Here is a 72,089-nt window from a genome sequence, read left to right on the forward strand (position 1 = left end):
AATAATGTTTTATAATTTAAACCATCCTTGTCGCCCTCTCTTACTAAAGAAATACATTGATATATTTACTGGGCTGATTATTTAAAAAAAACCATAACTATCAATTAACTCACACTTCATCATTTTTCTTAATTCTTTGATTTGTTACACATTCGACAATTATTTTTAATATTTTAACCCACATTATCAACCACCAACTACAAACATAACTATGATATATTATCTGGGATGATTATTTCATTTCAAACACACCAATCAAGTAACTCACATTTCGTCATTTTTCATAATTCTTGGATATGTTACTTATGTCGACAATCAACTTTCATAAGTTGAACCCACATCATCGCCCCACTTACTAAAATAATAACTTTGATATATTGTCTGGTCTGATTATTTCATTGCAAACACACTAATGCATTAAATAACGTATCATTTTTCATAATTCTTGGATATGTTACTAATTTCGACAATTATTTTTCATAATTTAAACCATCCTTATCGCCTTCTCTTTCTTACATAATTACTTTGATATATTTCCTGGTCTGATTATTTTATTATAAACACACTCGATTAACTCACATTTAATCTTTGTTCATAATTCTGGATATGTTACTAGTTTCGACAATAATTTTTATAATTAAAAACCCACATTATGCCTCTCCCTCCTACTTATATAATATATTTGATATATTGTCTGGGCTTATTATATGATTACAAACACACCAATCAAGTAACTCACATTTCATCATTTTTCATAATTCTTGGATATGTTACTAATTTCGACAATAATTTTCATAACTTTAACCCACTATGTTGCTCCCCCTTACTTAAATAATAACTTCGATATATTGCATGGGCTGATTATTTCATTACAAACAAATCAATAAATTCTGGGTATGCTCATAGTATATATGTTTCACCTATGTTATCCAATCCCGGGTGACGCCGCATATTCTGCTAATATATATCGTTCACTTATCTCATTCGATCCTAGGCGACACTGGGTATTTTGCTACTATATGTTTTCCACCTATCTCATTCAATACTGGGCGATGCTTTCAGATAGTATATATTTTCACATCTCATTCAATCCCTGGACTGACTTCATGTCCGCCATCCCATTGTTGAAAATATACATTAAATACAGTAATCTTTTAATCGTAAACTGTTTCAGCCATTTCCGGGACCGACTTTATATCCCAAACCCATTGCTAAAAATATACATGAAGTAATGTAATGTCTAAATAGTAAACTGTTTCAGTCATTTCCGGGACCGACTTTATATCCCCAACCCACTGCTAAAAATATACATGAAATAATGTAATGTCTAAATAGTAAACTGTTTCAGCCATTTCCAGCACCGACTTAATATCCCAAACCCACTACTAAAAATATACATGAAATAATGTAATGTCCAAGACGTAAATGGTTGCCGCCATTTCCGGAACCGACTTCATATTTCCCACCCCAATGTTAAAAATATACATTAAATAAAGCAATGTTTAATGCGTAAAGGGGTTCACCCATTTTCGGGACTGATTTAATATCCCCCACCCCACTGTTAAAAATATACATGAAATAAAGTAATGTTTAAATCGTAAACGGTTTGAGTAATTTCTTGGACGGACTTCATATCCCGTAACACACTGCTTAAAATATACTTGAAATAAATTAATGTTTAAATAATAAACTGTTTCAGCAGCTTTTCGAAAGTAATACATAAAATCATTAACACGGTTAAGGATTAGGTAACTATTGCTTCAACATGAATGTCTGAGTGTACTATTAGTTTCAGCATTCCAGTGACTTAAAATCCCCCCATTTTTGGTCTTGGTTAATTGAGGGGAAATCCTTTATTACTGATACAATTCTTATTTTTGTAATTGACCAGAGAGCCCCTTTTGGGGAGCTGGTTTCCCCCTAAATTTTTAACCGACCTCATGTCCAATTCCGCCCTTGTGGGGAGGCAAGTAAACAAAGAAAAAATAATCAGAACGGACATTTTCCAGGGCATTTTATAATTAATCAGGAGTAACACTTCTAGGGCATTTTGTAATTAAATCAGAAATAACTTTTTCCAGTTACTTTTTTAATATTAAAACCTTGTTACATTAAACATAGTACCTATTCACAATGCCTCCCCACGGAACAGATGTAGACACCAGGGTCGTTTTTTTAACGTGGAGAAAAAATTGTCTTAGTCGTAAAGGATTTCTCTTCCGCTGAGAGAAGAAATTGAAATGTAGCACCTGAAGAACAGATACTACACTTTGATCTTAGCCAAAAGGCCAAATCATTTTTATTAGCTTTGCCTCAACAGCGACACCAATTTTTTTTTTTGTGGGGGGCAATTTTTATTTGGAATATTCCACTTTCCCTTTTAAGGGATGCACAGCATGATAACGGACGGAGCGATAAGCGTAATAAATAATATAAGGATAACAAAAACAACAACAACAATGGCGAATTTGTACTGATACTGCGTGATAAGCTTGAAAATTTGTGGAAAGAAAAAAAATTATTTTAGAATTTAAAGTGGGGAGTAAACTTCGTATATAAATTTTACGTAAAATAATTATCATTTGCGGTTATTCTTACTCTTAAAAATGTTCACGAAATTTTTGTACCTCTAAACCTCAGTCTAACTGGTAAGGTCGTCAAAAAGAATTAACGATTTTGTTGGCTTATTTGCTTGTTTCTTTTCTCTAGTTCACGAAATAAGGACGAAAAGAGGAGATGCCCAGAAAGGAAAAAATACAGAGAAAGAAAATTCAACACCCTGAAAATCGTGGGAAATCCGGCAGACAATACATTCTACCGAGTACGCGTAAGTAAATTTTGTGTTTTCCTCATTTTCTTCTGATTATCCGAGATGTGTTGAAAGTTTTTAAATGATAAATAATAATTATGATTATGATAAATTCATTATTCTTAATTATTTAAACTACTTTTCTAATGATGGATAGTAATTTCTCAACGTTTCGGCCGATGTAATCTTCGACTTTGAGTAATGCAACAAAAACAGCTCATTTCTGATTTAGTCTGAAATTCAGTATGGATTCCCGAGTTCAACATAAAAGTTCGATGGTTCCACAAGACGCACCTGACGATGGTCGAACTCTCGTTAGAAAACCACCAAATATAAGAATAGTAGTCTGAATAATTCAAATAGTCGAAGTAATTTTAAATTGTTAGTATTTTAAAGGTACATACTGCAGTGAGTGGTAGTCAATTATTTTTATTCAAAGGAAAAGAAAATTAGACACTTCAGATTTTCAAGATGAAAGATCATTTCTCTCCCAAAATATATTTGCATTAAAAATAAATTAACAAAAGGTAATTAGACTTATTGCTTTTCTAGTTCAAAATGTAAGCAAGGGTGGGATTCTAGAATAATGGAATCAGCCAACAGAAATGGGCGGACGATGTCTCGGGAGGCACACGTAATTATTTATACGGAGATGGAAAAGTTAGTAATTGTCTGTATTTTTGAGATGAGGAGTTTTCATGGATTGATGTACCGTCTCCCCAAGATACACAAAGACGGTATTCCACTCAGACCCATAGTGAGCTGCCGAGGCTCAGTATGCCACCCACTGAGCAGGTATCTTGTGGATATAATAAACCCATTAGCAGGCAAGTCAGCAACACATGTAAAGAATTCTGCCCAGTTCACGGAACTGATCAAGGGAGCACCCATCAGTACAAACCAAATGATAAGCCTAGATGTGGTTAGCCTGTTCAGTAAAGTCCCAACTAGTGAGGCACTAGCAGTAATTCAAGACAAACTAGCTGCAGACCTCTCCATAGATGAGCGCACAAGTATACCATTGCCAAACTTAATGTAAATGCTGACATTCTGCATAGAAACAACCTACTTCAGAATGGGTACTAACCTATATCGACAAGAGGACGGGCTAGCTATGGGCTCGCCATTATCACCAGTGATAGCGAACATATACATGGAATACTTTGAAGACATGGCCTTAGGTTCAGCTCCCTTAAAGCCAACCATGTGGCTAACATAGGTTGATGACACCTTCATACTCTGGCCCCATCAGGAAGACATCCAGGCTCTCCTAGACCATGTGAACTCAATAAGACCATCGATACAGTTCACAATGGAGAAAGAAAAAGATAACCAACTGGCCTTCCTTGATATACTCATATCACGCATAGAGCATGGGTTTAAGATATCCGTATATCGCAAGCCTACCTTCACCGGACAATACCTTAACTTCAATTCCCATCACCCATACAGTATCAAATATAGAATCGCACGCTGCTTACAACATCGAGCAGAGACAATAAGTAGCGATGCTATTACATACCACCAAGAAATGGTCAGGTTGAAGAATACCCTCCGTCGTAACAACTACCCCGATAACATACTATCCACCAGACGTGTTAATAGTATAAGAGAGGAGAATGAAACCCAAAAACCTCCAACGGTCTGCCTACCATACATACGAGGCATCTCCGAAAAGATTCAGAGAATATGTGTCCCCTACAACATCAGGACGGTATTCAAGAGCGAGTCAACACTCAGACGACACCTGGTACGAGTGAAGCCCCGCATGGAGGAGAACATGACCAAAAACTGCATATACTCCATCCCATGCAGTTGCAGAAAGGTTTACAAGGATGAAACATGCCGCCCCCTTAAAGTAAAGGTGGAAGAACACCGAAAAGCGATAACTAAAGGGGAGACGGAAAAATCGGGTATAGCCAACCATGTCTGGATGGAGAAGGGGGACCATCGCCCGCTATGGGATGAAGTAAAAATAATAAACAGAGAGACCCACTGGAAAGTGAGAAAACTTAAAGAAACAGCTCACATGCTCGGACATAACAAACTACTGAGCAAACCAAGCATAGAGCTGAATGCAATTTGAACACCTCTGATAGAAAGAGAAAACCTTGAATAACAACATAGGTTTAACATTAACAAAAACCAACTAAGAATATGCAAATTTTATGTTCTTTTGATTTCATGTGATTATGCGAAATATTCTCTAAATTCTAAGTTATAAGAAGAAATTATGTTTCGGATTCTTTTCAGATTAAGATTGCCAATTTGTATTATTTGGAATATTTCGACTACTATTCTTATCTTGGTTTGCACTCTCACAAAGTGTTGGTCGATATAACATTTGACATTGACTAACACAAAGAGTACAACCAACCTAACCTTCAGTAAAAACAAAAAATCCGTCTAGATTCCTGAGTGTAACAAAAGATACACAGTTTCGGCAGGATAAAGCTGAAGATGGTCTGAAGATATATCGGCCGAAACGTTGCGACAATATCATTCCGGATGAGAACAATGGTCCAATTATTCCAAATAGTTCAAGTATTTTTAAAAATATCTTCGTTTTTATAAGTGTACTGCAAAAATAGGGTTTTTATTGCATTTCTTACAAAAAAAAGTCCAAATGAAGCATTTCAGTTATTCAAATTGTAAGTTTGGTTCTTTCTTACAGTCATTATATTAGGTTGGTACAAAAATAATGTCATTTCTTTACGTAAACTACAACGGTTAAAACCGATATTATTTTTGCACCAACATAATAGATTAAGAATTCGAAAAAATAACTGAATCCTAAAAAAATTGGACTCATCACTTTTCTTTTGTGAAATTGATGTATATCTTAGATTTTCTCAACAACTATTAATTCTGTTTCAAGTAGCAAAATATAAAATCAAAATAACAATTTACCAGAATTTTTGTTTGCTTAGCAAAGAAAAAAAATAGGGATATGCCATATTTTTTTTAGATGTATCTTGTAAATAACGTTTGTGGGAAAATGAAGATTAGTACATTGTGTATAGTGGTAGTGATGGTAGGACTCAATAATCAGAGAGAAAAATAGGAACTTCCTCTTATATAGATGCGGCGATAGTGATGATGCTTCTACTAGGATAAAAAATAGGGTTGTTATAAAGAATGAATGTGTGTAAAGCAAGGTTGCAAAGTTACCTAAGACAGAGGTTTAAGGTTTACACATAATAAGTTTGTATGTGGCATTTGTTGAAAAATTTGGTGCAAAAGGGAATTTTTGCAATCAAAATATTAGATACAGGATTTGATATATGATGTCTTATATTCGTTTTAGTATCTATTAATGAACCTTTGAAATAGATGTTGTTTCTTTCTATTGAAGACTATGGAACATGAAAGTTCAGCAAAAATATGTAAAAGAAATGATAATACATCGGAAGTGGATCAAAAGCGTACATGTTCGCCAACGAAATTGGAGATAGATCAAAAGCGCAAAGGTCCAAAATTAATAACTTACATGAAAAAGCACAGCTATCCATTTAACGCGCCAAAGCAAGAAGACGAAAAGTTGCATAGAGCATATGTAAGTAAATTTTATGTTCTTTTGATTTCATGTGATTATGCGAAATGTTCTCCAAATTCTAAGTTATAAGTAAAAACAAAAAATTCGTCTAGATTCCTGAGTGTAACAAAAAATTCCCAGTTTCGGCAGGATAAAGCTGAAGATAGTCTGAAGATACATCGGCCGAAACGTTGCGACAATATCATCCCGGATGAGAACAATGGTCCAATTATTCCAAATAGTACAAGTATTTTAAAAAAATATCTTCGTTTTTATAAGTTTATACACGAAATCTAGACAAATTAAAATATAATATTTAAGCGTATTTTACGAGCGGATAAAGACGCGCGCCCATCCCCACTAAGTATTACATGTTTAATATAATAAATCTTTCGGTAAATTAGGCAAGAATGGGATTCTGGAATAATGGAAACTTCCGAGCTCAGGCAATAGCAATTGGCGGAAGATGTCTCGGGAGGCATTAGTAATTATTTCTATGGAGATGAGAAGATCATGTTTAGTCTATATATGTAATAAACAGTTAAGAGCGGTGCAATACAAAGATCGTAGGAAAATGAAAAATAGTAAACGGTGTATAGTGGTAGCGGTGCTAGGACTCGATAAATAGAGAGAAACATAGGAACTTCCTCCTCTTCCTCTGTATATGTGGGGATGATGCTTCTCCTAGGAGGAAATATAGGATTTAATTATAACGAATAAATGTGTATAAAACGACGGAGAGAAACATAGGTCTTATATTCTTAGTATATGTTAATGAACCTATAAATGTTGTTTTTTCTATTGCAGAAAATGAAACATAAGAGTTCAGAAAATATACAGTGATGATCATATTTATTGGCACGGTAAAATAAAAGTTAAATTTTGTCTAATAAATTCTAAAAAAGGGATTAAATTAAAGAAAATAACAAAGTATATTATGTATTTTTAACTGGCCTTTCCGATGCAGCAATCGGATTTTAGAAAAAATAAATAACAAAGGAACAACAAACATAATTGCAAAAAACCCTTGTTCAAAATTATTGGCACGATTTATTTAATAATCAATTGTATAGCCTTTGGCCTTGATTACCTTCCTCAGTCGCTTTTCATAGTTTACAACCAAGTTGTTGCACTCTTCAGTAGTAATTTTAGCCCACTCTTCCTGACAATAATCCTCCAATTGAATAAGATTCTTAGGCTTCCTTTGCATTACCCTCAATTTTAATGTTCTCCATAAATTTTCAATTGGATTAAGGTCTGGGCTTTGTGATGGCCACTCCAAAACATTAATATGATTGTCCTCAAGCCATTTCTTAGTCAGTTTAGCCGAATGCTTTGGGTCATTATCTTGCATGAACCACCAACGACGACCAAGTGAGAGCTCTTTAGCAGAGTCTTTCAGGTTTTCATCCAATATTTTAACATAATCTTCCTTTTTATGCTACCTGTGACCTTAACAAGTCGCCCTGGTCCAGAGGCAGCAAAGGATCCCCAAAACATCAAACTGCCTCCACCGTGCTTCACTGTGGGTATGGTGTTCTTAGGCAGGAAAGCTTCGCCAGATTTTCTGTAAATATAAGACACTTTATTATGGCCAAATAACTCTATTTTCGTTTCGTCAGTCCATAGAACACGTTTCCAGAATGCAACATCTTTATCAATATGACGTTTTGCAAAGGCTAGCCTTGCTTTCAGGTGCATAGGCTTCAATAAGGGAGTCTTTCTCGGACGACATGCTTTTAAACCAGCTCTCTTCAAAACTCTACCAACTGTATGTCGAGATACATTCACTCCAGAGGTGCTCTGTTCATCAACAATCTCCCCAACAGAGATCCTTGGGTTTTGTTTTACTTGTCGAACAATTTTCCGTTCATCTCTTGGGGAAAGAATCCTTTTTCTCCCTCTACCCTCTAAACTCATAACGTGGCCTTGCGATTTGAACTTGTTTATTATGGCTCTAACAGTGGATTTGGGAAGGTTTAGCTTCTTCGAAATCTTATCATAGCCCTCCCCATTGGTATGGCATGCTACAACAAGCTTCCTGACGTCTTCGCTGTGTTCCTTAGTTTTAACCATGGCGATTGAAAATTATAATTTAGTCACATAATAGTTTAAATAAATCGCTATCTAAAAATTATCTGAAAAAAATTATTCACTGAATTAGCGTTAAACAAGCATAATATGGCTATAAAAAACTTCAGAAAGCACGTAAACCGGAAATTGATTGATATTATACTGATACTAAAAGAAAAACAAAGCCGTGCCAATAATTTTGAACAAGGGTTTTTTGCAATTATGTTTGTTGTTCCTTTGTTATTTATTTTTTCTAAAATCCGATTGCTGCATCGGAAAGGCCAGTTAAAAATACATAATATACTTTGTTATTTTCTTTAATTTAATCCCTTTTTTAGAATTTATTGGACAAAATTTAACTTTTATTTTACCGTGCCAATAAATATGATCATCACTATATATAAAAAGAATTGGGCTGACAATACATCGGAAGTGGACCAAAACGGTACATGTCCGCAAACGAAATTGGAGGTGAATAACCAGAACAATGCATTAATTGCACCAAAGCAAGAGGACGAAAATTTGCATAGAACCGATGTAAGTAAATTTTATGTTCTTTTGATTTCATGTGATTATACGAAATGTTCTCCAAATTCTAACTCATGAGAAAAAATTATTGGGTCGCTTTCAGAGAGTAGCCATTATTTTTTGTTTCTTTTGAGACATAAGGGAATAATCATAAAGTCCCTTGTTAAATGTTGGTACATAGATTGGTGGATGCATTTTTCATCTTATAATTCTCATTTAATTAAAAAAACACACTGATCAGTGGTGTATTGTATTCAATTTATTTATTGGATCTGTCAAAACATTTATATAAGAGGCTCTGTCTGTTGGACTTGAACAATTCATGATTTTGTAATAAAAGAAATGGTATATTGGAATACGAATAGTAATAAAAAATAAACCCTACAAATATTTATTTACCGAAATCAGACTTTTTATTAGTTATGGAAGGCTCCTATTAATTTATAATGTTTTCACCACTGGAAATGCCGATGGGAATATACAGGCGTCTTTTGCAGAGTCAGAGAGCTCCTTCTCTTGAGCACTGACTTTTTCAATCCCACTTTTCGACCTCGGTGTCACAGTTCTTGCAGTGGGAGAGAATTATATACTCCCTTCTTTGCAGAGCTAATGTGAAAGAAGAGGTTACCTGATACTGTAATTACCACACATGATGTCAAATAGAGTATGAGGTTGCCACGCAACGTCTTATGATCTAAAGAGTACATGTTGAGTTTCTAGTCATTATTCGTAGGACTGTGTGGATTATATGCATATGTGTTTATGTATACATGTGATATATATATTTTGTTTGTTGAGTTTGTTTTTACACATAGATTAGTGGAAATTATATTTTTATGTATGTAGTGTGAAACAAACAATCAAAGTTATTTTTTATTTGACCTTTTTCTTCTATCTTCACTTTCAGGAACATAGTGGCACCATAGATTATAACTGGTTTCGAGTTAACCAGTTACATATTAATAAAACAGTGTTGGAAGAAGAACTCACACCAGGGAAAGAGAGCATATACAAAATAATTTACAACATGATGGAGAAAAGGTGCCCCAATATGGTAAGCAAATATTTAATTCTTGGAGAAAATTGCGAAATTCAAAATTATTTTCAGTCAACGAGCCAAATCTTAAAATAATGTCTTAATTATTGTTGATCATAAAGGTTTCTATTTTAACATAATTTTACTAATTTTAGCGACTAAGCAAAGTAGCAGTTAGTTCACTCTTCACTGCTCCATTTTGTCTTTTTATATGAAGAACATGTCCATTCTTCCGTCATATGGGAACAATGTATTCTGTATTTATAATCCTATATCTTACATTTTCGATTTGCCCTTTTTATAATTTGTCGTAGACAGACTATTAATAAATGAAATATCTTTCGAGTCACTCTTTAGAGAAAAGTAAAAAAAAAAACAAAAGTAGTTTTTGTTATCATTTAACGAATAAATTGTTGCACACAATAATCTATAAAGATTATAAATGCAACCCTTATTGCTATAATAGATTATAGGTAATACTTTGTAGTTTGCTCATATTTATTTTCCAATTAGCCATATATAATTTGCTGTTTTGTGTTTCTTTTATCTCTTGAAGGACGATGACAATAAAGTTGATTTAGTATGGTCTAAACTGCGTGAACTGAAGGAGTTTGTGGCGCAAAGGTAAGTTTCATTATTTTACATATTCATGACTTCAATATGCATATTTATATATACATTGTATGCATATATTCAACAAGGAGATATGATGTATCATGTATGAATTGTTAGTATTTACTTCAGCAGTGCTCAATATGGGAGTAAAGCAAGATAGTAAGGTATGAAAATATATATGTGGCCATCAAGCTACACAAATTCTATTGCGTTTGATCCCGATAAGGAATCGTAAGGCTAAGCGCATGAAATCTGTGTTGCTGATTGATTTATACATTAACTACGGTTTAGTATAGCGTGCTAAACAATCAGCGGTGTTGTTATTCACTCACACAGTTTAATATTTTCATTAAGGTGTTAATCTTGCAATTTGGAGACGGAAATGTTTTTGAGATAAGTGATTTCAATATTAATTCGCACTTTTTATTTTTAGATTCAAATATTAATAACTACATTTTATTTCAGTATTTAATTTATGTATTTCTGTTGTATTAAATGCTAGCTTTTTTTCTCGTCCAGAAATGTTTATTTATCTACCGAGTTGATTGCAAAAATAGATTACGTAATTGTACTCATTTTTAGTTCGTGAGAGGGGCATCTATCACCATACTTTCCCTTAAACACGCCTGTCGGACTTTTATTAAGTAAAATACTTAATAATTTTATTTTATTTATTTTTTTTTTAATGGAGAGTAGAAAACGCATTGTGGATGCGTTATCGGCAGCTCCTGTTACTCTCGCTTCTTCTTATTTGTCCCTCAGTCCTCATTTTTTAATGAGTGATTTTTCTGACAAAGGGAGAAGAAAAAGCTGTTTTCTAGTTTGGCAGTATTTTGCGCGAACAGTTGGCAGAGTTGGTCGAAATTTTCTGTTTCTATGTCTATCCTTCTAGCCATGTCACTAGTAAGGGTGCTGGAGGTAAACGTTTTGTCTGGGCTGACGTTATCCGCCTGATAGTCAGGGACCCGAACCTTGGATTAACCACTAAGGAGGCTGTCCTATCAGCAGGTGCAAAGTACTGGGGCTGCTGTATTGCCATTTGGTGAATGGATTCTGGACCATGCAGTAGCTTCTGGTGGGGCCTCTCGATGCCATACTAGTGGGTAATTGTTACGGCTTTACCTTATCATTAGCTACAAAAAAAAAAAAAAATTCTTCGTTTCTTTTTCTCTCTTAGTTTCCCCTCTCTGTCCTGCTCTAAGTAAATCTGACGACCTAGTCCACAAATTCCAAAATTTCATCATGACAAGTTTCAAGAAAAAATACACGATTAAACCCGGTTCTCCAACTTCCAATGTAGACCCCTACTACCATGTCTCTTTCTCCAACATCAGGGGTCTACGTTCTAACCTTCCAGAGGTTGAAACCCAATTACAGGAGACTAAACCAGACCTTTTATTTTTAAGTGAAACTGGCATTGGACAGGCTATTTCCCTAAAAGAGTTCGCAATTACAGGATACTCTTACTTAACTTCTAAATCTGACCCCAAGATCGCCATGGGCATGGAATATGTGCCTATATTAAAGATAGCTTTCCATGTGGTAGGGACATCTCCATGGAAGATCCTAACTTACCCTATATGTGCTTCTGGGTTGCTTTAGCTCACACTACTGCATTTATATTTACTCTCTATCGCCCCCACAACAGCGGAGTTACTATCTTTCAAAGCATATCTGAGAAAATTGACCAAGTCCTATCTGCTTATCCTTCAGCTAACATTCACGTATGTGGAGACTTCAATGTTCACAACGTCGAATGGTTGACCCACTCAAACAAGACCGATGATGAGGGGAGGTTCTGTCATGATTTCTCCATTGCCTATGACCTCACTCAGATTGTTCAGGAACCCACCCGTGTGCCCGACAATGACGGCCAGTATGCGAGCCTACTAGACCTTTTTCTCACAACTTGCCCTGAACTATGTTCAGTTTCTGTTCTGTCGCCTCTTGGATCTTCCGACCACTCTGTTGTATCAATTAAGATAAAAATGAAATGTAATAAGTCCCCAGACGTACCTCTCCATCGTACAGTATATCGATACACTAAGGCTGACTGAGATAGCTTCCGTACATTTATATCTGATCTACCTCTTCATTCCATCTTTAAAAAGGATGTGTCTTCTATAGTATTAGACCTGACAGAATGGTTAGTTGTAGGTATTGACCATTTGATACCCTCGAAAAAGTTTCAGCAAAAACCTAACAGCCAGCCATGGTTCTCTCCAGAATGTGCTGCTGCCATTGCGCACAGAAATCACTTTTTCCACTGCTTCAAACGTAATAGATGTATGGAAACTAAAGCCGTTTTCAGGTCTGCCAGCAACCATTGTAAGAAAGTAATAAGGAACGCAAGAGAGCTGTATGCTCAATCTGTTAAGTCCAAAGTAGCTGAGCAGCGGCTTGGTTCCCACCAGTTTTGGCAAATAGCAAACAGAATCTTGAACAGAAGCGTGTGCTCCATCCCAACTATTATCAATGGACCTGAGGTAATCTCGTCAGCATCAGACAAAGCCAAACTCTTTGTCAAGAACTTTGCAGCTAATTCTACCCTTTGCGACCAAGGCCGCCAACCCCCAATATTTCCTCCTGTATCAGAAAACACGCTATGTGATATACGTATATCTGTACGTGATGTTGCCAAGCTAATCAAAAACCTTGATTCCAGTAAAGCAACTGGCCCTGACGGTATTCCAATTATAGTACTTAAACTTCAACCTGAACTAGCGCCCATACTTACAAAACTGTTTAAACGTTGTCTTAAGGAGAATAGTTTCCCATCTCCCTGGAAAATTTCATCAGTATGGCCTGTATTTAAGAATTCAGGTGATCGCTCATCCCCCTCCCAGTACAGACCAATAAGTCTCCTGTGCGTCATGAGTAAGTTGCTAGAATCTGTGTTAAATACAGAAGTAATCAACCATCTCAACAAAAATAATAACCTTAGTGACACTCAATATGGTTTCCGTTCTGCTAGATCTACAGCAGATGTGCTTACAGTTATATCTCATAGGATTAGCAAATCTCTTGATGGTGGCAATCTTTCTAGGGCAATTGCTCTTGACATATCTAAAGCCTTTGATAGGGTATGGCATAAAGGTTTACTTCATAAGATCGCTAGCTATGGTATAGCTGGAAAAGTCTTCCCAATTATTAAATCATTTCTTTCTGATAGGTTCATAAGAGTAGTAGTTGAGGGGCAAAAATCAGAAGCTCACAGTATTAATGCTGGTGTCCCTCAGGGGTCCATCCTGGGCCCAACTCTATTCCTGATCTACATTAATGATCTTCCAAATCACATCCTTACATCATTTGTAGACATTTATGCTGACGACACTACCATTTATGGTAGCACATCTAAGACAGTAAACGACCAAGTTCTCTCCAATTCTCTCTCCTCTGATCTTGAGCATGTAGTACAATGGGGAAAGGAGTGGCTGGTTACTTTTAATGCATCTAAAACCAAGCTTCTCTCTTTACATCATCAACATTCTGATCCACATCTGGCATCAATTGAAATGAATGGCTCTCGTCTTCAGGAGGCCTCAAGTTTTGACAAGCTTCTGGGCTTGACCATTACTCCTGATCTTAAATGGAACACGTACATCAAATCTGTTGCCAAGGCTGCTGGAAAAATGGTGGGATCTTTCTATCGATCCGGTAAATATCTCACTGCTGATGCTATTCTCTATCTATATAAGAGCCAGGTACGTCCAAGGATGGAGTACTGTTGCCAGGAGCTGCTAGAAAGGACTTGGCCTGCCTTGATAGAGTTCAAAATAGACTTCGTAGCCTCGTAGGAGATGTCCTTTTCTCCTCCTTGCAACCTCTATCTCATAGAAGAGATGTTGCGAGTTTGTCTCTGATGTATCGTTATTTTCATGGAAAGTGTTCGACTGAGCTTCAATCTATGGTCTCCTCTCGCCAAACTTTCACAAGAAACACTCATCTAGCTGTAAACACTATCAATAATTCCCCCCACTCTTTATCTGTGCCTAAACCTAAACGTAGATTCCATGAACAAAACTTCTTTCTTAGAACTGCACGCCTGTGGAATTGTCTTCCGTTTTCCTGCTTTCCGGCTGACTACAATATGGTTTGTTCAAGTCTAACGTAAATAAGTTCTTGATGAGCCGTTCCATATAAGTTATCAAATTTACCAAATTTTCATTACTAATGATTACTATATTGTCCAATTTCTACTGTACACTCTTTACCCTTATCCTTCAGTGGCCTCTTGGCCTTGATAATGTGGTGATGCCTATGTAAAAAAAAAAAAAATCTGAATGTGTTATTCCTTCACACAGTTTAATATTTTCATTAAGGTGTTAATCTAAATGTGTTATTTCATTGATAATGTAAAATGTTTTTGTTTTCTAATGGGGGTATGAGACGAATGGATTCGCCAATCATTTTTATAACCAACGGCTCTGCTAAACAACCAATAAAAACGTTTCAAAATTATTATAAAAATTGTCGAATTTTGCATTCAATCAGTTCGCCATTAACTACACCACGGGCCGCCATCTTGGTTACTGATCTGAACTATGTCGCCATCTTTGTTCAACACACTATCTCAGAAATTAACAGGTTAACTATGCCACGGACCGCATTTGATTCTTGGCCGCCATCTTGGTTACTGATCTGGACTACGCCGCCATCTTTGTTCAACACAATGTCTCAAAACCTAACAGGTTATTTTCCCAGCCACCGTCTTTTCTTTGATGGATCGGAGTCTAAATTCGAATTGTGGCAGGTAAAATTTCTGGGATATCTAAGGATTCGAAAACTACACAAAGTCATACAATCTCCAACAGAGAATCCAAACGACCCCGAATTTCTCAAACTGATTCAATGTTTAGATGATAGAAGTCTGTCTCTGATTATAAGAGACGCATTGGATGATGGAAGGAAAGCATTGAACATATTAAGAGGACATTATTTATCAAAAGGGAAACCGAAAATAATATCACTATATACAGAACTAACGTCTCGGAAACGTAATGAGGATGAAACGATTACCGACTAACTTATAAGGGCAGAAACAACCGCCAATGCCTTAAAACTCTCAGGTGAAATAATAAACGATAGCTTGTTGATATCAATGACCCTCAAGGGACTTCCAGCCGATTTTAAACCATTTACAACTGTTGTAACTCAGAAAGACAAACCCTTAATTGATTGATTGGTTTTACGGCATATCAACCTATGTAGCCATTTAATGCCAGAGTCCTTTTTCTTTTAACTATTTTTTGTTGAGGGGGACTTTTTCAGCCTTTCCTCCCTTTTTTATAAAATCGAACTAAGAAATTGAATGTTGTATTTATACATGGATGTGTATATTTGGGTGACTTTAAATTTCCTTAAAGTTTCTTATATAAATTTACTTTTCTTAGGTATGCTAGAATATTTGTTGAGTTGACCTTTTCAAAAAGGTCCTCCATATTGCTTTCTGTATAGTATAGTTTTCTAGTTGGGGCGAGGTCATCACACCCAACTAGGATATGTTTTATTGTGAGTGTCTCCTGGCATGGGATGCACTCTGGCACCGATTCTCCATTTAGTATATAAGAATGAGTAAAGTTGATGTGTCCTATGCGCAGCCGAAGCAGTATCATCTTCTCGGCGTGATCTCTTGATGTCCGGACATCATTCCTTAAGTCTAGGTTTGATTGAGTATAATTTGCTGCCCTCTTGCTGACTCCACCGTAGTTGCCATTTTTCCTGTATGTATGCTTTTATCTGGGGTCTAAGATCAGTATGTGGAATCTTAAAATTGTCAGTTGGAAGGTAGAAGATTTTTTTGCAGCTGTATCTGCCCTGTCATTGCCTTTGATCCCCACATGGCTGGGGATCCAGACAAGAATAATGTTTTTATTGGTTGAAAGGATATTGATTTTTTCTATTAATTTTGTTGTTAGTGGATTATTTTCTTTTTGATTTTGTATAGATAATAGGACTGAAAGAGAATCTGTGAGAATGATGAAGTTTTTGGTGGTTTCCTCTGAAATTATGTTGAGTGCTAGATCGATAGCTATAGTCACTGCAGTGAATATAGATGCTTCATTTTGAAGATTTCTCTTCATTGTGGTTTTATGGTACGTTGCTGCACATCCAGTGTGATTGTTGCTTTTAGACTTGTCTGTGTAGATAAAGGTGTAGTCTGAATATCGTAATTTTAAATGTTGAAGTTCGTCGTGGTATTCAATAGGGTTTGTGGTAGATTTGGACTTTTTGTTTAGGTTCAGTTTTATTTCTACTTGTTTCATGGTCCATGTTAGGTGTTTTAGGTAATATGAAGTTGTGAATGCTGGAGATTGGAATTTTCGATTCTTCAATGCTTTCCTTCATTCGGAGCCCGAAAGTTTTGATAGTTTTTCCTCTCATGTTGAAGAGTTCTTCATATTTAGGATAGAAGGTACATTGGTATGCAGGGTTGTTTGGGCAAGACTTCAGTTTGAGTAAATATTGAAGGGCTAACTTTTCTTGCCTTAGATCTAGTGGGGGTTCATGTGCTTCCGTGTATAGACTGTTCACAGGGGAGGTTCTGTATGCTCCTAGGGCCAATCTTAGGCCAGTATGGTCAATAGGGTCTAGGCTTTTTATATATGATGTTCGGGTTGATCCATATATGAAACAACCGTAGTCTAGCTTTGAGCGGACTAGTGCTCTGTAAAGTTTAAGGAGTGTTTCCTTGTCTGCACCCCAATCGGTATATGCTACAACTCTCAAAAGATTTACCGCTTTGTTACATTTTTTTTCAGATAGTTTATGTGTGGGATGAATGTTAACTTTTTGTCAAATAAAACCCCTAAGAATTTGTACTGGTCAGTAACGGGTATGGGTGTTCCTTCCATGGTTAGGACAGGATCATTATGCATGTTCTTTAGTTTGCAGAAATGCATGCATTTCGTTTTTCTTTTGGAGAATCTAAATCCATTCTCTTCCGTCCATCTCATTACTTTGTTTAAGCACAAGTGAAGCTTCCTTTCTATTATAGATATCTAGATCTACAGCATATTAGGAAGTCATCCACATATAGGGAGCAATCTACCCCAGGGTTAATGTTTTTTTACAATGTTGTTAATTCGGATACTGAACAGGATCACTGACAGTATACTCCCTTGAGGTACTCCATTTTCTTGTTCCTTCAAGTCAGAGAGAGCTGTGCCAATCTTTATTCTGAACCGTCTATTTTTTTTTTAAATTTTCAATAAAAATTGGCATTCTACCTTTTAGTCCAAGCGCCTTCAGATCCCTTGTAACACCGTACTTCCACACAGTATCGTAGACTTTTTCCATGTCAAAAAACACTGCTGTTAAATGTTCCTTCCTTACAAAGGCTTCTCTGATGAATGTTTCAAGTCTGACTATGTGGTTTATTGAACTTCGGTTTTTCCTGAATCCTGTTTGAAATTCTGTAATAAGATTCTGTTTCCAGGAACCAGATTAGTCTTTTGTTTATAATCCTTTCCATGGTTTTACAAATGCAGCTTGTTAGAGCTATTAGCCTGAAATTCAATGGATCTGAGATGTTACTTGATTGGGATTGGATGTTTGAGTTTTCAGATTTGGGGATTGGTATTATTGTGGCCTCTTACCAGGTCTCGGGTACATTTCCACTGGACCATATAATATTGAAAATTTCAAGTAGGTACTTCATTGAGGTTTCTGGAAGTTTTTTTTTTAGGATTTCATATGGAATTTCATCAGGCCCTGTAGCTGTGTCATGGGATTTGGTTAGCGATTCTTTTAATTCAGGCAAGGTAAGACATTGGTTGTATTTTTCGGTATTTTGTGATTTAAATAGAATTTTCTTCTCTTTCTTTTCTCTAATCTTTTTTAATTTCTCTGTCTGTCACATGATGAAATTTTTGATAAATTATCTGCCAGGTTATTGGAAATGTCTTTTTGATCGGTGTATATTTTGTTGCCTTTAGAGATGTGGGATATTGGTGTACTACTACACTTTCCTTCTATTTTCCTCATGTTCCAAACTGTTTTCGCCTTGGTATTCACATTAATTTTGGATATATAATTTCTCCATGTTGTTCTTTTGGATTCCTTTATGATTCGTCTGGCTTTTGCTCTGTTTTTGAAGAAATCCAGATTTTCGCTTGTGGGTACTTTTCGAATTTTCTCAAGGCAGCTGGTCGAGCTCTGATGGCTTTTCTGCATTCTTTTGTGAACCAAGGTTTGTTGTGATTGTTGGTTTTGGTTGTTTTCGGTATGGTATTATTTGCTATGTTTGTGAGTGTTTTAATGAAGTAGTTCAAATGGTCATCATTTTTTTTTTCGATAATTAATTGATTTTTGCACTGTTCCTGGAAGTCTTCCCAATCCGCTTCATGTAGGTTCCATTTGGGCAGTGGCGGCTCGTGCCTGAGATTAGTGGGGGTGCTGCTTCAAAAATTTTACGTATTTTTTTAATATCGTGTAAAAGAAATTCGAATATATAAATAAATATTTAATCAAATAATAAACAAACATTCAAATAAATATTCAAATATATAACAAAGACAAATAATCAATCAGAATTGGATAATACGCAAAAACGTTTTTTATTAAAAATATTTTTTAAATTATGTACACTTTACAGAATAATAAAAAAATAATATATACATTTATTCCTTTTAAACTTTTCAGATTAAATAAAAGTTTGCAAAAAAACAAAAACAAAAAAAAACGCAAACAAACGAAAAACATTTTTAAAAATAAATTTTATTTACAATGTTTTAATAACTTATTTTTTTATAAAAACAGAACAACTTTGAAATTTACTTGCCTCCCTACGTGGGTTAATTTAGGAGTTTACTATTTGAAAATAGCGTTTTATTTAACAACAGGTTTATTTACAAAAATTATTTTTAAAAATGTATTTATGACAAAAAGTATTTGTAAATAAAATACAAAATAAAAAAGTTTACATTTTTATATAGTGAGCAAACAAGCAAAAATATTTAAAGATACAAAATTTTATTTACAAATCTTTTAACAGCTTGCATTTTATTATAAAAAGAGCAAATAAGCTTGGCTAATCCTATGCCGGTAAAGATCGACATAAAGTGGAGATTTATTATAAGAAAATAGGGTGGCATATATAAGCATTATAAAACATCGAATTTTAATGTAGCTTTCTACCCAAAGAAAACAAAAAATTAAAATTGTCTCAGTCCAGAAGGATTTATATTTACTTTTTTAATGCGTATTATCTGCCCCATCTACTAACAAATTCAATGTAAAGAATAAAAATGCATAATTATAAAAACTGTTGTTTTTTTTTACTTACAAACACATTTTAATTTAAAAACCTTGTGTAAAACCCCCATTTTTCAAAGTGTAAAACTTCTAACATTGTCCTCGTTGGAGGCAAATACATGCTAATTCTTTTATATATAAAACATACACGTTAAAAGATGTATTTTCAACAAACTGTTTCTTCGCTTGTTTGCTTCTAGGAAAAAATGTAAACAGCTTTTTTTTTAATTTTGTAAAGTTTAGTTGTTGCAAAATAAATAGCATTTAAAAGTACTTAAAACAAACAAACAAAAAGGCAGGTAGATGGAAAAGTAACTTTATTTTTATGGTAAGATTTATTTATTGTAAATTTGATTTTTACCGTTAGTCGTGTGTTAGCTTCACTGCTAAATCCCCGAATACTTTTAATAATAATAAAAAAAAACAGTTTCTGCATATTATATATTTTCGTCTGCTACCGAATTAAATCGCAACGCTAAAAGTGTGCGTATTTAAAAATAAAGAAAAGAAAAAGCACAATATTTTATGTACAAGAACACGTTATATGCAGATTTTAATAATAATTTTAAAAAAAAATTGTAAATAAACCTTTTTTTTTTTTTTTTTCAATAACAATGTTATCATATCTATACAGGCGCACACTCTAAGCAAACAATGAATTTCACGACGCGGAACTGCGACAAGCGACAGTTCTTCAAGCGGCTTTCATCGGCTGCCTAAAGCGTCTAAAGCGCACATGCGCACAAGAGAATTTCATTAAGTTTAACTGTGAATTTCACAGCTCCAAGCAAATTTTATTTTTGTTTTTATATGAATTTGGAGATACCGACATTAAACTTAATGATTTTATAATGTACACATAGAAAAAATAAAATAATAATAATAATAAAAAAACAAACATTTTTAATTTTGTCATTAACTAGCGGGGGTATCCGGCGTTGCCCGAGTGTTTGTTTCCGGGACGGGGGGGGGGTTAAAAAAATGTTATGGTAGGTAAGTAGGAAGGATCAAACCCGGAGTCATGAGTAAAAGTAGGAAAATAAAGTGTGAAAAAAAAACAAAAAAAAAACATCGGCAACGTTAACAGTTCGGACACAAAGAAAAGTCCATTCCAGTTGTTTAGGAAAAAAAAAAAAAAAAAAAAACGACTACGGTAGGTCGGCGCGAACGTGAAAATATGTGAATTGTCCAGCACGCTAACCACTACGCCACAGAGCACTGCAGCTTAGTTTAGTGATTTTAAATAACTTCACATGAAAGAACTACGAAGCCAAACCGGTGTCCTCTTCTCAACTGTTCCTTGTGAACGATCCCCAAACGGTGTTAAGTGGTGGCAGGGGGAGGAGGAATTTATTAGAGAGAAAATATTTTACCACTTCCCTTGATCTTAACCGATTTTGGCCGTGACTTCTCAGCAGAAAAAGTATAGAAATCTAAGATTATCGAGGAATTTGAAAAATAATAAGCCTATAACACACCTCAGATATTGTTCTGCCGTTTGTGCATATTATATTTGCATGAAATATCTTGATTTTTAATCCTATTAAGGTCAAAATCCGACGGGAAAAAATGAGTTCATTTTATTTATATAGAGAAGAGATATTGTGTAGAAATAACTTGGGGGTGCTGCAGTCCCACAGCTCCATGCACGAGCCGCCACTGCATTTTGGGTGTTTTTTGTTCAGTACTAGTACTTAGACTTTCCAGGATGATTGGGAAATGATCACTCCCACAGGTGTCATTGTGTACTTTCCAATCATAGTCCGTATATATATGGAAGGATCACATAAGGTAAGGTCAATGCCGGTGAAAGTACCTGTTGCTGGGTACATATAGGTGTAGTTTTGATTATTAAGGAGGCATAGATTATTTTTATTTATTATGTTTTCTATTTCTTTTCCTTTTTTATTTGTTTCTTTACTTCCCCATATTACATTGTTACTGTTGAGATCTCTTAGTAGAAAAAAGGGTTTAGGGAGTTGTTTTATTAATTGAGTTATCTCAGTTTCGTTGGTTGTATCTTTTGGAGGGATCTAGATTGAGCAAAGTGTTATAGTTCTATGTAGAGTCACTAGAACTGCAATTGCTTGCAAGTTTGTGTTTATATTTATTTGTCTTTGAGGGACTTCATTCTTCACGAGTATTGATGTGCCTCCAGAAGCTCTGTCCGTATCTTTATTTATGCAGTTGTAAGATGTGTAGTGTTTTATGTTGATGGTATTATTTTCTTTCAGAAAGGTCTCCTGTAGACATACAAGTGCTGGGCTCATATTTGTTAATAATGTGAGTTCATTTTGGTTTGCTTTTATCCCTCTGATATTCCATTGTAATATTTTGTTCATCATTTGGAATTGTGTTGAACTTCCATCGACTCCAATCCCTCAATTTTCTGTCGGAGTCCCTGTTCGGGATGTAGACTGGGATCTTTCTTTTCCTGTTTTTTTTTTTTTTTGTCTGGGGGGATTTTTTATTCTTTTCTGGCTTGTGATGTGTTTGATGGTTGTTCGGTTGTTTTTGTAGAAATGGTTTGTGCTTTTGTTTCTTTTTGTGGTTCAGTAGTGTCTTTACTCGATATTATCCTTGGATTGGTTGCAGACATTGTACTATTCATTTTCCTCATTTCTTCTAATAGTTCTTTCATTTCCTTTATTAGTTTGCTTAAGACATCAATTTTCTTGTCAGTTGTATCCGTTACATGTATATGACCATTTTGATTGTTGATTGGAGTAGTTTTTTTAGTTGCATCTGCATATGTTTTAGTTTCAATGATTTTCCTGGCCTCTGGGTAGGATATATTCTTTGTATGTTTTAGTTTGGTCACTTCTTTTTCTCTTTTCCATATTCACAGTATCTAGAGCCAGCGCCATGATTTCCAAGGCAGTTGGCACACTTGAAATCTTTTCTGCATTCAATGTGTGGGCCGCTTTCTCCACATCTTCCACACACTGGTAATCGTGTGCACCGATCTTGATGGTGTCCAAACTTCTGGCACTTGAAGCATTGGAGGGGATTTGGAATATAAGTTTCTACATTTATTTTCATATATCCAACTTTCACTTCTTTGGGTATGGTGAGAGAATCAAAAGTTAGTATATATGTGTTGGTATCGATTTTCTCACCGTTTTTTTTTTTTTTTTTTTTTTGATTAGGACTCTACGAACATCTAACACATTCTGTTTCTGTAAGTTTGTCTTGATTTCCTCCAAGGGACAAAGTGCAAGTTCGTGGTTTTTCACAACTCCTTTGCAGGTATTTAGGGTTGGATGTCTGTAGCATTTGAGTTTGATGTTTTCAAATAATTTTAGTTTCAATATTTCTTTAGTTTGTTCTTCGTTATGGGTTTCTATTAGTAGGCTGCCGTTAAATTGTTTTTTAATAGACTTTGGTTTTAAAGATTTTGAGATCTTTCAATTTTAAAAGGTGATAGTTTGCTCAAAGGAGTTTCCTCTATTGTTCCTATTACTACGAATGTTGAGTTCCTTGGTTTTATCGTCTCTTCCTCAGAGCTACTGATGTCAGAGAGACATTCGTAGTAATAGAATCAATAGAGACTTGGTTCTCTTTGGGTGGTTGGGTGGTTTTTGGGAGGAATAAGCCATATATTTTGTTTTCTTTTTTCGTCATCTTTGTTCCCCACCCACCTCGGAGTCCTATTTGGGAAGAGCCTGGGGGGAAACCCATTCGCCCATCCTCCACAGGGATAGAATGATGATATTGTTGAAAATGAGTGGAAGTCATTTAATAAAAATGTGTGGACACATACCTCATCACCGGAGCCTGCGACATCCAGAAAGGTTTTAAAAATTACTATGAACACATTTTGTTTGATGAAATGCTACAACATGGAGAACCGAAGACTTACAATAAAAGGGGAGAGAATCCCCACAGTAAAAGGGTTTTGGAAAGGGGCAGATAACCCTATAGCAATTGAATATATATCAACACTCCTCCTCAATTGCTGACAGTCTGCATTATAGTTTATGGAGTCCCAAAAGTTCCCTGAGCCTTACAAACTGTGTGCTTCCAAGTCCTTTAGTTAGCAGGTCGGCTACCATCTCTTTACTTGGACAGTATTCGAGCTTAACAGTTTCCCGCTCGACCAGTTCTCGAACATAGTGGAACTTTATGTCCACATGTTTGGCCCTTCCATGATAATGTGGACTCCTTGCCATACATATGGTTGACTGGTTGTCCTCATATATAAGGGTTGGTGTTACTGGAGATCCTAGCAAGGCACTAGAAGATTCTGCATCCAAACAGCCTCCTGTGCTGTACTTGCCAATGCCATGTACTCAGCTTCGGCTGTTGATAGAGCAACACAGGTTTGCCTTTTGCTTCTCCAGCTGACTGCCGCACCACTCAGCTTAAAAACATATCCAGATGTTGATCTGCGATCATCCAAATTACCAGCCCAGTCAGCATCGGAGTACCTCAGGAGGTTGGTGGCTTTCTTCTTGTCATAAAGTAAACCATATCCTTGTGTACCGTTTAAGTACCAAAGGCTATGTTTCACAGCCTTCCAGTGTTCCATTGTAGGTTGAGAGCAGAATCTCGAAACATTTCCAACGGCATGAGCAATATTCGGTCGTGTCCTTGTCGACAGGTACAATAGGCTCCCAACTGCAGACTGATACAACTCTTTGTTGACCAGTTTACTTGTTTCCGTTGCCTTCGTCAATTTTGTTCCGGGATCAATTGAAGTAGACACAGGTTTGGAATTCTCCATCTGGAACTTTCTCAAGACATCTGCTGTGTATGTAGGCTGTCCAATCCATATTTTTCCTGCTTCGGGATAAATAATCTTCACACCCAAAAAATGGTGTAGTTTTCCCAAATCTTTTATTTTGAAAATCTTTGATATCGCTTTCATGAAATCTTCAATAAGACTTGTGGATTTACATGCCACAATGATGTCATCAACATAAACAGCTGTTATGAAAATGTCTCCTCCTGAAAATTTTATGTAGATGCAAGGATCACTTTCCAACTGTTTGAAGTCCATCTTCTTCAGCTGACCATACAGTGCATCATTCCAACATCTTGGGGACTGCTTCAAGCCATAAATACTTCGCTTCAATTTACAGACAAGATGTTCCTTGCCTTTAACTTTGAAACCCTCTGGCTGCCTCATGTAGATTTCCTCCTTCAGCTATCCATTCAGGAAAGCAGTGGCTATGTCCAATTGATGCAGCTTCAGATCATGCTGTGCTGCTAGTGCAATAACTGTTCGCACCTATTCAAATCTCACAACTGGGCAGAAAGTCTCGTCATAATCGATTCCTTGCTTCTGAAGAAAACCTTGAGCTACAAGTCGAGCTTTATAGTGTTCCATATTACCATCAGCATCGTATTTTCGCTTGAACACCCACTTGCTACCAATAGTTTTTCGTCCACTGGGCAATTCCGTCAGGTCCCATACTGTATTAGAATGTAAGGAAGAAATTTCGTTATTCATTGCCTTCAACCATTCATTCTTTTCAGGACCAGAAAATGCTTCCTTTATGGTCAATGGGTCATTTAAGTTATGAGCCATGTAAACCCATTCGCCGTACGGATCTGGGGTTTTCTTTAGCCTTGATCTTCGGGGTCCTGTTAGCTCTTGTGGGTTGTCTTCATCATCGGAGCTATCTTGGTGTCCAATTTCTACCAGAGATGGATTTACAATTTCTTCTTTCTCCTGTTCAGCTATTGAACCTGATTCATTGAAGGTGACATCTCTGCTATGGAACACTCTAGATTTTCTGGTATGAAAGAGTCGATACCCTTTTATACCAATCCCGTAACTAAGGAATTTGCACTTCTTTGCTTTTGAGTCCATTTTGAATCTTTCATCCTTCGGTACATGGACAAAAGCATCACATCCAAAAATGCGTATGTGTTTCACATTAGGCTTACGTCCCTTCAGCACTTCATATGGTGTCATACCTTCTACTGCATTTGTTGGGCTCCGATTTCTAATATACAAAGCCGTTGATAATGCCTCAGCCCAAAATTTCTTAGCCAGCTTAGAATCCAATAGCATTGATCGAACCATCTCCACCAATGTTCGGTTCATCCTCTCTGCAACACCATTTTGTTCTGGCGTTTTTGGAACAGTATACTCGTGCTTAATCCCCTCCTTCTTCAGGTAGTTTTCAAATTCTTTTGAAGTATACTCTCCTCCATTGTCGGTTCGTAAAACTTATATTTTTACCAGTGAACTTTTCCACCATAATTTTCCATTCACTGAATTTTTGGGGGACATCCCGTTTGTTTTTGAGCACATATATCCACACAAATCTGGATTTGTCATCAATGAACGTGACAAAATATTCGGCACCACCAAGCGATTTTGCCTCTATCCTTCCACAAACATCGCTATGCACAATTTCAAGAAGCTGAGTTGCTCGCTTTCCTCCAGATTTTGGAAACGATGAACGATGATGTTTTCCACCCAAGCAAGGCTCACAAAACTTAATTTCCTTGTTTATATTATAGTCAAGGCCAGTAACTAGTTGGTCCTTTACTAGTTTTTGCAAGTTCTTTTCTCCAAGGTGGCCAAAGCGTCTATGCCAAATCTCCTCCTTTGTGTTACCATCTAAACAGGAGTTTGCTGCATGGGTTGATTCATTTATATCAGAACAGTTTAAATAATAAAGGTTCCCAATTTTGGAACCTGTAGCCACCACCTTTTGCTTGTTATCTAAAAATTTACAATTTGAGTCACTGAAGATACAGGTTTTTCCAGATTTAGTGGCTCTGGACACACTCAAAAGATTGTAGGACAATTTAGGAACATATAAGGTCTCATACAACCTGCATTTCTGGTGTTTCCCGTCCGGTACACCCACTTTTAGCTCTATTGTTCCTGTTCCTATTGCCTCAACTGAGAATCTATCACCAAGGGTTATTTCCTCAGCTACATCCAATTTTCGAAAGTTAGAAAATTTTTCAATATCACTACACATGACATATGGCTCCAGAGTCCACAATCCAGTCACTCCTTTTTCCATTAGACAATAATGCATGATGTGTAAAAAGTCCAATACACTCACCAGAGTCGCTGGAGTTGTCCTGTATTTTCTTAGTAAAGAAAACTTTCTTTCTTGGAGGGTTCGACTTAGCATTCTTTGTTTCAAGTAAACGGCAGTCACGTTTAATATGTCCATTTTTTCCACAGTGAAAACATTTAGGTCCCCGTTTGTTGACATGATGTTTTGATGTCATGGCTTTCAATTCCGTACTATTAATTTCCCTCTCTTTAATTTTGCTTTCTTCATGCAACAAGCGTTCAGTCACTAACACCCATTTAGGAACGTCCTGACTTGCTTCAAGTGCTGTTACCAACATATTATAATCGTCTGGGAGAGTAGCCAGAAGGTGAACAACTCTATCCTCCTCGTCAATGGAATCGCCAATGACAGCCAATTCGTCAAATAATTCCATCATAGTCTTTATGTGTTCATGGACAGAGTCGCCGTCTTTTAATCTAAGAGAGTATAATTTTCTTTTCAGCACTAGTTTATTTGCCCATGTTTTCTTTTGAAATTGGTCTGCCAATTTCTTCCACACAATTGCAGGGTCGTCAGGGTCTCCACTTAAATACAGTAGTGAGGTTTCTACTGAGAGCACAATAGTCGCTAAAGCCCGGTCTCTTCTCGATAAATATTTCACGTGGGATGCTGGCTCATTTCGTTTGTCCGGAACAATTTCTGTTTCATTAACTATATTCCATAGTCCATCCTTAATTAATGCCATTTTGCATTGGACCTTCCAGATATTATAGTTTGAACCATTTAGTGGAACAAAGTTGCTTAGTTTTGTTTCCATTGTTATTTAACTTCAAAGAAAAAAAACAATACGAAACTTCGACGACAAGAAAAAAAAATCCAAGATGGCGAAAAATTACCACAAGTGTTTGCTTCACTATTATTTTCAAGACGTTATCACGTAGACTGGGCCCATAACCAATGTTGAAAATGAGTGGAAGTCATTTAATAAAAATGTGTGGACACATACCTCATCACCGGAGCCTGCGACATCCAGAAAGGTTTTAAAAATTACTATGAACACATTTTGTTTGACGAAATACTAAGACGCACACAATGTATGTGTATTTTATTTACAACATGGAGAACCGAAGACTTACAATAAAAGGGGAGAGAATCCCCACAGTAAAAGGGTTTTGGAAAGGGGCAGATAACCCTATAGCAATTGAATATATATCAACAGATATAACCGACTTTGGTGGTATCATAATGATTATCTGCTCTCTCTTGATATTGCTATGGGATCTTTAGCAATCCTGAGGGGTTTACAGCCTCGTCATCGATATTCACACCTAATCGATTGACCCTCAGCCACCGCTTTCCATCATATATTAGGGAGTAGGGTTATTTGTGGGAGAGGGGGGTATGTGTTGTGTTAGTAGTGAGTTTATGGAATGGGCAATATATGGTGGGGCTTGGCGTGACTGGCCGATTGGTCGGATCGGGCCTCTCGGACCGCCCGTCTAGTCGAAGTAAGGGCCAAAGTAATGTGTTGCGGTGCCTAAACTTCTATGTATCCTGGTCTAGGGTTGCTCAATCACCAGGATCACGTCCTAAGACATTACGGCTAACTGGTTGCCCCATTGAGGGATTTTTACCCTCTGCAGGGGGCAGTCGGTTTGTTCTCATGGCCTACCGACAGGGCAAAAAAAAAAAAATAATAAAAAAAAATAAAAAATAATTTAATAGAATATATTTGTTTTCTTTTTCTTTTTTTTTGCTGTTGTTTCTTTTCCTTTTTAAAATCTGTTTCTATTTAACCCATAGTTGGGACCCTAACAGGTACTACCACTCCGGGTCAGGGTGGACCTGGGAGCAATGGCAATTAAGAGGTGGCTCCACACTCCCCAAAGCCCGTAAGCCGGGCCTCACCATCGGATATAGTTTAAGGTCATATCCAGGACCGGGAGTAGGGTAGGAAAAAATAAAATAAAAAGGGGAGGGAGAGGGGCTGTTGTTTTTGTTTTTGGTTTTGCAGAACATAATTAAGTTTTACAAAAAAGATAAGAAAACAAAAAAATGTCAATGTAGGTGCATTTCGTCTCAGGAAGCCACAGGGCAGCCTGATCTGGTGGCACCAGACAAATCCTTTAATTTCAGCAAATTTAAAGTGGCGTTATGCAGTTAGGAAGAGACTAATCGTATGCTCGTAGACAATAATAACTCCAGCAATATTATGAAGTTCAAAAATGCTTCTCGAAAGCAGACAACCAAATTACGCACCTCACGTCTCCAAAAATAATTTTCCCCAAGAAAAAGAATAAAATTATCTGCTATAATTGTGAACGACCGAACCACAAAGTTTCCAATGTCGATATAAATGCTCTAAAATGGACTCCGTAAAAAACGTTGAGAACTTTGAGGAAGAACATACCTTTCTATTCACATGTAACTTTGACAATACCACAAACGGTAAAAATCTCCTTTTAGACTGTGGTGCACAGCGCACGTTATCACTAAGGAATCTGATTTTATTAATTTGGATTCAAACTAATCCTCAAAGTCATTTTGTCGAACTTGCCAACGGTATTCAAATAAATGATATAGTCTTGAAAAGAGGTGATGCTAAAATATCCCTAAAAATAATAAAGGCGAAATCTGTAACTGTATTCTAAAAATGCTTTGTTCAAACCTACATTTAAGCAAGACATTTTTTTCCATACAGGCAGCAATTAAACAATATACAATTTGGCTAAAATACATCAAAACTGATATACGCCAATTGGACTGTATTTGCCATTAAAGAAAATGGCCGACTATATTATTTAAAAAGTATGGTTCCCTCAAAAACTGCCTGTCACGACATGGAAACCTGGCATAAAATTCTAGGACACTGCAATACAGCTGATATTAAAAAATTAGCAAATGTAGTTGAAGGCATGAAAATAATACCTTCAGACGATCTCCCAAATTTTGATGTGTGTGCACAGGGGAAAATAACAAAAGATATAAGCCGAACACCAGACAAAAAAGCTACGAAAATTCTCTCACTTGTGCATTGTGACTTAGCAGGTCCGATCAGTCCGATGGGGAGAGATAATCTAAGGTACGTTTTGAACTTTATTGATGATTTTTCCGGTTTAATTATGGTTTATTTTCTAAAAAACAAATCCGACACTATCCTGGCCATTAAGAAATATTTAGCTGATGTTGCCCCGTATGGTTCAGTAGAATGTATTCGCTCAGACAATGGGACTGAATTTACTAGTAAAGACTTTGAACTTCTATTAATTAACCACCGTATTAAACACGAGAAATCAGCGCCGTGTTCCCCCTTCCAAAATGGCAAGGCTGAAAGGGCATAGCGTACCTTTTTTGAGATGACAAGATGCCTACTTATCAAATCGAAATTAGCGCATAGTTTATGGATGTATGCTTTAATGGCAGCAGCATATATCAGAAATAGATCGTTCAATAAGAGGCTAGGAAAAACGCTGTATGAAGCGTTTTGCGGTGTAAAACCTAAAATGAACAGAATGCATCTATTTGGTTCTGATTGTTTTGCATTTATAGAAAACACCAGTAAACTAAATACTAAAAGCGAAAAAGGTACTTTCGTAGGTTACGATAAAAATAGCCCGGCATACTTAATCGACTTCCCAACTCAAAATGCCATAAAAAGGGTTAGATGTGTAAAATTCAATGATACATTAAATTTAAAATATAGCGACCCAGTGGATGAAAAACGTGAAATATTACCTATCATCTTAATCGATCACAATGAAAATATTAATAACGACGACTATTACAGTAGAACTTCTGACGAAAATATTAACCAGACACGTCGATACCCAATAAGGGAGCGAAAAAGGCCAGACTTCTTACAAATTGAAAAGATGTAAATTGTCCCGGACACAGCGTTAAGCTGCAACCATTTCTACCTTATTAACCAAATTAATCAGCTAATACCTAACATAATGTTTCCAGTTTTTGTTAGAAAAAAAAAAAAAAAAAGTCACTTGTTAAAACCTTTTTGTAAACTTCCTATTCGTCAAATAGTTTTTGTTTTTTTTTAATTTTTTTTTATTACATTTTCACCCCAAACAAGGGGCATTGCCACTTTGGTGTAGGGGGCTACTATCAGGGGCAGCAACTACTGGGGCACTATGTTGGGATTTGGGCAGCAAGATGTCGGTTCACGTTGCACTTGAACTTCTGCATGTCAGTACAGTTGGGGAAGCAGGAACTTGGAATGGAATTCCAGAGTCTAGCGGTTCTGGGGAAGAAACTACTGGAGTAGAAAGATCTTTTACATCTAGGGATCTATACTGTGTGGTGGTGGGATTTAGCTGCCTGTCGGGTTTGTCGAGGGTGTCTACGTCGTGGGGGCACAAGTGTCTGTAGTTCGTCAGAGCATTCACCATTAAAATACTTGTAGAACAGGCAGAGGGATGCAAGGTTTCTTCGATGGGACAGAGGCTGAAGTTTAGATGCCAGTTCAGAGCCTATCAAATTGGCGACTCTTTTTTTAACCTTGTTTAGGAGTGAGAGACTAGTAGCAGATGCACCGGCCCAAATGTGACAACAATACTCCATACATGAGCAAATGGTGGCCTTATAGAGGTACAGGATACTTTCAGGTGTCAGCAGTTTTCTCGCACAGTAGAGGGAGCCTACCTTTTTCGCAGCGGCCCTGGCAATGTTTTCAATATAATTGTTCCAACCCTGTGAACGTTAGGCCAAGCAGTTTGAAAGATGTACTCTCAGACAGGGAGTCACTGGCCATTGCTATTGGTGGCAGAGAAGGTTTCTTGTAATTATTGAAGGAAACCAGTTTAGTCTTGGCAGCATTGAATGTGACCATCCATTTATGTCCCCATTCCACTACAGATTGGAGGTCATCCTCTAGTGTTTTTGCCATTTCTTTAGATATGTGTTCGTTTGTTTTCCTGTCATGCCTGTTATAGAGTGTAGTGTCATCAGCATATATACCCATCTCAGAGGCAGTTTTGTCGGGGAGGTCATTAATAAATATTAGGAACAATAGAGGTCCAAGGATAGACCCCTGAGGCACTCCCGCATTTATATCACACTGTTTAGACGTACGACCGTCGAAAACAACCTCTTTTTGTATCTTTATTTTGGCAAACATTTGTTAAAACAAAACAAAAAAACGTATATTTGAATTTTCGTGCATATGTTTATATGTATTTGAAAAGTATTCTATTTGTATGTTTATATATATTTGAAAAGTGTTTATTTTTATATGTATCAAAAAGGCGACAAGCAATTAACTTGCCCCAACAGAAAGCCCAGTTGCAAGACCTGGGAGGGTGGACTTCCTAGGTAGTACCCAGACGGTGTACCTCAGTCCGACAGATGCTGGGCCGGTTCCCGGCCCCTCATCTGTCTGGGTGAGTGTCAAGAACGGATCCTTGACGAGTACGACTACCTATCTCCCTGCAGTCGAAGCCACTAGGTGACCATCCCCATCAGAATCTTAATGGGATTAGTTATTTATTTGCCACCCACCTCGGCAAAATGTGGCACAAGGCTGGAAAGCGGAGATCCAGCAGGCTACCCTAAAGCAGGGGCACTCCTGCAATTGTAAAAATTGCCTGAGTAACCCCGTCGGCATTCTCCAGTAGGGGCGCCTCAGGCAGTAAGCTATAAACTTACTCCACCGGAAAGCCCAGTGGCAAGGCCTGGGAGGGTGGACCTCCTAGGTATTACCCAGGCGCCGTACCTCAGTCCAACAGGTGCTGAGCCGGTTCCCAGCCCCTCACCTGTTGGGCTGAGTGTCAAGTGACGAATCCTTGACTTGTACTACCCTGTCTCCCTGTAGCCGAAGCCGCTAGGAGACCTTCCCCATCAGACGAAGTGGTGGGGGTATGAGACGAATGGATTCGCCAATCATTTTTATAACCAAGAAAGAAAGCAGGAAAGTCGGCAGCAACAAGAGCTGAAAAAACCAGAAAGTTCCCTTTCTGGCCTGGGGAGAGAATTTGTGAAGCCGACATAAGTAACACAGTCAGTGACCTCAACGGAAGGCAGAGGAGGTACCTTAAAGAACTGGAAAGCCTCTCAAAAGGTTGATAAAAAGGAGGTCACTGACCCAAGAAACTTTCCGGACGCTCCGTCACTAATTATGTTCGTCCGGGTGAATAGGGGAGGAAGAGCGAAAGCGTTCTAGAGAATGGTGGAGGAGGCAAATACAGCATTCAAAGGCCTCAAAATAGTGGACGGGGAGCACCCATCACTGAGCGAAATAAATACCCAATGCGAGGGGAGGGTCCCTCTTTATGTTCACCCCTCCCTCTATAGGGCACTGAAAATGACGTTCCCCTTGGACATGGGGGACATGGCTCGAGACGGACGGCTTACGTCCGACCTGCTTATGGGGCGTCTTGGTAAGGCCTTCAACGTCCTCACTCCCGAGGACTTTAGACCCTTAGTAGAGGAATATTACTAGTTAGGGAAACATGGCCTTGAACCTAACTAGTTTTAATGCAAGGGGTATGCGATCTCGAAGCAAGGCTGCTCGCGTGCTGAGGGATCTCGTGGCCCTTGAGGTAGACGTAGCTGCCCTACAAGAGACCCACTTTGTTGGGGATGGGGACTGCGATGTGCTGGTAGACGATTTTCATGTTTACTCAGCATATGGCAGCCTCCATAGCCGGGGGGTTTCTGTACTAGTGAGTCTCACTCTGGCTACGACGGTTACACTTGTTCACGCAGACGCTCATGGGAGGCTGGTCGTGGTCGATGTTGCCGTTAAAAGCGGCGCGTTCCGGATCATGGCAGTTTATGCGCCCAACATCCAAAGCAAGAGGGTTTCCTTTTTTCGGCGAGTGGAGGTGTTTCTTTCTTCGGGTCCGGAGCGGGTAGTGCTAATGGGGGACTGGAATGGCATCCTGGACCCCAAGATAGATAAGGTCGGGGGGAGTAGTGGGTTGGAAAGGTGTAAAAGCACCCTGTCTGGCTTGATGGCTTCGTGCGATCAGGTCGACAGGTTCCGTCTGGATCACCCAGGGAGGGAGATGTGGACGTGGCAATCTAGTTCGGCCGCCGGTCCGAGTACATACTTGGACTGGATGTTAATTAGCAGGGGCGACGTAGATTTCCTATCTTGTCCCACGTTCCACTGGCTAGGTCATTCGGACCACAAACTTGTGTTGGCCCGTTTGAAATTAGGTAATAGGCCTAGGTTGGCGGGCTACTGGAAGATGAACGTTTCCTTGTTGGAGTCTAACGACTTTCGAGAGCAGCTGACAACACTAATTCAGAGGGAGTTAGTGGGGGCGGTTACCGGGAGTAGCTGGTGGGTTAAACTTAAGGTCACCATTAGGCATTTTTGTGTCCAATACAGCCAACGCCTCGCGCTAAATAGGGCTCGGACCAAAAGGTACCTAGAGGATAGACTGACCCAGGCGGTGGCAGGGGGGGATTCCCTAGATCTAGCTCTAGTTAAGGGGGACCTCAATCGCTTGGCTAGCGAGCGATATGAAGGTCAAGTAGTTAGGGCTAGGTTAAACAGAGTCTCCAACGAAGCCGTGAATGTTGACGCTGTTGAGCGTAAGGCTGCTCTAAGACGTGGCTCGGATGGGTACATTCGGGAGGTAAAAAACCTGGAAGGGCGCTCTCTCGTGTCGGCACGGGAGATCTGCAATGGGTTTCGGCAACATTTGAAGGAACGCTTCACCCAACTACTCAGACTCCGCGGCCAGGAGTTTGGCAGCTATTTAGCTGGCTCGCCCCGCCTTACTGCAGCCTGAGTGGCTAGCTGTGAGGGGATGGTTACGGAGCATGGGGTCATTACTGCGTTGAAGCATGTTGGCCACAACAAATCTCCGGGGCTTGATGGTTTGCCCTACGAATTGTTCTTGAGGCTGTCGTCCATGTTTGTGCCCCTTCTGACGGGCGTGTTTAACCACTGGTTTGCCCAGGATTCGATCCCGGGGCAGGTAACCAAAGGAGTGGTCACGCTTCTGAGGTAGGGGGACCAACATGGAGGGGGGAATCTAGACGATTATAGGCTCATTACTCTGCTTAATGCAGATTTCAAGATTTTGGCCCGCATTCTTGTGAACCGACTGCAGATTGTAATCGGTTACTTAATCGAACCGGATCAGAACTACGCTGTGAAGGGTCGATCAATTCAGAACAATCTGCACTTGATTCGCACGATCATAGAGGGGTTAGAAGACGACGCTGAAGCCGCGCTGATCAATTTAGATCAATCCAAGGCATTCGACAGGGTGGACCATGGGTTCCTGAGGGCTGTTGTGGAAACCGCCGGCTTTGGTCCGGACTTCCGCAAGTGGGTCTCCGCCCTGTATCGTGATCCCGCGGTAGTGGTGCAGGTAAATGGTAGGTTGTCAAAGCCCTTTGGGGTGTCCCGGTCGGTGCGGCAGGGTTGCCCGCTTCGCCTCTGTTGTATGTCCTGCCGTTGGAACCCTTCCTTCGCAAATTAAGGGACGAGGCGGCGAGACCACTCCTGCGCGGCATAGCTCTGCCTGGCGGCAAATTTGCCAGGGTGTCCGCATACGCTGATTATGTCACCGTGTTCGCTGCGCGGCATAGCGATATTAAAGCGGTGATAGAGGCGATCGCTGAGTATGAAGTTGTTACAGGGGCCATGATCAATCGCAGCAAGTCCGTTGGCCTGCGGTTGGGCGCCTGGACCGGGGTACACTCGCTTCCAGGTGCGTTCGGCTGGACTGATGGCCCAGTAAAGATTCTCAGTGTGTGGTTCGGGCCGGACCTCCAGTTGGACAAGAATTGGTCGGAAGTACAGACTAAGGTCGAGTCGTCAGTTGGGACTTGGATTCGGAGGAAATTGTCCTTAAAGGGTCGCGTGGAGGCATGTGCTATGTACGTGTTTCCTTTGATTCTTTACCGTTTATCTGTTCTTCCCCTGCCTGCGGAACGCTGTAAGGCTTTAGAGCGCCTCCTTTTCAAACTTCTATGGAAGGGAGGAAAGCCGTTTGTCTGCAAAAAGGTCTGTACGCAGAAGCTTAGCGAGGGAGGCTTGGGGATGCCTGATCTGCAAAGCCATAAACATGCAGAAAGATTGGCGTTCCTGAGTCGGACACTGATGGAGGAAACGCACTGGGTACCAGTCGTGGAACAGGCTTTTCCACGGCTCATATCCGCCCCTGCCGCTGAAGGTCGCAGAAGACCGGCGGGGGAACAGTGTTTCCTGACCGAATGCCGAGCCGCCCTTAGGGCATTGCCGAGGTCCAGGGACCTTGCACGGCCTAGGTGGAGGCTATATGAGGAATTAGTGGTGGGGACTGCAAAAGACCTGCTGGTGGAGCGGCTACATCTGTCGAGGGGGGAAGTTCTCTCGCTTGGAATTGGGCGCCTGCCAGTAGCTACATCAATAATTCTGAATTTTCAATAACGTGGAGGCTAGTCCGGGACGCATTGCCACTCTTTGGCAGACTAGCCAGGGATTGTAGGGATAGTGAATTTTATTATCCCCATGCCCACGCTGCAATGATGAAGAGGAGGATGAAACGAGAGAACACGCATTCTTTCTTTGCAGCGGGGTGCGGAGTCTCTGAGAATATGTCGGAGGGGTAACGGCTCGCATCGACCCCGAGCAGTCGGTGCCACTTGATTTAGCGTACGTAGTCGACAATGTGGACCCGCCATTTGACAAGGAGAAACGGTCGGTGTTTCTAGCGATCCTAGTGGTAGCTCGGTTAGTGACGTGGTATACACGTGTGGGCATTGTCTATGAGGGGCGATCTTTTTCCGATCAGGATCTGGTTGTTTATTTTAAGCATCAACTTAAAATAAAAATCAGATGTGATTGGAAGAGATTGTCCCGCATAGACTTTGATAGGAGATGGGTGCACAACACTAGTTTGTGCATCCGACGAGGAGCTAGGTTCGAGTTCGTGTTTCCACCCTAGTGGTATTGTTCCTAAGGTGCTGGAGTCTATAATTTTTCTTGGAACCCAGCGCTTTGGTTAATACAAGGTTTACCTTGTAATATGGGTAGGAGTAGGGTTAGTTAGGCTGAGTAACCACCAAGAGTGGAAGATAAGTTCTTTATTAGGGAAGTAAGTGCGTCGATCCTGTCTCCGAGTCTTTATTTTTCATCGGCACTAGGAGAGCTTCCAAAGATGCCCAGTCCACTTGTTTGTTTTGCCCCCGGCCTATTTTCGCCCATTAGGTCCTTTATCTTGGAAGACACCGTCCATCCCTATTGACCCCAACCCCAAGTTAATTTTTGCAGAAGAGCAGTCCTTTAGATCCTCCACTCCCCACTAGGGAACGACCTGCTTGCTTTCACCTCTCCCCATGGGGATGGGGACCGGAAGACAGTGGGCGTTCTAATGGACAAATAGCAAGTAGGATGGGAGGGTCCCCTTACTAACCCGTCCCCATAGGCATTTTGTTTATTTGTTTTTCTTTTTCTTTCTTTTTGGGTGTTTCATAGTTTGCCCCCACCCCATCATCTCACCCCCATCTTTAAAAAAACAAAAAAACAAAAATACTTTTGTTTGTAAATATATATTTTATTTTTTGTTTTGTAAATACTATTATTCTTTTTCAAACAGAATGCATGAAGTCGCCTGCCATCCTGTAAGCTGGGGAGATGTTTTTAAAGTAGGTCCTGGTAAGAATGAAGGCGTATTTAGCGTGATAGATCTCTAGTGTAGAAAAACTAATAAAGTACTTGCCTTTCGTACAAGTCTAGCAGCTTTAGTAAAGACCTGGTTTTTTCCCCAATCCCCTTACTGGCCTTAGTGCCTAAGCTCTTTCAGACCCCAAATGAGGCCTTGGCAGTAGATAATGCCAAGGCCGGGGCCGAAAGGCTAAATACAAGTTCGCCGTTCCCTACTCGTTAGTGACGGCAATGCTCGGTCTCTGCCGGCCAAGACCAAAGTCTATACTGCGGTCCACGCTCTAAGAGTGAGTTGTTTTTTTTTTGTGCTTGACTTCGCAAGGAGCAGCCCCTTCTTGGGGATTTGGACCAGCAAAGTTTTGCTTGTTTTACTTTGATTGTTTTTGTTATTGCTCTCGGGCAAATTACTAATTGTTTTTGTTGTTTCTTTTTTTCAGGTAGTCCGGGGTCCAGCTAGTGCTTAAGCAGCCGGCAGGACCAAGGGAAACCGACGTGCCTTTTTAGGCGAAGGTCCTCTTGGCTACCAAATCGGCGGGCACTTAGTTGGGCCTTGGGCCATCAAAATAGATGGAGCAGGCCGCTGCTCCTGCCACCTTGGGGGACGCCCCAGGTGTAGAGAAGGGTTCGGAGGGTGCCGTCTCGCTAGGCACCCTCAGGTCGAGAAGGTTCTCGGGGGTCGCCACCCCCAGTTCGGAAGGGTCGAGTGCCGGTGCAGTTCCGGGGGTCGCAACCCCCAACTCAGAAGGGTCGTTCTTGATCGCGTCGTGGTCGATTTCAGGGGTTGCCACACCAATAGGCACCCCCAGAGCAGTAGGGTCCGGCAGGGTTGTGGGCACGGAAGATACTCCCAGGTCGAGTGTGTCGAGACCCTAGATAACGCCAGCCACGGTTATAGCCACAACCAGGGAGCAGGAGGTGGAGGCCTGGCGAAAGTTTGTTGAGGAGACTCCAGGCGGACCGTGGAAGGGTGAAAAGAAAAGGAGACCAGCCAAGCATTGGTCACAGTCCGAGAGAAGCAGCCCGAGGAATAGATCGGCGGAAGCTGTTTCAGACCAAATATAAAGAACTCGTGGATGGGAATAACATCGTAGTCCCGGAGACGCTGGAATGAATAAGGGAGTGCTCCGTCTCCCTACTAACGTTAGACGCAAAAGGAAAGGGACTTAAAGGCGTCCCGAAAGACAAAATGATGGAACTCCTGGGTGAAGTGAAGATTCCGGCTCAATATGCAGTCAGAAGGTTTAATGCCATGTGGGAGGTCCTCTTGCCGACAAAAGAGCCGCAGAAACTGGCAAGAGGGGATCTCACATAGCGGGACATCCGCATCAGACCAGAATACCTGTCGAAAAGAAGAACATTAGTGACGATATCAGGAGTACCCTGTTTCCTAGAAGACCAGCTGGGGGCCATCATGTCCCAGTACGGGGAAGTTGAGGAAGTGGAAGCAGTGAAAGAAGAGTTCCATGAAATTCCCGCCCAGTTGACATGCGAGGGTTGGTCCATGGTGGTCATCGTAGAGGGCAAAAAAACAGGGCACGTGGCCAGATTCTGCCCGCAAAAGAAAAGATCAGCGACCAGCAAACAAGGACCGGAAGAAGCTCGGAGCCAGACAAAAGAGCCCCCGATGGATGTAGATACCACAAACAAGTGGAGTACGGTGGTATCAAAGAAGGGAAGAAAAGTGGAACCGGCTCCACGGGCTGACTCAAGACCAACGGCTACAAAAAGAAAGATTAGTAGCAGATAATCCGGATCAGAGAGCGACGGAGGGGATAACAAGCAGCAGGAGAAAAGGGAAAAAAAAGACCAGCCCACTGAACCTCCAAACCCCCCCCCCAAGAGGATGTTCAGCCAAACCCTCCCCTATTCACCACACCAACAAGCGAAACGGAGCATTCGGAGGCTCCAGTGGAAACGTCCAAACCAGTGGAAAAGAGCATAGAAAGAGAAGCCCCGGGAAAGAAAGCAGAAAAGTCGGCAGCAACAAGAGCTGAAAAAACCAGAAAGTTCCCTTTCTGGCCCGGGGAGAGAATTTGTGAAGCCGACATAAGTAACACGGTCAGTGACCTCAACAAAAGGCAGAGGAGGTACCTTAAAGAACTGGAAAGCCTCTCAAAAGGTTGATAAAAAGGAGGTCACTGACCCAAGACAGTTTCCGGACGCTCGGTCACTAATTACGTTCGTCCGGGTGAATAGGGGAGGAAGAGCAAAAGCACTCTAGAGAATGGTGGAGGAGGCAAATACAGCATTCAAAGGCCTCAAAATAGTGGACGGGGAGCACCCATCACTGAGCAAAATAAATACGCAATGCGAGGGGAGGGTCCCTCTTTATGTTCACCCCTCCCTCTATAGGGCACTGAAAATGACGTTCCCTTGGATGTGGGGGACCTGGCTCGAGACGGACGGCTTACGTCCGACCTGCTTATGGGCAGTCTTGGTCAGGCCTTCAACGTCCTCACTCCCGAGGACTTTAGACCCTTAGTAGAGGAATATTACTAGTTAGGGAAACATGGCCTTGAACCTAACTAGTTTTAATGCAAGGGGTATGAGATCTCAAAGCAAGGCTGCTCGCTTGCCGAGGGATCTCGTGGCCCTTGAGGTAGACGTAGCTGCCCTACAAGAGACCCACTTTGTTGGGGATGGGGACTGCGATGTGCTGGTAGACGATTTTCATGTTTACTCAGCATATGGCAGTCTCCATAGCCGGGGGGTTTCTGTACTAGTGAGTCGCACTCTGGCTGCGATGGTTACACTTGTTCACGCGGACGCTCATGGGAGGCTGGTCTGTCTGGCTTGATGGCCTCGTGTGATCTGGTCAACAAGTTCCGTCTTGATCAGCCAGGGAGGGAGATGTGGACGTAGCAATCTAGTTCGGCCGCCGGTCCGAGTACATACTCGGACCGGATGTTAATTAGAAGGGGCGATGTAGATTTCCTATCTTGTCCCACGTTCCACTGGCTAGGTCATTCGGACCACAAACTTGTGTTGGCCCATTTGAAATTAGGTAATAGGCCTAGGTTGGCGGGCTACTGGAAGATGAACGTCTCCTTGTTGGAGTCAAACGACTTTCGGGAGCAGCTGACAACACTAATTCAGAGGGAGTTAGTGGGGGTGGTTACCGGGTGTAGCTGGTGGGTTAAGCTTAAGGTCACGATTAAGCACTTTTGTGTCCAATACAGCCAACGCCCTGCACTAAATAGGGCTCGGACCAAAAGGCACCTAGAGGATAGACTGACCCGGGCGGTGGCAGGGGGGATTCCCTAGATCTAGCTCTCATTAAGGGGGACCTCAATCGCTTGGCTAGCGAGCGATATGAAGGTCAAGTAGTTAGGGCTAGGTTAAGCAGAGTCTCCAACGAAGCCGTGAATGTTGTTACTGTTGAGCGTAAGGCTGCTCTAAGATGTGGCTCGGATGGGTACATTCGGGAGGTGAAAAAACTGGAAGGGTGCTCTCTCTTTTGTCGGCACGGGAGATCTGCAATGGGTTTCGGCAACATTTGGAGGAGCGCTTCACCCAACTACCCAGACTCCGCGGCCAGGAGTTTGGCAGCTATTTAGCTGGCTCGCTCCGCCTTACTGCGGCCCGAGCGGCTAGCTGCGAGGGGATGGTTACGGAGCGTGAGGTCATTATTGCGTTGAAGCATGTTGGCCACAACAAATCTCGGGGGCTTGGTTTGCCCTACGAATTGTTCTTGAGGCTGTCGCCCATGTTTGTGCCCCTTCTGACGGGCGTGTTTAACCACTGGTTTGCCCAGGATTCGATCCCGAGGCAGGTAACCAAGATTTTGGCCCGCGTTCTTGCAAACCGACTGCAGGGTGTTATCGGTGACTTGGTCGAACCGGATCAGAACTACGCTGTGAAGGGTCGATCAATTCAGAACAATCTGCACTTGATTCGCACGATTATAGAGGGGTTAGGAGACGACACTGAAGCCGCGCTGATCAATTTAGATCAGTCTAAGGCATTCGACAGGGTGGACCATGGGTTCCTGAGGGCTGTTGTAGAAACCGCCAGCTTTGGTCCGGACTTTCCTTTGCAAATAAAGGGACGAGGCTGCGAGACCAGTCCTGCACAGCATAGCTCCGCCTGGCGGCAAATTTGCCAGGGTGTTCGGTGCGTGGCGTAGTGATATTAAAGCGGTGATAGAGGCGATTGCCGAGTATGAAGTTGTTACAGGGGCCATGATCAATCGCAGCAAGTCCGTTGGCCTGCGGTTGGGCGCCTGGACCGGGGTAAACTCGCTTCCAGGTGCGTTCGGCTGGACTGATAGCCCAGTAAAGATTCTCGGTGTGTGGTTTGGGCCGGACCTCTAGTTGGACAAGAATTGGTCGGAAGTACAGACTAAGGTCGAGTCGTCAGTTGGGACTTGGATTCGGAGGAAATTGTCCTTAAAGGGTCGCGCGGAGGCATGTGCTACATACGTGTTTCCTTTGATCCTTTACCGTTTATCTGCTCTTCCCCTGCCTGCGGTGCCACTTGATTTAGCGTACGTAGTCGACAATGTGGACCCGCCGTTTGACAGGGAGAAACGGTCGGTGTTTCTAGCGATCCTAGCGGTAGCTCGGTTAGCGACGTGGTATACACGTCTGGGCATTGTCTATGAGGGGCGATCTTTTTCTGATCAGGATCTGTTTGTTTATTTTAAGCATCAACTTAAAATAAAAATCAGATGTGATTGGAAGAGATTGTCTCGCATAGACTTTGATAGATGGGTGCACAACACTAGTTTGTGCATCCGACGAGGAGCTAGGTTCGAGTTCGTGTTTCCACCCTAGTGGTATTGTTCCTAAGGTGCTGAGGTTTGTTTTTTCTCGGAACCCAGCCCCTTATGTTAAGTAATATAAGGTTTACCTTATACGATTGGTAGGAGTAGGCTAGGTAGGTGTGTAACCACCAAGAGTGGATAGCTTATGCTTTATTAGGGCCTAGACTAGGGTAGTATGCATATTGATCCTGTTCCTGTAGTCCTTTATTTTTTGTTAGATTGGCACTAGGAGAGCTTCCAAAGATGCCCAGTACACTTGTTTTATTTTGTCCCCGGTCTATTTTTGCCCATTACGCACTTTATCTTGGAAGACTCCATCCACCCCTATTTACCCCGACCCCAAATTATTTTTCACACAAACCCTTAGGTCCTCCACTCCCCACTAGGGAACGCCCTGCTTGCTTTCACCTCCTCCCCCCGGGGGAGAGGAGCGAAAGACAGTGGATGTTTCACACGACAGACCAGCTCTTAGGTAGGGATGGCCCCCTTACTAACCTGCCCCCATAGGCATTTTGTTTATTTGCTTTCTTTTTCTTTCTTTTTGGGTGTTTTCTAGTTTGCCCCCCTCCCAATCATCTCACCCCCATTACAAAAAAAGAAAGAAAAAAAAAATTTACTTTATTTTGTACATAAATAAGTTTTATTTTGTTCTAGTATATATTTGTTTTAAAAATTTTTCAGCATGAATGTCGACCGCCATCCGTGTAAGCTGGAGAGCTGTTATTTTAAGTAGGTCCTGGTAAGAATGTTAGGCGGTATTGCAAATAGTGCGTGATAGAAACTCTAGTGTAGGTTTTACTTAATAAAGTACTTGCTATCAAATGCAAGTCTAGCCTAGGACTAGCAAAGACCCCTATTTTTCCCCACTTCCCCCTACTGGCCCTGGTGCCTAAGTTGTTGTGGACCCCAAATTAGGCCTTGGCAGTAGATAATGCCAAGGTCGGGGCCGTAACGACTAAATACAAGTTTGCCGTTAACTACGCCACGGACCATCCGACATGTTGAACTTTTAATTCGCTTTCGTCCAGAAAAAAAAGGCTGCTAAGAGGTCAAATTTTGAAAGTTAGTACGTGGAAAGCCACCGGATTTTTTTCTGTTCAACGACTGTGCATGCATGAATGGTCTATATTACAGATTCTTATGTTAAGTATAAATCGATTTGGAAACACTTTTTCAAAGAGCATGTCACACTGGCCGAATGGTTGTAGTACGTGTTTCGCTCTCATGTTTCTGGGCGAGTATTTTTTTTTTTTTTTTTTTATTACACGAAGTGAAATGTTTAGAAAAATATAATACTCGCATGCACGTCTCAGTTTCTTTCCTTTCATTTTTTTTCTTTAACGAAATTTAATGTTACGGGCAACGCAGGATACATTTGCCGGTACATCTATAAAAGTGATAATGTGTGTGTGAGGACACTTCTCAACCTATATACTCAACGAATTATTTATCTACAGACAGAAATTTGGTATGTCGGATATTCAGATATGTGGAAAACTTTTTAATTGGTTTTCATCCGGAAATAAGCCCTGCTGAGGGGTCAAAATTGAAACATTGGTATGAGGGTCATAGGATTTATAACTGTTTGTCAATTGTTTCACGAGGTTTGAAAGCTCTTTTAAAAGAACATATCAAGCTGGCCTAATGGTTATCGTACTTGACTCCCTTTTTTTTTATTTTTATCTAGATCTCAGCTTGAGTATTTTTTTTTTTTGCACTTACAATAAATTAACTGTTTCGAAAAAAAAAATAATACTATCATGCACGTCTTAGTTTCCGTTTTTTAATTCATTTTTTTTTTTTTTTTTTTTTTTTTAAAGGAATTTAACGTTACGTTTAATATCGAGCAATGCCGGATACATCTGCTAGTATATCTATAAGAGTGAGTATATGTGTGTGAAGACACTTCTCAATCTATATACTCATCGAATTTTTATTCTACAAACTTGAAATTTGGTATATAAGGTAATCAGACACGTGGAAGACTAACTGATTTTCATCCTGAAAAAGAGCCGCTAACAGGACAAAATTTGGTCAAAATCGATTAATTGGTACTTGGGGAGTCATCGGATTTTTATCTGTTTGTCAACTGTTTCACGAGATCTGAAAACACTTTTTAAATATCTTGACAAGCTGGTCTAATGGTTATCGTACTTGACTCACTGTCTTTAGGTTTTGATCTCAGTTTGAGTATTATTATTTTTATTTAAAAGAAGTGCACTGTTTAGAAAAAAAGCAATAGTTGCATGCACATGTCCCAGTTTCTTTCCGTTTTTTTTTTTTACTACATGTTTGTAGGAATAATTACGTTTAATACCGGGCAACGCCGGGTACATCTAGTAATATATAAAACCGTACCCGTGACTTCAGTGTGACTAGACCGGCTTCAAAGTTAGATTCAAAATCTACCCCATGAACTGTAAGATTTCACGTGATTGATTGAAAATGTCTTGTTTAATTTGCATTGGAACATACGCCATATTAGATATGGATTGAGAATTAAGCATTTGTTGTCTGCTGTTGTATTATTGAACGCCATCTTATTTGTGAAATTTCGTGGAAAGAAAATACGCTACTTAGTATTTATACGAGAAACTAACTACAAAGAATGTTACTATGTTTCTTGTCCGTGTAATGCAGCAGTGCCAAAGAACATTTAGGCTTACATGACATTGAAATTTTGTTATCACTTAGATTTAAAATATTTATGTAATTTTCTCATGTAATTATATTACCTTACTTTCTTTAAAAGGCCAGTCCAATTTAAAAACAAGACACTTTAAATTTATATACTGGTCAGAACTTTGTTATTGATATCACAAAACCTATTGCTTTAGTATTATGAAATCTTCGTTTTGTATTATGTTTCTATTTGCGGACGAACAACTCCTAAAAACGCCAAAATGTTTTAATAATCTAAAACTTTTCTATTTGACAGAATGCCTCGAAACAACTATAACACAATTGATTTCCATGAGCTGAGAGCGGCAGAGGCTATGTTCATATTAAAAGAAGTTCTCCATGATTATTCCACTGTTAAGTCATTTATAAATACTTCCATTCTTATTTTTGATTTTACATCATTTTCAATTTTTTTTTTTTTTACATACTTACTTTTTATCCCCCCCCCCAAACACACGGGCAACGACGGGTACCCGTCGCTAGTCACTTAGAGTTAATAAAATATTTATGCAATTTTCTCATATAATTATAATTTCTTTAAAAGCCTATCCAATTGAAAACTAAGACACTTTAGATTTACATGAGGTTCGAACTTTGCTGTAGACATCATAAAACTTTTTGCTTAAGTATTATGAAATACTCTCAATCCATATTTGGTCAAAGAAACATGTTTCTATTTGCGTACGAACAAACCCTAAAAGTACCAAAACTTTTTAACAATCTAAAAATTTTATTCCTATTTGACAGAATAACTAAAAAAGACTATAAACACAATTGATTTGCATGAACTAAGAGCGGCAGAGGCTATGTTCATATTAAAAGAAGCTCTCACCGATTATTCCACTGGTAAGTCATTTATCAGAGAGGCCGTAGGTAGCCCTTTATATAGGGATGGTCCGTACACGCCTATATACGCCTACAAAACAAAACTATCCAAATCTCAACTAAAATCAACTTATAAGTTTCAAAAAGCACATATTCTTACAGAGAAGCGTCTTACGAATCCAGCGAGTGTCAGAACGTCGGTTAAAATGTCAAAAGAGAGCAAAAAAAAAAAAAGGGTACAAAAATGGCCAATTGTTCTTTCTTTTTTCTTCTTTGTTCTTTCTTTTGAGACCATGTATCTCGGTGTACGAATGGTCTCTGACAACAGTTCAAGCATCAATCGACTGCTCTTTACACGGAGAAGTGCAGTGACCCATCGCTTTTTAGCTAACTCCATAATTAAATAAGATTACGTGTAATAACAAGTTTTAAACACTATATACCCAATGTAGACAGACCACTTCGAACACGGAACTTCTCTCAAAAGGGACAGCTCCAAATAATACACCGGGTGCTCACAGACGTTCCAGTTTGCCAGTGGCCTATATTTCTTGGACGCTGAATATTTGAGGTGAACGTTAAGGTTTTTTCTTTAAACAGTAACCCACCAGCGTTAATGAAACCACGAAATCTTTATCTCAGTTGATCAAAATTGTTATAAGAGTAACCTATCAGCAAGTACGACGTCAAAAAACAATGTTATAAAAACAAATAATTCTTCAGATTTTGGACTCTAAAATATGTACAAAATGTCAATGCTGTGACCAGGATTCGAACCTAGGTTAGCACGGCCACAACATGGAGTCCTAACCTCTAGACGATCACGGCTAACACTGACGTCTGTCGCTCTTGGCAGAAAGACACATGACTACTGTCAAACTATTGAAAAATAAGGAGGAAATTTGAAATTCTCACGCATGCGCAAAAATACACTACAGCAACCATTGTTAAATGCAGCTGAATCTCTTCGCTCGCTAAGAAAAGTAGATCAGACCAGTTCTAAGAACTCACCAAACGCCAAAGGAAATAAGTTAAATTAACCGCAAAAGAAACTGCAAGAAAGTCATCTTCTAAGAACTCACTGGAAGCTGACCAAAAAGAATCAAAATCCAAGCCCTAGCCACAAAAATAACTATATATTGTGGCTACTATACACAATCTACTAATAAAAACAAGTTTTCTAAAATAAACTAAAATAAATTAACCAAGTAACCTCACGCTGTCACTGATTAGGACTTCATATAAAGGTAACAACTACACTATTGGTGTATATACCGTTCCACACTTTAACTATTGGTGACGGGGCAGTATCTCAATTCTACGAGAGTTGTCTTGCTATAAGATAAGTGATATTATAGTAAGATACACATAAGTGTTATATGTTTACATTTAATAAAAAATGCCAAAGTCAGCACGTAGTAAAAAAGCTCAGAGAAATATAGACTATGAAAAAAACAAAGTCAAGGTATTATCTGAGCAAAAAGAATACTATCAGAAAAATGCTGAAATAATAAAAATTCAGTATCATGCAAATCCTGAGGCAAAGACGACTGCCTCACGTGCTGACTCAAAAGCACGATATAACAGGGATCCCGAGGGGAAAAAACTGCCTCACATGCTCTTTATAACAAAAAAACAGAAAAAAAGAAGGCTGCCTCACGTGCTATTTATAACAAAGAACAAGAATAAAAGAAGGCTGCCTCACGTGCTGACTCAAAAGCACGGTATAACAGGATTCCGAGGGAAAAAAGCTGCCTCATGCACAAACTATTATAAATATAAATATAAAAAACTGCCAAATCTTTGTCAAAACGCCAAAGAATGAACCAAGAAAAATTTAATAGTGAAGGTATGAACATTTTAGAACTTTATAATACTCTGTTTTATCAGAGAGGCGGTAGCACTCTATGTAATATAGAACCGATTGAGGACCAAGAGGCAACTCCTAAGGCCCAAAACCCAAAGACCTAAAACCCAGCAGGAAGAGACCTGCTACTAATGGAGGCGGCAATGAGCCGCCTCCTAAAAAAGGACAATACTATCATGAATGTAAGTTTAAAAATAAGACTGTAAGTAAAAATACTAATTAACAAGAATAAAAAAAGCATTGGAAATGCAAAAGGATATAGGGATGGTATGCCAAAAAGTATACGTACAAGATAGTTATAAATGGCTAGGCACATGGAAATAGAATTGCATCCAAAGTATAGCCCTATAGCTTTTTACAACCGTAATAATGGCACGGAATGAAGATTGGAGAAAAGCTATAGGGCTATACTTTGGATGCAATTCTATTTCCATGTGCCAAGCCATTCATAGCTATCTTGTTTGTATACTTTTTGGCATACAATCCCTATATCTTTTTGCATTTCCAATGCTTTTTTTATTCTTGTAAATACTTCCATTCTTATTTTTGATTTAACATCATTTTCAAGTCATAATTTTTTTTTTTTTTTTTTTACATACTTTTTACCCCCCCCCCCCAAAAAAAAAACCCCGGGCAACGCCGGTTACCCGTCGCTAGTCACTTAGAGTAAATAAAATATTTATGCAATTTTCTCATGTAATTATATTATCTTAATTTCTTTAAAAGCCTATCCAATTGAAAACTAAGACCCTTTAGATTTACATGAGATTCAAACTTTGCTGTAGACATCATAAAACTTTTTGCTTAAGTATTATGAAATACTCTCAATCGATATTTGGTCAAAGAAACATGTTTCTATTTGCGTACGAACAAACCCTTAAAGTACCAAAACTTTATTCCTATTTGACAGAATAACTAAGCAAATCTATAACAATTGATTTGCACAAACTAAGAGCGGCAGGGGCTATGTTCATATTAAAAGAAGCTCTCACCGATTATTCCACTGGTAAGTCATTTATAAATACTTCCATTCTTGTTTTTGATTTTACATCATTTTCAAGTCATAATTTTTTTTTAGACCCTTTAGATTTACATGAGGTTCGAACTTTGCTTTAGACATCATAAAACTTTTTGCTTAAGTATTATGAAATACTCTCAATCCATATACTTTTCATGAACTAATAGATACGATGATTTCAACTTGGTATTGTACTTACTGATGGTATCCATTAAGTCAATCATGCAGTTCCTGAATGGATGTCTGAATTGAGTTGTTTATGTATATACGTGTAACGCAAACAAAGTTAATTTTCTTTTTTTTTAATTTTCAGAAACTTTCTGCCATCATAGAATATAATTGGTCTCGGATAAATCAGTTACAGATTAATAAAAGAACTTTGGAAAAAAAACTCAAACCAGGGAAAAAGAACATATATAAAAACATTTTCAAAAAGCTGAAGGGAAAATGCCCAGATATGGTAAGCCAATATTTAATTTTTTGACAAAATTGCGAAATTCAAAATTATCGGTCAAACTGGCATTTTTTAACATAATTTTTATCAATTTAAGCAACTGATCCAAGTAACAATTATTCAAGCTTTTAGTTCACCCCTCACATATGTACTTCATTTTTCCTTTTTATACGAATAACCTGTACATTCTTCCGTTATAGGGAATAATGTAATCTGTATTCATAACCTTATATCTTACATTTCCCATTTATTTTCTTTATAGTTTGTCGTTGGCAAACTATTGAATGAAATGTATTTCGATTCAATCTTTGAAAATAAGGAGTAATTTTTCTTTGATCGTTTAACGAATGAAGTATTGCACACAATAATACATAACATTATATTTGAAACATTTATTACTATAATAGATGATGGGGAAGACGTTTCAATTTGTTCATATTTATTTTACAGTTTTGCAATTCTTATTTCATTTTATAATTTGCCTTCTTGTGTTTTGCTTTATTTATTAAAGGACGATGACAAAGTTCATTTAGTAAATGCCAGACTGTTTAAGCTGAAGGCAATCATTTCGCAAACGTAAGTTTTATTTTTTACCTGTTCATATCTTCATCATATATATTTGAGATATAGCTAGAAGTGCAAAGAAAATACGCTTCTTAGTATTTATATAAGTAAGAGAGAAAGTAAGTAATTACAATGAATATATTTAATGTTTTATCGATTAAAAAAAATTAGAAGTTATGTTAAGCAAAAAAGTTGCTTCCAACTAATGCTGAACACCAATTACTTTTTGAGGATTATCTATAAATATAAAAGCGAAAATGTATGTATGTGTGTTCGCTTTTTCTGTGTCTACAAAAGGCTTCTTTCAGAGAAGCGGTCAGTCGGTTTACAACATTTTAAAACATTTTATATCACATATAAATGGTAATATCACAGTTAACAACGAAGCTCGCCTGTCTATTTAATTTGGTCGATTTCGAGAAGAAAAATAGTCAATATTTGTCGCTCGCAGCATGTGGGTTAGTCTTTTTCCTATAACATCTTGGGGGTGGGGAAAAAGCGTTCAGCAGTAAATGAATACTATCCCGCAGTCAAACTCCTTAAAACGGGCACCTGCTAAATCCAACTAATTAACTAAATTCAAACGTGTTTCCATTAGCATCTCGCGGTGGGGCAATGGTTACCATCGCATTTTTTTTTTTTTTTTTTTTACACTTTAATCTTTAATTTACAACTTTGCCTCAAAGGTTCGGGTTCGATCCTCATACTTACTTTTTTTAACCCCCCCCCAACACCCGGGCAACGTCGGGTACCCGTCGCTAGTCACGTAGAGTTAATAAAATATTTATGCAATTTTCTCATGTAATTATATTATCTTAATTTCTTTAAAAGCTTTTTATATCATCCGGGCCTTTACGGAATACATCCGGACGACCACCAATTCTCGAATCCTCAATTGGTGTTCATTTGTACGAAAATAAAACTTGTGGCCAAGCATATTCTGATGAATGCTTCCGCATTTTACATAAAGCCCGGAACAAACAGCACCTCAACATCTTGGAGGCCGTCAGTGTGCTGATGCGCAAACCAGCTTTATGTAGATAAAAAGAAATTTCACATAAATTAGAGTTATTTAAAGAACTCTAAAAAAAAAAAAAAAAAAAAGTCTACACGTACGCTGGTTTTTCTGTTTTGTCTATACATATTTGTAGCCAACGGATTTTCTTAATTATATATATATTTTTTTTTCTCGACTTCATCTCCTCCCCTTTTTCCATTCTCATTCGTTAATTTAATGCAACTTACCGACGAGATCTATTGAAAAGTGTCGGTCGAAAGGTTAACCTCTAGATCCCTTAATTTTTTTATACGAATTTCCGTATGGATCCTTTTTTATTCGATGTTTTTTTTTTTATTTACCTATAATTCTTTTTTAGTCGATCTGTCTCTATACAATTTCCCCGTTTCTTTTTTTTTTTCACCCATAATGACTCCATTCATACTTTTCAAAGCAATATATATATTTATTTATCGTCAGCAAATCGTTTTCGAGCTGTGTACTCTTCGAATTTATTTTAAAGTGTCTATCAAACTTTGTAGTCAACTAAGAATTGCATAATGGAAATATCAATTTAATACCGATTCAATATATTGCTAAAGGTTTATAACTATACAACAGGCGAACTATAAAAGTGAAAAAAAGGAAATGTACACGGGTAACCATCCAAAGAACAACGGCCATGATTCTACCAGCACCATCTTAAACTGTTTGGATGTCTGCGGGTATGACCATGACTATTGTCAACTTGTTTAACAACCAAGCGACTCGAATAGAAAAAATACTTCCAACAATTAAGCCGAAACGTCTCGAATACATCTGCGCATTTCCTCGAAGCCCTCTCTGTAGAGCTAGTGTGAAGAGAGGTCACGTGATACATGATGTTATAGGCGAGATTGAGCTGCCACGCAACGAGTCGTACTCTACAAGATGAGTTCCTAGCCATTATTCGTAGGACTGTAGGGATTATGTACGTAGGTGTTTATGTATGTATGTATGTAATATGTATTGTGTTTCTTTACTTTGTTTTACCCATAGCTGAAGGAAAACAGGTTGATACTTTTCATGAACTAATAGATACGATGATTTCAACTTGGTATTGTACTTACTGATGGTATCCATCAAGTCAATCATGCAGTTCCTGAATGGATGTCTGAATTGAGTTGTTTATATACGTGTAACGCAAACAAAGTTAATTTTCTTTTTTTTTTTTAATTTTCAGAAACTTTCTGCCATCATAGAATATAATTGGTTTCGGATAAATCAGTTACAGATTAATAAAAGAACTTTGGAAAAAAAACTCAAACCAGGGAAAAAGAACATATATAAAAACATTTTCAAAAAGCTGAAGGGAAAATGCCCAGATATGGTAAGCCAATATTTAATTTTTTAACAAAATTGCGAAATTCAAAATTATTATCGGTCAAACTGGCATTTTTTTAACATAATTTTTTATCAATTTAAGCAACTGATCCAAGTAACAATTATTCAAGCTTTTAGTTCATTTAGTAAATGCCAGACTGTTTAAGCTGAAGGCAATCATTTCGCAAACGTAAGTTTTATTTTTTACCTGTTCATATCTTCATCATATATATTTGAGATATAGCTAGAAGTGCAAAGAAAATACGCTTCTTAGTATTTATATAAGTAAGAGAGAAAGTAATTACAATGAATATATTTAATGTTTTATCGATTAAAAAAAATTAGAAGTTATGTTAAGCAAAAAAGTTGCTTCCAACTAATGCTGAACACCAATTACTTTTTGAGGATTATCTATAAATATAAAAGCGAAAATGTATGTATGTGTGTTCTCTTTTTCTGTGTCTACAAAAGGCTTCTTTCAGAGAAGCGGTCGGTCGGTTTAAAACTTTTTAAAACTTTTTATATCACATATAAATGGTAATATCACAGTTAACAACGAAGCTCGCCTGTCTATTTAATTTGGTCGATTTCGAGAAGAAAAATAGTCAATATTTGTCGCTCGCAGCATGTGGGTTAGTCTTTTTCCTATAACATCTTGGGGGTGGGGAAAAAAGCGTTCAGCAGTAAATGAATACTATCCCGCAGTCAAGCTCATTAAAACGGGCACCTGCTAAATCCAACTAATTAACTAAATTCAAACGTGTTTCCATTAGCATCTCGCGGTGGGGCAATGGTTACCATCGCACTTTTTTTTTTTTTTACACTTTAATCTTTAATTTACAACTTTGCCTCAAAGGTTCGAGTTCGATCCTCATACTTACTTTTTTTAACCCCCCCCCCCCAACACCCGGGCAACGTCGGGTACCCGTCGCTAGTCACTAAGGGTTAATAAAATATTTATGCAATTTTCTCATGTAATTATATTATCTTAATTTCTTTAAAAGCCTATCCAATTGAAAACTAAGACCCTTTAGATTTACATGAGGTTCGAACTTTGCTTTAGACATCATAAAACTTTTTGCTTAAGTATTATGAAATCTTCTCAATCCATATTTGGTCAAAGAAACACATGTTTCTATTTGCGTACGAACAAACCCTTAAAGTACAAAAACTTTATTCCTATTTGAGAGAATAACAAAGCAAATCTATAACACAATTGATTTGCCTGATGCTACCAGATCAGGCTGCCCTGTGGCTTCCGGAGACGAAATGCACCTACATTGACGTTTTTTTGTTTTCTGATCTTTTTTGTAAAACTTAATTATGTTCTGCAAAACCAAAAACAAAAGCCTATTCCCGCCCCCTTTTTATTTTATTTTTTCCTACCTTACTCCAGGTCCTGGATATAACCTTAAACTACATCCGATGGTGAGGTCCAGTTTACGGGCTTGGGGAGTGTGGAACCACCTCTTAATTGCCATTGCTCCCAGGTCCACCCTGACCCGGAGTGGTAGTACCTGTTAGGGTCCCAACTATGGGTTAAATAGAAACAGATTTTAAAAAGGAAAAGAAACAACAAAAAAAGAAAGAAAAAGAAAACAAATATATTCTATTAAATTATCTATTTATTTATTTATTTTTTTGCCCTGTCGGTAGGGCATGAGAACAAACCGGCTGCCCCCCTGCAGAGGGTAAAAATCCCTCAATGGGGCAACCAGTTAGCCGTGGGTTGCTACCCGTAAAGGTTTAGGACGTGATCCTGGTGATTGAGCGAACCTAAACCAGGATACATAGAAGTTTAGGCACCGCAACACATTACTTTGGCCCTTACTTCGATTAGACGGGCGGTCGGAGAGGCCCGATCCGACCAATCGGCCAGTCACGCCAAGCCCCACCATATATTGCCCATTCCAAAAACCCACTACTAATACAACACATCCCCCCTCTCCCACAAATAACCCTACTCCCTAATATATGATGGAAAGCGGTGGCTGAGGGTCAATCGATTAGGTGTGAATATCGATGACGAGGCTGTAAACCCCTCAGGATTGCTACAGATCCCATAGCAATATCAAGAGAGAACAGATAATCATTATGATACCACCAAAGTCGGTTATATCATCATTGTATCCCTGTAGAGGCTGGGCGAATGGGTTTCCCCCCAGGCTCTTCCCAAATAGGACTCCGGGGTGGGTGGGGAACAAAGATGACGAAAAAAGAAAACAAAATATATGGCTTATTCCTCCCAAAAACCACCCAACCACCCAAAGAGAACCCACTCTGATGTCTCTGACATCAGTAGCTCTGACGAAGAGACGATAAAACCAAGGAACTCAACATTCGTAGTAATAGAATCAATGGAGGAAACTCCTTTGAGCAAACTATCACCTTTTAAAATTGAGAAAAATCTTAAAACTCTAAAACCAAAGTCTATTAAAAAACAATTTAACGGCAGCCTACTAATAGAAACCCATAACGAAGAACAAACTAAAGAAATATTGAAACTAAAATTATTTGAAAACATCAAACTCAAATGCTACAGACATCCAACCCTAAATACCTGCAAAGGAGTAGTGAAAAGCCACGAACTTGCACTTTGTCCCTTGGAGGAAATCCGGACAAACTTACAGAAACAGAATGTGTTAGATGTTCGCAGAGTTCAAATTAAAAAAAACGGTGAGAAAATCGATACCAATACATATATACTTACTTTCAATTCCCTTACCATACCCAAAGAAGTGAAAGTCGGATATATGAAAATAAATGTAGAAATTTATATTCCAAACCCCCTCCAATGCTTCAAGTGCCAGAAGTTTGGACACCATCAAGATCGGTGCACACGATTACCAGTGTGTGGAAGATGTGGAGAAAGTGGCCCACACATTGACTGCAGAAAAGATTTCAAGTGTGCCAACTGCCTGGGAAATCATGGCGCTGGCTCTAGATATTGCGAAATATGGAAAAGAGAAAAAGAAGTGACCAAACTAAAACATATAAAGAATATATCCTACCCAGAGGCCAGGAAAATCATCGAAACTAAAACATATGCAGATGCAACAAAAAAAAACTACTCCAATCAACAATCAAAATGGTCATATACATGTAACGGATACAACTGACAAGAAAATTGATGTCCTAAGCAAACTAATAAAGGAAATGAAAGAACTATTAGAAGAAATGAGGAAAATGAATAGTGCAATGTCTGCAACCAATCCAAGGATAATATTAAGTAAAGACACTACTGAACCACAAAAAGAAACAAAACCACAAACCATTTCTACAAAAACAACCGAACAACCATCAAACACATCACAAGCCAGAAAAGAATCAAAAATCCCTCCAGACAAAAAAAAAAAAAAAAAAAAAAAAAACAGGAAAAGAAAGATCCCGATCTATATCTCGAACAGGGACTCCGACAGAAAATAGATTTGAGGGATTGGAGACGATGGAAGTTGAACACAATTCCAAATGATGAACAAAATATTACAATGGAATATCAGAGGGATAAAAGCAAACCAAAATGAACTCACATTATTAATAACAAATATGAACCCAGCACTTGTCTGTCTACAGGAGACCTTTCTGAAAGAAAATAATACCATCAACATAAAACACTACACATCTTACAACTACATAAATAAAGATACGGACAGAGCTTCTGGAGGCACATCAATACTTGTGAAGAATGAAGTCCCTCAAAGACAAATAAATATAAACACAAACTTGCAAGCAATTGCAGTTCCAGTGACTCTACATAGAACTATAACACTTTGCTCAATATACATCCCTCCAAAAGATACAATCAACGAAACTGAGATAACTCAATAAAACAACTCCCTAAACCCTTTTTTCTACTAGGAGATCTCAACAGTCACAATGTAATATGGGGAAGTAAAGAAACAAATAAAAAAGGAAAAGAAATAGAAAACATAAATAAAAATCTATGCCTCCTTAATAATCAAAACTACACCTATATGTACCCAGCAACAGGTACTTTCACCGCCATTGACCTTACCTTATGTGATCCTTCCATATATATGGACTATGACTGGAAAGTACACAATGACACCTGTGGGAGTGATCATTTCCCAATCATCCTGGAAAGTCTAAGTACTAGCACTGAACAAAAAACACCCAAATGGAACCTACATAAAGCGGATTGGAAAGACTTCCAGGAACAGTGCAAAAACCAATTAATTATCGAAAAGAATGATGAAGATGACCATTTGAACTACTTCATTAAAACACTCACAAACATAGCAAATAATACCATACCGAAAACAACCAAAACCAACAATCACAACAAACCTTGGTTCACAAAAGAATGCAGAAAATCCATCAGAGCTCGACGAGCTGCCTTGAGAAAATTCGAAAAGTATCCAACAAGCGAAAATCTGGATTTCTTCAAAAACAACAGAGCAAAAGCCAGACGAATCATAAAGGAATCCAAAAGAACAACCTGGAGAAATTATATATCCAAAATTAATGTGAATACCAAGGCGAAAACAGTTTGGAACATGAGGAAAATAGAAGGAAAGTGTAGTAGTACACCAATATCCCACATCTCTAAAGGCAACAAAATATACACCGATCAAAAAGACATTTCCAATAACCTGGCAGATAATTTATCAAAAATTTCATCATGTGACAGACAGAGAAATTCAAACAGGTTAGAGAAAAGGAAGAGAAAAAGAAAATTCTATTTAAATCACAAAATACTGAAAAATACAACCAACCTCTTACCTTGCCTGAATTAAAAGAATCGCTAACCAAATCCCATGACACAGCTACAGGGCCCGATGAAATTCCATATGAAATCCTCAAAAAAACTTCCAGAAGCCTCAATGAAATACCTACTTGAAATTTTCAATATTATATGGTCCAGTGGAAACGTACCCGAGACCTGGAAAGAGGCCACAATAATACCAATCCCCAAATCTGAAAACTCAAACATCCAATCCCAATCAAGTAACGTCTCAGATCCATTGAATTTCAGGCCAATAGCTCTAACAAGCTGCATTTATAAGACCATGGAAAGGATTATAAACAAAAGACTAATCTGGTTCCTGGAAACAGAGAATCTTATTACAGAATTTCAAACAGGATTCAGGAAAAACCGAAGTTCAATAGACCACATAGTCAGACTTGAAACCTTCATCAGAGAAGCCTTTGTAAGGAAAGAACATTTAACAGCAGTGTTTTTTGACATGGAAAAAGCCTACGATACTGTGTGGAAGTACGGTGTTACAAGGGATCTGAAGGCGCTTCGACTAAAAGGCAGAATGCCAATTTTTATTGAAAATTTTTTTAAAAATAGACGGTTCAGAATAAAGGTTGGCACAGCTCTCTCGGACTTGAAAGAACAAGAGAATGGAGTACCTCGAGGGAGTATACTGTCAGTGACCCTGTTCAGTATCCGAATTAACATTGTAAAAAACCTTAACCCTGGGGTAGATTGCTCCCTATATGTGGATGACTTCCTAATATGCTGTAGATCTAGATATATATCTATAATAGAAAGGAAGCTTCAATTGTGCTTAAACAAAGTAATGAGATGGACGGAAGAGAATGGATTTAGATTCTCCAAAAGAAAAACGAAATGCATGCATTTCTGCAAACTAAAGAACATGCATAATGATCCTGTCCTAACCATGGAAGGAATGCCCATACCAGTTACTGACCAGTACAAATTCTTAGGGATTTTATTTGACAAAAAGTTAACATTCATCCCACACAAACTATCTGAAAAAAAAATGTAACAAAGCTGTAAATCTTTTGAGAGTGGTAGCACATACCGATTGGGGTGCAGACAGGGAAACACTCCTTAAACTTTACAGAGCACTAGTCCGCTCAAAGCTAGACTACGGTTGTTTCATATATGGATCAACCCGAACATCATATATAAAAAGCCTAGACCCTATTCACCATACTGGCCTAAGATTGGCCCTAGGAGCATACAGAACTTCCCCCGTGAACAGTCTATACACGGAAGCACACAAACCCCCACTAGATCTAAGGCGAGAAAAGTTAGCCCTTCAATATTTACTGAAACTGAAGTCTTGCCCAAACAACCATGCATACCAATGTACCTTCTATCCTAAATATGAAGAACTCTTTAACATAAGAAAAACTATCAAAACGTTCGGGCTCCGAATGAAGGAAAGCATTGAAGAATCGAAAATTCCAATCTCCAGCATTCACAACTTCATACTGCCTAAAACACCCCCATGGACCATGAAACAAGTTGAAATAAAACTCAACCTAAACAAAAAGTCCAAATCTACCACAAACCCTATTGAATACCACGACGAACTTCAACATTTAAAATTACAATATTCAGACTACACCTTTATCTACACAGACGGGTCTAAAAGCAACAATCACACTGGATGTGCAGCAACGTACCATAAAACCACAATGAAGAGAAATCTTCAAAATGAAGCATCTATATTCACTGCAGAGACTATAGCTATCGATCTAGCACTCAACATAATTTCAGAGGAAACCACCAAAAACTTCATCATTCTCACAGATTCTCTATCAGTCCTATTATTTATACAAAATCAAAAACAAGAAAATCCACTAACAACAAAATTAATAGAAAAAATCAATATCCTTTCAACTACTAAAAACATTATTCTTGTCTGGAGCCCCAGCCATGTGGGGATCAAAGGCAATGACAGGGCAGATACAGCTGCAAAAAGATCTTCTCACCTTCCAACTGACAATTTTAAGATTCCACATACTGATCTTAGACCCCAGATAAAAGCATACATACAGGAAAAATGGCAACTGCGGTGGAGTCAGCGAGAGGGCAACAAATTATACTCAATCAAACCTGAACTTAAGGAACGATGTCCGGACATCAAGAGATCACGCCGAGAAGATGTGATACTGACTCGGCTGCGCATAGGGCACACCAACTTTACTCATTCTTATATACTAAATGGAGAATCGGCGCCAGAGTGTATCCCATGCCAGGAGACACTCACAGTAAAACATATCCTAGTTGGGTGTGATGACCTTGCCCCAACTAGAAAATTATATTATACAGAAAGCAATATGGAAGACCTTTTTGAAAAGATCAACTCAGCAAATATTCTAGCATACCTAAGGAAAGTAAATTTATATAAGAAAATTTAAGGAAATTTAAAGTCATCCAAATATACACATCCATGTATAAATACAACATTTAATTTCTTAGTTCAATTTTATAAAAAAAGGGAGGAAAGGCTGAAAAAGTCATTCCCCCCTCCCAATAAAAAAAGTTAAAAAAAAAAAAAAAAGGACTCCGGCATTAAATGACCACATAGGTTGATATGCCGTAAAACCAATCAATCAAACAATTGATTTGCACAAACTAAGAGCGGCAGAGGCTATGTTCATATTAAAAGAAGTTCTCCATGACTATTCCACTGGTAAGTCATTTATAAATACTTCCATTCTTGTTTTTGATTTTACATCATTTTTAAGTCATTAATTAAGTTATAAACAAATCAAAGTAAATTTGTCCATTGTGAACAAAGAACCCAGATTGTTAGTGAATTATAATTTTGTGAAAAATGTTTAATTTCATTAGAGAATTTTCCAGTAGCCTATGAATACACGAGTATACTTTTTTCCAGTGGGAGAGTTTCCTCCCTTACAAATAAATCAACCAGATCCGATTAAACTCTTTCCTCTCCTAAAAATAAATAAATGAAACACTCCGTTTTATGTTCCTATGTCTTGTGTCGAATTTCCTGAAGATCAACGAAATAGTTTTTATGCCTCAATAACTTGATCGTATCACTTGAAATTTGCAAACGTTACATGATAGTTGCCAAATCTGCAATACAAGAAATTCGAGTTGCCAATTTAAATTTCGCCGTCTTTAAAAACATCCGATACGTAATAGCCATGTTATCCTGTGTATGTATATTGTAAGAATTGGATTTCTGCAAGAAAATAAAGTAAGTGTGATAGAACGAAATTGTTTGGATATTTGAATTCACCACCCAAGCTTGGGTAAAATAACATGCTTTCCAAATTCAAACATATTTTCTTCTTGATAAGTCTGATATAAACCGCGTTTATCGGTTTAATAACAGACCAAAAAAGATCAATGGGTTAATATAAAACGTAACCAAGTAAATTATTAAACACATTTAAAGCTTGAATAATGACTTAGAAATCGATGAATGCGAAATAACTGTTTAGTGTCTCAAGAATTACTTTTATTTACATCTGACTATCATGTGTCCAAGGGCAAATAACTCTTTGATGGATGCAAGGTAGATAACTGTTGAGAGCTAACACTTTGTAAACCTGCTTTGAAAAGTTTTCATGGAATAAATATTTATGTATAAAAAAAAAGTGTATAATATATTTTATGTTTTGTAGCCCTGAGAAAATGCCCAGACATGAAATCACAGTTGCGGTGCATAACGGGGCGTGGTCGTCACAGCATTAGTGGAATACCGGTGTTAAAAATAAGAGTCATCACACATTTAACACTACACCAAATAAAGTAAGTAAATATATTTTTAAGGGTAATTTTTGTATGTGAGAGCCCGATTCAATCTTTAAAAACACTTTTATAAATGGACACAAAAGGAGAAATGTAAAAAAGCTGCTAAAATGTTCCAAGAAAAAATTGCGATTAGAAACTATTTAACATAAATATATATTTATATACTTTATAAACAGCAATGTTGAAACGATTAATAGAAATCGGGAATCGGAAAAATCGAAATTTTAGGGGTATTGGTATCGGAATCGGGAAAATTAGTCATTTCCAATTCCAAAAATGATTCTTTTATATTTTCCCTGATAATTATAAAGAAACACAGATGCATTTATTCATTCATTTATAGGATGATTGTTTACTGTATTTATTTGCTTCCCCAGCAAAACAAAACGTGACACAAGGTCGGTTTTAATGTGGGGGGAATTTTAATACTATTTGACAGAATAACTTAGCAAATCTATAACACAATTGATTTGCACAAACTAAGAGCGGCAGAGGCTATGTTCATATTAAAAGAAGCTCTCACCGATTATTCCACTGGTAAGTCATTTATAAATACTTCCATTCTTTTTGATTTTACATCATTTTCAAGTCATAATTTTGTTTTTTTGTTTTTTACATACTTACTTTTTACCCCCCCCCCCCCCAAACACCCGGGCAACGCCGGGTACCCGTCGCTAGTCACGTAGAGTTAATAAAATATTTATGCAATTTTCTCATGTAATTATATTATCTTAATTTCTTTAAAAGCTTTTTATATCATCCGGGCCTTTACGTAATACATCCGGACGACCACCAATTCTCGAATCCTCAATTGGTGTTCATTTGTACGAAAATAAAACTTGTGGCCAAGCATATTCTGATGAATGCTTCCGCATTTTACATAAAGCCCGGAACAAACAGCACCTCAACATCTTGGAGGCCGTCAGTGTGCTGATGCGCAAACCAGCTTTATGTAGACAAAAAGAAATTTCACATAAATTAGAGTTATTTAAAGAACTCTAAAAAAAAAAAAAAAAAAAAGTCTACACGTACGCTGGTTTTTCTGTTTTGTCTATACATATTTGTAGCCAACGGATTTTCTTAATTATATATATATTTTTTTTCTCGACTTCATCTCCTCCCCTTTTTCCATTCTCATTCGTTAATTTAATGCAACTTACCGACGAGATCTATTGAAAAGTGTCGGTCGAAAGGTTAACCTCTAGATCCCTTAATTTTTTTATACGAATTTTCGTATGGATCCTTTTTTATTCGATGTTTTTTTTTACCTATAATTCTTTTTTAGTCGATCTGTCTCTATACAATTTCCCGTTTTTTTTTTTCACCCATAATGACTCCATTCATACTTTTCAAAGCAATATATATATTTATCGTCAGCAAATCGTTTTCGAGCTGTGTACTCTTCGAATTTATTTTAAAGTGTCTATCAAACTTTGTAGTCAACTAAGAATTGCATAATGGAAATATCAATTTAATACCGATTCAATATATTGCTAAAGGTTTATAACTATACAACAGGCGAACTATAAAAGTGAAAAAAGGAAATATGTACACGGGTAACCATCCAAAGAACAACGGCCATGATTCTACCAGCACCATCTTAAACTGTTTGGATGTCTGCGGGTATGACCATGACTATTGTCAACTTGTTTAACAACCAAGCGACTCGAATAGAAAAAATACTACCAACAATTAAGCCGAAACGTCTCGAATACATCTGCGCATTTCCTCGAAGCCCTCTCTGTAGAGCTAGTGTGAAGAGAGGTCACGTGATACATGTTATAGGCGAGATTGAGCTGCCACGCAACGAGTCGTACTCTACAAGATGAGTTCCTAGCCATTATTCGTAGGACTGTAGGGATTATGTACGTATGTGTTTATGTATGTATGTATGTATGTAATATGTATTGTGTTTCTTTACTTTGTTTTACCCATAGCTGAAGGAAAACAGGTTGATACTTTTCATGAACTAATAGATACGATGATTTCAACTTGGTATTGTACTTACTGATGGTATCCATTAAGTCAATCATGCAGTTCCTGAATGGATGTCTGAATTGAGTTGTTTATGTATATACGTGTAACGCAAACGAAGTTAATTTTCTTTTTTTTTAATTTTCAGAAACTTTCTGCCATCATAGAATATAATTGGTTTCGGATAAATCAGTTACAGATTAATAAAAGAACTTTGGAAAAAAAACTCAAACCAGGCAAAAAGAACATATATAAAAATATTTTCAAAATGCTGAAGGAAAAATGCCCAGATATGGTAAGCCAATATTTAATTTTTTGACAAAATTGCGAAATTCAAAATTATCGGTCAAACTGGCATTTTTTAACATAATTTTTATCAATTTAAGCAACTAATCCAAGTAACAATTATTCAAGCTTTTAGTTCACCCCTCACATATGTACTTCATTTTTCCTTTTTATACGAATAACCTGTACATTCTTCCGTTATAGGGAATAATGTAATCTGTATTCATAACCTTATATCTTACATTTCCCATTTATTTTCTTTATAGTTTGTCGTTGGCAAACTTGATAAACTAGTAGGGCTACCCGGCGTTGCCCGGGACCGTAACAACAATGTAAAACCAAAAGCAGATATTGAACATATGTTTTATTCTTAGGGGAGAGGAATTTTTCAGGGTGAGAGAGAGAGAGAGAGAGAGAGAGAGAAGATAAAGAGTGTGAGAGAGAGGCAGATGAGAAAGTTGTTCCATCCTCTTTCCCAAATTTGACTACTGTTCACGTTTGAACTCTCATCGTCGAGTTGATCCTCGAGTTGCCTATTGGCCTTGATAAGTGCTAATATAGAGAGAAGAGAAACAGGGGTAGAGAGAGAGAAGATAAAGAGTGTGAGAGAAGGAGAAGAGAAAGTTGTTCCATCCTCTTTCCCAAATTTGAATACTGTGCACGTTTGAACTCTCATCGTCGAGTTGATCCTCGAGTTGCCTATTTGCCTTGATAAGTGCTAATATAGAGAGAAGAGAAACAGGGTGAGAGAGAGAGAGAAGATAAAGAGTGTTAGAGAGAGGCAGAAGAGAAAGTTGTTCCATCCTCTTTTCCAAATTGTAATACTGTGCACGTTTGAACTCTCATCGTCGAGTCTATCCTCGATTTGCTTATTGGCCTTGAAAAGTGCTAATATAGATAGAAGGGAAAGAGGGTGAGAGAGAGAGAGTAGATAAAGAGGGTGAGAGAGAGAAGAGAAGAGGTCTAGAGAGAGAAGAGAGTGAGAGAGAGAGAGAAATATGATGAGTCGAGTTGATCCTCGAGTTGCCTATTTGCCTTGATAAGTGCTAATATAGAGAGAAGAGAAACAGGGTGAGAGAGAGAGAGTAGATAAAGAGTGTGAGAGAGAGGCAGAAGAGAAAGTTGTTCCATCCTCTTTTCCAAATTGTAATACTGTGCACGTTTGAACTCTCATCGTCGAGTCTATCCTCGATTTTCCTATTGGCCTTGAAAAGTGCTAATATAGAGAGAAGAGAAACAGGGTGAGAGAGAGAGAGAGCGCGAGAGAGAGAGAGAAGATAAATAGTGTGAGAGAGAGGCAGAAGAGAAAGTTGTTCCATCCTCTTTCCCAAATTTCACTACTGTGCACGTTTGAACTCTCAATCTCGAGTTGCCTATTGGCCTTGAAAAGTGCTAATATAGAGAGAAGAGAAACAGGGTAAGAGAGAGAGAAGATAAAGAGTGTGAGAGAGAGAGAAGATAAAGAGTGTGAGAGAGAGGCCGAAGAGAAAGTGTTTCCATCCTCTTTCCACAATTTGAATACTGTGCACGTTTGAACTCTCATCGTTTAGTTGATCCTCGAGTTGCCTATTGGCCTTGATAAGTGCTAATATAGAGAAAAGAGAAACAGGGTGAGAGAGAGAGAGCGCGCGAGAGAGAGAGAGAGAGAGAGAAGATAAATAGTGTGAGAGAGAGGCAGAAGAGAAAGTTGTTCCATCCTCTTTCCCAAATTTCACTACTGTGCACGTTTGAACTCTCAATCTCCAGTTGCCTATTGGCCTTGATAAGTGCTAATATAGATAGAAGGGAAAGAGGGTGAGAGAGAGAGTAGATAAAGAGAAAGAGGTCTAGAGGGAGAGAGAGAGAGAAGAGAGTGAGAGAGAGAGAAATATGGTGAGTCGAGTTGATCCTCGAGTTGCCTATTTGCCTTGATAAGTGCTAATATAGAGAGAAGAGAAACAGGGTGAGAGAGAGAGAGAAGATAAAGAGTGTTAGAGAGAGGCAGAAGAGAAAGTTGTTCCATCCTCTTTTCCAAATTGTAATACTGTGCACGTTTGAACTCTCATCGTCGAGTCTATCCTCGATTTGCCTATTGGCCTTGATAAGTGCTAATATAGAGAGAAGAGAAAAAGGGTGAGAGCGAGAGAGAGAGAGAGAAGATAAATAGTCTGAGAGAGAGGCAGAAGAGAATGTTGTTCCATCCTCTTTCCCAAATTTCACTACTGTGCACGTTTGAACTCTCAATCTCGAGTTGCCTATTGGCCTTGATAAGTGCTAATATGGATAGAATGGAAAGAGGGTGAGAGAGAGAGTAGATAAAGAGAGTGAGAGAGAGAAACAGAAGAGAAAGAGGTCTAGAGAGAGAGAGAGAGAGAAGAGAGTGAGAGAGAGAGAAATATGATGAGTCGAGTTGATCCTCGAGTTGCCTATTTGCCTTGATAAGTGCTAATATAGAGAGAAGAGAAACAGGGTGAGAGAGAGAGAAGATAAAGAGTGTTAGAGAGAGAGAAGATAAAGAGTGTTAGAGAGAGAGAAGATAAAGAGTGTTAGAGAGAGAGAAGATAAAGAGTGTTAGAGAGAGAGAAGATAAAGAGTGTTAGAGAGAGAGAAGATAAAGAGTGTTAGAGAGAGAGAAGATAAAGAGTGTTAGAGAGAGGCAGAAGAGAAAGTTGTTCCATCCTATTTTCCAAATTGTAATACTGTGCACGTTTGAACTCTCATCGTCGAGTCTATCCTCGATTTGCCTATTGGCCTTGATAAGTGCTAATATAGAGAGAAGGTTAACAGGGTGAGAGAGAGAGAGAGAGAGCGAGAGAAAGAGAGAAGATAAATAGTGTGAGAGAGGCAGAAGAGAAAGTTGTTCCATCCTCTTTCCCAAATTTCACTACTGTGCACGTTTGAACTCTCAATCTCCAGTTGCCTATTGGCCTTGATAAGTGCTAATATAGATAGAAGGGAAAGAGGGTGAGAGAGAGAGTAGATAAAGAGGGTGAGAGAGAGAAAGAGAAGAGAAAGAGGTCTAGAGAGAGAGAGAGAGAGAGAGAGAAGAGAGAGAAATATGGTGAGTCGAGTTGATCCTCGAGTTGCCTATTTGCCTTGATAAGTGCTAATATAGAGAGAAGAGAAACAGGGTGAGAGAGAGAGAGAGAAGATAAAGAGTGTGAGAGAGAGGCAGAAGAGAAAGTTGTTCCATCCTCTTTTCCAAATTGTAATACTGTGCACGTTTGAACTCTCATCGTCGAGTCTATCCTCGATTTGCCTATTGGCCTTGATAAGTGCTAATATAGAGCTCTGACCCCTAAACGTTGAAAAGTTCGACCCACGTAGTCAGCATCGCACCGACATCTAAACTCGTATATTAAACTATTTTGTAGTGATTTTTTTTTTCTGAAATTAAACAGTCTCCACCCGGCACTTAAGTTTACTATGGAGGAAGAGCAGAATTACTCTTTACCCTTTTTGGACGTCCTTGTAGAAAGGATAGGGAATCGGTTTAATACAACTATATACAGGAAACCTACCTTTGGAGGGTTGTATATTAGTTGGGATTCTTTTGCCCCTATGAACAGGAAAATAAGTTTAAGACCTTGGTCCACCGTGCACTCATGATATGCTCGCCAAGCAAACTTGAGGAGGAACTTAAGAAAATAACGGACATGCTTATTAAAAATGGTTTCCCTGGTGGTATAATTTCTAAGCATATTCGCCAAAAACTTACTAGTTTTAACACTAAGCCTCTTTTCGGTCCGGCTAAATGTCCGGTTTATTTAAAGCTCCCCTACATAGGTTAAATTAGTAGGCGTTTTGTTAGCAAGATCACTTCGGTTGTTTCCCACTGTTTTTACGCGGTGCAACCCCGAGTAGTGCTGCTGTGTACCAAAACTGCCTTCCCAGCGTTTAAAAAAGATGTACTTCCCACGCTACAAAATAGTTTAATAATATGAGTTTAGATGTCGGTGCAATGCTGACTACGTGGGTCGAACTTTTCAACGTTTAGGGGTTAGAGTGGCACAACACGTTCCTGGGTATTTACGCAAGCTTTTTATATCATCCGGGCCTTTAAGGAATACATCCGGGCCTTTAAAGAATACATCCGGGCCTTTAAAGAATACATCCGGGCCTTTACGGAATACATCCGGACGACCACCAATTCTCGAATCCTCAATTGGTGTTCATTTGTACGAAAATAAAACTTGTGGCCAAGCATATTCTGATGAATGCTTCCGCATTTTACATAAAGCCCGGAACAAACAGCACCTCAACATCGTGGAGGCCGTCAGTATGCTGATGCGCAAACCAGCTTTATGTAGACAAAAAGAAATTTCACATAAATTAGAGTTATTTAAAGAACTCTAAAAAAAAAAAAAAAAAAAGTCTACACGTACGCTGGTTTTTCTGTTTTGTCTATACATATTTGTAGACAACGGATTTTCTTAATCATATATATATTTTTTTCTCGACTTCATCTCCTCCCCTTTTTCCATTCTCATTCGTTAATTTAATGCAACTTACCGACGAGATCTATTGAAAAGTGTCGGTCGAAAGGTTAACCTCTAGATCCCTTTATTTTTTTTATACGAATTTTCGTATGGATCCTTTTTTATTCGATGTTTTTTTTACCTATAATTCTTTTTTAGTCGATCTGTCTCTATACAATTTTCCCGTTTCTTTTTTTTTTTTTTTTCCACCCATAATGACTCCATTCATACTTTTCAAAGCAATATATATATTTATCGTCAGCAAATCGTTTTCGAGCTGTGTACTCTTCGAATTTATTTTAAAGTGTCTATCAAACTTTGTAGTCAACTAAGAATTGCATAATGGAAATATCAATTTAATACCGATTCAATATATTGCTAAAGGTTTATAACTATACAACAGGCGAACTATAAAAGTGAAAAAAGGAAATATGTACACGGGTAACCATCCAAAGAACAACGGCCATGATTCTACCAGCACCATCTTAAACTGTTTGGATGTCTGCGGGTATGACCATGACTATTGTCAACTTGTTTAACAACCAAGCGACTCGAATAGAAAAAATACTACCAACAATTAAGCCGAAACGTCTCGAATACATCTGCGCATTTCCTCGAAGCCCTCTCTGTAGAGCTAGTGTGAAGAGCGGTCACGTGATACATGATGTTATAGGCGAGATTGAGCAGCCACGCAACGAGTCGTACTCTACAAGTACAAGATGAGTTCCTAGCCATTATTCGTAGGACTGTAGGGATTATGTACGTATGTATGTAATATGTATTGTGTTTCTTTACTTTGTTTTACCCATAGCTGAAGGAAAACAGGTTGATACTTTTCATGAACTAATAGATACAATGATTTCAACTTGGTATTGTACTTACTGATGGTATCCATTAAGTCAATCATGCAGTTCCTGAATGGATGTCTGAATTGAGGTGTTTATGTATATACGTGTAACGCAAACAAAGTTAATTTTCTTTTTTTTTAATTTTCAGAAACTTTCTGCCATCATAGAATATAATTGGTTTCGGATAAATCAGTTACAGATTAATAAAAGAACTTTGGAAAAAAAACTCAAACCAGGGAAAAAGAACATATATAAAAACATTTTCAAAAAGCTGAAGGGAAAATGCCCAGATATGGTAATCCAATATTTAATTTTTTAACAAAATTGCGAAATTCAAAATTATTATCGGTCAAACTGGCATTTTTTAACATAATTTTTATCAATTTAAGCAACTGATCCAAGTAACAATTATTCAAGCTTTTAGTTCACCCCTCACATATGTACTTCATTTTTCCTTTTTATACGAATAACCTGTACATTCTTCCGTTATAGGGAATAATGTAATCTGTATTCATAACCTTATATCTTACATTTCCCATTTATTTTCTTTATAGTTTGTCGTTGGCAAACTATTAATAAATGAAATGTATTTCGATTCAATCTTTGAAAATAAGGAGTAATTTATCTTTGATCGTTTAACGAATGAAGTGTTGCACACAATAATACATAACATTATATTTGAAACATTTATTACTATAATAATAGATGATGGGGAAGACGTTTCAATTTGTTCATATTTATTTTACAGTTTTGCAATTCTTGTTATTTCATTTTATAATTTGCCTTCTTGTGTTTTGCTTTATTTATTAAAGGACGATGACAATAAAGTTCATTTATTAAAGGCCAGACTGTTTAAGCTGAAGGCAATCATTTCGCAAACGTAAGTTTTATTTTTTACCTGTTCATATCTTCATCATATATATTTGAGATATAGCTAGAAGTGCAAAGAAAATACGCTTCTTAGTATTTATATAAGTAAGAGAGAAAGTAAGTAATTACAATGAATATATTTAATGTTTTATCGATTAAAAAAAATTAGAAGTTATGTTAAGCAAAAAAGTTGCTTCCAACTAATGCTGAACACCAATTACTTTTTGAGGATTATCTATAAATATAAAAGCGAAAATGTATGTATGTGTGTTCGCTTTTTCTGTGTCTACAAAAGGCTTCTTTCAGAGAAGCGGTCAGTCGGTTTACAACATTTTAAAACATTTTATATCACATATAAATGGTAATATCACAGTTAACAACGAAGCTCGCCTGTCTATTTAATTTGGTCGATTTCGAGAAGAAAAATAGTCAATATTTGTCGCTCGCAGCATGTGGGTTAGTCTTTTTCCTATAACATCTTGGGGGTGGGGAAAAAAAGCGTTCAGCAGTAAATGAATACTATCCCGCAGTCAAACTCATTAAAACGGGCACCTGCTAAATCCAACTAATTAACTAAATTCAAACGTGTTTCAATTAGCATCTCGCGGTGGGGCAATGGTTACCATCGCATTTTTTTTTTTTTTTTTACACTTTAATCTTTAATTTACAACTTTGCCTCAAAGGTTCGGGTTCGATCCTCATACTTACTTTTTTTAAACACCCCCCCCCCAACACCCGGACAACGTCGGGTACCCGTCGCTAGTCACTTAGAGTTAATAAAATATTTATGCAATTTTCTCATGTAATTATATTATCTTAATTTCTTTAAAAGCCTATCCAATTGAAAACTAAGACCCTTTAGATTTACATGAGGTTCGAACTTTGCTTTAGACATCATAAAACTTTTTGCTTAAGTATTATGAAATCTTCTCAATCCATATTTGGTCAAAGAAACATGTTTCTATTTGCGTACGAACAAACCCTTAAAGTACAAAAACTTTATTCCTATTTGAGAGAATAACTAAGCAAATCTATAACAATTGATTTGCCTGGTGCTACCAGATCAGGCTGCCCTGTGGCTTCCGGAGACGAAATGCACCTACATTGACGTTTTTCTGTTTTCTGATCTTTTTTGTAAAACTTAATTATGTTCTGCAAAACCAAAAACAAAAACAGCCTATTCCCCCCCCCCTTTTTATTTTATTTTTTCCTACCTTACTCCCGGTCCTGGATATGACCTTAAACTACATCCGATGGTGAGGTCCAGCTTACGGGCTTGGGGAGTGTTGAGCCACCTCTTAATTGCCATTGCTCCCAGGTCCACCCTGACCCGGGGTGGTAGTACCTGTTAGGGTCCCAACTATGGGTTAAATAGAAACAGATTTTAAAAAGGAAAAGAAACAACAAAAAAAGAAAGAAAAAGAAAACAAATATATTCTATTAAATTATCTATTTATTTATTTATTTTTTTGCCCTGTCGGTAGGGCATGAGAACAAACCGGCTGCCCCCCTGCAGAGGGTAAAAATCCCTCAATGGGGCAACCAGTTAGCCGTGGGTTGCTACCCGTAAAGTCTTAGGACGTGATCCTGGTGATTGAGCGAACCTAAACCAGGATACATAGAAGTTTAGGCACCGCAACACATTACTTTGGCCCTTACTTCGATTAGACGGGCGGTCGGAGAGGCCCGATCCGACCAATCGGCCAGTCACGCCAAGCCCCACCATATATTGCCCATTCCAAAAACCCACTACTAATACAACACATCCCCCCTCTCCCACAAATAACCCTACTCCCTAATATATGATGGAAAGCGGTGGTTGAGGGTCAATCGATTAGGTGTGAATATCGATGACGAGGCTGTAAACCCCTCAGGATTGCTACAGATCCCATAGCAATATCAAGAGAGAACAGATAATCATTATGATACCACCAAAGTCGGTTATATCATCATTGTATCCCTGTAGAGGCTGGGCGAATGGGTTTCCCCCCAGGCTCTTCCCAAATAGGACTCCGAGGTGGGTGGGGAACAAAGATGACGAAAAAAGAAAACAAAATATATGGCTTATTCCTCCCAAAAACCACCCAACCACCCAAAGAGAACCCACTCTGATGTCTCTGACATCAGTAGCTCTGACGAAGAGACGATAAAACCAAGGAACTCAACATTCGTAGTAATAGAATCAATGGAGGAAACTCCTTTGAGCAAACTATCACCTTTTAAAATTGAAAAAAATCTTAAAACTCTAAAACCAAAGTCTATTAAAAAACAATTTAACGGCAGCCTACTAATAGAAACCCATAACGAAGAACAAACTAAAGAAATATTGAAACTAAAATTATTTGAAAACATCAAAGTCAAATGCTACAGACATCCAACCCTAAATACCTGCAAAGGAGTAGTGAAAAGCCACGAACTTGCACTTTGTCCCTTGGAGGAAATCCGGACAAACTTACAGAAACAGAATGTGTTAGATGTTCGCCGAGTTCAAATTAAAAAAAACGGTGAGAAAATCGATACCAATACATATATACTAACTTTCGATTCCCTCACCATACCCAAAGAAGTGAAAGTCGGATATATGAAAATAAATGTAGAAATTTATATTCCAAACCCCCTCCAATGCTTCAAGTGCCAGAAGTTTGGACACCATCAAGATCGGTGCACACGATTACCAGTGTGTGGAAGATGTGGAGAAAGTGGCCCACACATTGACTGCAGAAAAGATTTCAAGTGTGCCAACTGCCTGGGAAACCATGGCGCTGGCTCTAGATATTGCGAAATATGGAAAAGAGAAAAAGAAGTGACCAAACTAAAACATATAAAGAATATATCCTACCCAGAGGCCAGGAAAATCATCGAAACTAAAACATATGCAGATGCAACAAAAAAAACTACTCCAATCAACAATCAAAATGGTCATATACATGTAACGGATACAACTGACAAGAAAATTACTAAACTAATAAAGGAAATGAAAGAACTATTAGAAGAAATGAGGAAAATGAATAGTGCAATGTCTGCAACCAATCCAAGGATAATATTAAGTAAAGACACTACTGAACCACAAAAAGAAACAAAACCACAAACCATTTCTACAAAAACAACCGAACAACCATCAAACACATCACAAGCCAGAAAAGAATCA

At 38.3% G+C, this 72,089-nt stretch overlaps 1 pseudogene; it reads right to left on the reverse strand.

The window, feature by feature from the left end:
* Positions 1-24,076: 24,076 nt before the first annotated feature.
* LOC145262345 (uncharacterized) lies at positions 24,077-24,577 on the reverse strand (annotated as a pseudogene).
* Between the last annotated feature and the right edge of the window lie 47,512 nt (positions 24,578-72,089).

This window comes from Euprymna scolopes, chromosome 3 (assembly GCF_053919585.1).
Source record: "Euprymna scolopes isolate OS-2025 chromosome 3, ASM5391958v1, whole genome shotgun sequence".
Lineage (NCBI taxonomy): Eukaryota > Metazoa > Mollusca > Cephalopoda > Sepiida > Sepiolidae > Euprymna > Euprymna scolopes.